Source organism: Bos indicus x Bos taurus, chromosome 9 (assembly GCF_003369695.1).
Source record: "Bos indicus x Bos taurus breed Angus x Brahman F1 hybrid chromosome 9, Bos_hybrid_MaternalHap_v2.0, whole genome shotgun sequence".
Classification (NCBI taxonomy): Eukaryota; Metazoa; Chordata; class Mammalia; order Artiodactyla; family Bovidae; genus Bos; species Bos indicus x Bos taurus.
The window spans coordinates 76,772,236-76,844,324 of NC_040084.1; the positions used below are offsets into that span (position 1 = coordinate 76,772,236).

The following is a 72,089-nucleotide window of genomic DNA, read 5'->3' on the forward strand; positions in this document are numbered from 1 at the left end:
AATATTACATAATCTAATTAGGAAAACAGATAATTTTTCTTTCTATGGAAACTAAGAACATGCTGATGACAAACTGCTAAGAAAAGTGGCTGTTAATGAGCTGGTGAACTCATGAGGAAAGACTTAGAGTCGCAAGAAATACCATCATATCTATGGGTTGGGCACACAGGATATTGATGTGTGCTTCTTGTTCAATTGGTTGATGTAGTGATCGGAATGGAAGATAGTTTCTTTCCTGTAATTAGAAGTTTCTGTTTTTTTAATAATTTTTGAAAACCCAATTATTTTTATAAAAATATACACACTCATGGTAAAAACTCAGAAAAGAACAAAGAAAAAAAATTACCTGAAATCCTCCCATCAACAGACAACCCCTGTTAACATTTGGATGTATATCTTTCTTAACATTGTTTACTTAAACTTCACACACACACACACACAAAATAACAAGTAAAAGGATGTATTTTTATGTAATATATAAATATATATACATTATATTTTATATACATTATGCTATATATACACATTACAAATATATAATTTAAAATCAATGGATGCATTATTTATTACACTATATATTATTACTGCAACATATATTCCATCATATATTTAATATCGTGTGCCTACTTCTTTGCCATATCTTTTCTATGTAACAGGTCTTTTTCGCTGAACTATAGCTTGTACTTGTAAAGGAGTTGTCGCTTTTCTCCAAACAATATGAATCTTACTGATTTCTTCTTTTGGTGCGCTCAGTTGCTCAGTCATGTCTGACGCTTTTGACCCCATGAACTGTAGCCTGCCAGGCTCCTCTGTCCATTGGATTTTCCAAAGAATACTGGTGTAGGTTGCCATTTCCTTTTTTTTTCTTTCAGAGTCATCAATATAAATGATATATAATCAGGTTAACTTAAAAAACCACAACTATATCCTACAGAAACCACATGAGGCAATCTTATGCTGTCTTACCAATGGGATCTATTTTCATTACTTAATAGGAGAGAATCATAAAATGATTAATTTTTTTAGATGTTGCAGTTGAGGTTTAATAATGAGATAGAAAACACCAGATAAATGTAAAATCTCAGATAAGCATCAAATTCACCAGGAACAGAGGCATAAAAATCTATACAAACACAGCAAAACTAAATCAACTCTTTATACAAACAAAATTCTCAGGAGAGATTAATGAAAATTGGAAAAGCAAATAAAGATAAAAACTAAAAATCCAAATAAAAACCAAACCAATAAATATTTATTACTTACTTATACAAGGCAGTTGTCCCCATAGTATCCTTTGTAAACCTTCTCAATTTAGCGTGTATTCAATATTCTGAATTTTTAGCAAGGGAAGAGTCAGAATGGTTTCCCTCTTCTTTAAAATACTGAAGCATGCAGAGGAAGTTGCAAAAAATTCTAAATGTATGATGCTTATTATTAGTGTTTTCTAAAGCAAAAGCTTAGACTTGGGCAGGGCCATCTCCAAAAACTGCAACTTTTTAAACTAGTAATTTAACAAAAATAAAACAATCTGTCCTTAATTCTATATCTACAATCTTCATTAGTATCTGTTAATATCCATCACCCTACCATGAAAATATGTGACAGTATTATGGATCCCATAACCTTTAATGGGGCCTAAGAGCTAGAGGTTTTCTGCTTTGTGAAGTGTTTTTCCATTTTAACACTTTGCTATTGTACAAAGGTACTTAAAGGTTATCTCTGCACAATCTTAAAAGCTAAAAATGTGTAAAGTGAAAATGAATATAAATCTTAATGGCTACAGTAATAGGAAGGTACCAAGTAATGAAAACAGATAATACTAGATTGAGGTAAAATAGCTTTGAAGTCTGATTCTGGCAATTGCTGTTCAGTTGCTCAGTTGTGTCTGACTCACTGTGACCACGTGGACTGCACCGTGCCAGGCTTCCCTATCCTTCACTATTTCCCTTTGTTTATTTTTTAGTCAAGTTGCACAGCACGTGGGATCTTAATTCCTCAACCAGGGATCGAACCCACTACCCCTGCCCTGGAAGAGCGGCAGAGCCTTAACCACTGGATCACCAGGGAAGTCCCTGCTGCTCCTGCTGCTGCTAAGTCGCTTCAGTAGTGTCCGACTCTGTGTGACCCCGTAGACGGCAGCCCACCCTAGGGCAAGTTTAATGTCTGTCAGTCACAGTGTCTTCTGTGAAATGGGATGCTTTATTTGGCCAGTATAAGAACAAGAATGAATATAAAAGTTTGTTATAAACTGATGTTTAACTACTGGCAGCTATTATCAAGGACAAACATGGTCAAGATCTGTTCGCTTATATTTGTTCTTGTTATTTATTCAAATAATTCAAACAATCAGGGATATTCTTTTTTAAGATATAACAGTAATTTACAACATGTGATTATTAGCTGTAAAATCCATTTCCTCCTAATCTTTACGTTTTTACTATACTATAAACCCTCTGGAAAAAGACAAACTGATGTGTCCAGTGCTTTGGATACATACAACAAGTGTTATAGCCAGTAAGCATCTAGTGCTTAAAATCTACTTGCCTTTTATTTCAATGATCTCATAAGTGTAGTGGGATCAAACACTTGAAACACTATATGTGGCTTTTAAATTTTCTCTAGTATGTATAATCTTCCTTAGCAGCAGCATGGGGTTGAACTTAATTTTGTCAGTCAAACCTCAGAATCTCCCTGTTTAAGTGTAATCATTTAAGTCATTCGGTCTCTTTCATGTAAATGCTCGGCCTTTCGTATTTCTTCCTCTTTTCTCTGTTTTCCTCCCAGATGCCATGGGGTTATTAGAGGGTAGAAGATGGAGATCAGCTGACACAATTTCTTGACTGTGAGAGAGAAGGGGCCTCAAATCCACAGGCGGGAGTCCTTGTCCCATCCTCTGGTTCCACTGCAAAGTGGCTGGTGCGGCCTGGTCCCAAAGTCTATGTGAGGTATCCTCAGAGTTAGTCTGGCCTGTTGGGGCACCAGGCTGGTGTCATAAAATCACTTGTAAATCTTTAATTTCTAATCTTTCAGTCTCAGCACTTGGTAAATTCTGTAGTCCACCAACACTTTCATTAGTAGCTCCATTGGTCCATGTGGGAACTTGGGCTGGGGGTGCTTCGTAGAACTGAGAATTGGGCCCAGGCAGGTGGTTTGGTTTTCTACTGCTGCATAACATACTATCCCCAAATTGAGTGCCAGAAAACATGATTTTGTGGGTCAGGGGTTGGGGAAGGGCTCAGCGAGGCAGATATCTTTTGTTGTATCTTATCCTGTGGTCATCTGAAGGCTTGACAGGGCTGGATGTCCAAGATGATTCACTCATGTGGGTAGCAATTAATGCTGACTGTTGTCTGGGAATTCATCTAGGGCTATCTCCTGGAGCATGTCATGGCATCACCATGTGCCTGGACTTCTTACAGCACAGTGGCTGAGTCTTTAGAGAGAGCATTTAAAGAGCATGCATTCAAAGAGATCAAGGCACAAATAATGCAACAGGATTTTATATATTTTTTATATATATTGATTATAGGTGAGTCATTAAGCAAATGCAGATTTAATAAAATGAAAATTATATCCCACCTTTTGATGAAATGATCCACTGTTTCTGATTATAATGAAAAAGTCACAGAAGATGACTTGCCTTTTTAAACCATATGTGTTATGAATGACAAAAAATGAAAACAACTAACCAGGGACTTGACTTTAGATTGGATTTCTCTGTCACTCAATCAATATCACATCTTTCTGTTGCTGGTTTGGCACTATTTCCACTTTCTTATCGAGATCACGTCTCCAAATTAACTGGATAGTGTCTTTCTATTTACCATGGGAATGATTCACCTATAAAACCATTTGATACTTTGAAGTGGTGGTTCTTTGGCAACTTTATTAGTTTCTGCCTAGCTAACTGACCTATTCAGGTTTTCTTTCTCTTGTTGAATAACTTTTTTTCCTCAAAAATTTATCCATTGCATTAAGATTTTTAAATTGGCATCCATATTTTTTAATATGCCTTTTGTAACTATTTTAAACACAGAACCTAATTAAGTTTCAAAACAGAAGATAAATTTAATTACTTTCTTGGATTATTTTAAAAAGTAGATTTATAGTGCCTTAAAGGTTTTACTTTTGTCATTGTGAAAATTTACTGCTTCAGTTCAATTCAGTCGCTCAGTTGTGTCCGACTCTTTGCGACCCCATGAATCACAGCATGCCAGGCCTCCCTGTCCATCACCAACTCCCGGAGTTCACTCAGACTCACGTCCGTCGAGTCAGTGATGCCATCCAACCATCTCATCCTCTGTTGTCCCCGTCTTCTCCCGCCCCCAATCCCTCCCAGCATCAGTCTTTTCCAGTGAGTCAACTCTTCACATGAGGTGGCCAAAGTATTGGAGTTTCAGCTTTAGCATCATTCCTTCCAAAGAAATCCCAGGGCTGATCTCCTTCAGAATGGACTTGTTGGATCTCCTTGCAGTCCAAGGGACTCTCAAGAGTCTTCTCCAACACCACAGTTCAAAAGCATCAATTCTTCGGTGCTCAGCCTTCTTCACAGTCCAACTCTCACATCCATACATGACCACTGGAAAAACCATAGCCTTGACTAGACGGACCTTTGTTGGCAAAGTAATGTGTCTGCTTTTGAATATGCTATCTAGGTTGGTCATAACTTTCCTTCCAAGGAGTAAGCGTCTTTTAATTTCATGGCTGCAGTCACCATCTGCAGTGATTTTGGAGCCCAAAATAATAAAGTTTGACACTGTTTCCACTGTTTCCCCATCTATTTCCCATGAAGTGATGGGACCAGATGCCATGATCTTCGTTTTCTGAATGTTGAGCTTTAAGCCAACTTTTTCACTCTCCACTTACACTTTCATCAAGAGGCTTTTGAGTTCCTCTTCACTTTCTGCCATAAGGGTGGTGTCATCTGCATATCTGAGGTTATTGATATTTCTCCCAGAAATCTTGATTCCAGCTTGTGCTTCTTCCAGCCCAGCGTTCCTCATGATGTACTCTGCATAGAAGTTAAATAAGCAGGGTGACAATATACAGCCTTGACGTACTCCTTTTCCTATTTGGAACCAGTCTGTTGTTCCATGTCCAATTCTAACTGTTGCTTCCTGACCTGCATACAGATTTCTCAAGAGGCAGGTCAGGTGGTCTGGTATTCCCATCTCTTTCAGAGTTTTCCACAGTTTGTGGTGATCCACACAGTCAAAGGCTTTGGCATAGTCAATAAAGCAGAAATAGATGTTTTTCTGGAACTCTCTTGCTTTTTCCATGATCCAGAGTATGTTGGCAATTTGATCTCTAGTTCTTCTGCCTTTTCTAAATCCAGCTTGAACATCTGAAAGTTCATGGTTCACGTATTGCTGAAGCCTGGCTTGGAGAATTTTAAGCATTACTTTACTAGCGTGTGAGATAAGTGCAATTGTGCGGTAGTTTGAGCATTCTTTGGCATTGCCTTTCTTTGGGATTGGAATGAAAACTAACCTTTTCCAGTCCTGTAGCCACTGCTGAGTTTTCCAAATTTGCTGGCATATTGAGTGCAGCACTTTCATAGCATCATCTTTCAGGATTTGAAAGAGCTCAACTGGAATGCCATCACCTCCACTAGCTTTGTTTGTAGTGATGCTTTCTAAGGTCCACTTGACTTCACATTCCAGGATGTCTGGCTCTAGGTCAGTGATCACACCATCGTGATTATCTGGGTCATGAAGATCTTTTTTGTACAGTTCTTCTGTGTATTCTTGCCACCTCTTCTTAATATTTTCTGCTTCTGTTAGGTCCATACCATTTCTGTCCTTTATCGAGCCCATCTTTGCATGAAATGTTCCTTTGGTATCTCTAATTTTCTTGAAGAGATCTCTAGTCTTTCCCATTCTGTTGTTTTCCTCTATTTCTTTGCATTGATCGCTGAGGAAGGCTTTCTTATCTCTTCTTGCTATTCTTTGGAACTCTGCATTCAGATGCTTATATCTTTCTTTTTCTCCTTTGCTTTTCGCTTCTCTTCTTTTCACAGCTATTTGTAAGGCCTCCCCAGGCAGCCATTTTGCTTTTTTGCATTTCTTTTCCATGGGGATGGTCTTGATCCCTGTCTCCTCTACAATGTCACGAACCTCATTCCATAGTTCATCAGGCACTCTATCTATCAGATCTAGGCCCTTGAATCTATTCTCACTTCCACTGTATAATCATAAGGGATTTGATTTAGGTCATACCTGAATGATCTAGTGGTTTTCCCTACTTTCTTCAATTTCATTCTGAATTTGGCAATAAGGAGTTCATGATCTGAGCCACAGTCAGCTCCCGGTCTTGTTTTTGTTGACTGTATAGAGCTTCTCCATCTTTGGCTGCAAAGAACATAATCAATCTGATTTCAGTACTGACCATCTGGTGATATCCATGTGTAGAGTCTTCTTTTGTGTTGTTGGAAGAGGGTGTTTGCTATGACCAGTGCATTTTCTTGGCAATACTCTATTAGTCTTTGCCCTGCTTCATTCCGTATTCCAAGGCCAAATTTTCCTGTTACTCCAGGTGTTTCTTGACTTCCTACTTTTGCATTCCAGTCCCCTATAATGAAAAGGACATCTTTTTTGGGTGTTAGTTCTAAAAGGTCTTGTAGGTCTTCATAGAACCGTTCAACTTCAGCTTCTTCAGCATTACTGGTTGGGGCATAGACTTGGATTACTGTGATATTGAATGGTTTGCCTTGGAAACGAACAGAGATCATTCTGTCATTTTTGAGATTGCAACCAAGTACTTCATTACGGACTCCTCTGTTGACCATAATGGCTACTCCATTTCTTCTGAGAGATTCCTGTCCGAAGTAATAGATATAATGGTCATCTGAGTTACATTCACACATTCCAGTCCATTTGAGTTCGCTGATTCCTAGAATGTCGACATTCACTCTTGCCATCTCTTGTTTGACCACTTCCAATTTGCCTTGATTCATGGACCTGACATTCCAGGTTCCTATGCAATATTGCTCTTTACAGCATCGGACCTTGCTTCTATCACCAGTCACATCCACAGCTGGGTATTGTTTTTGCTTTGGCTCCATCCCTTCATTCTTTCTGGAGTTATTTCTCCACTGATCTCCAGTAGCATATTGGGCACCTACTGACCTGGGGAGTTCCTCTTTCAGTAACCTATCATTTTGCCTTTTCGTACTGTTCATGGGGTTCTCAAGGCAAGAATACTGAAGTGGTTTGCCATTCCCTTCTCCAGTGGACCACATTCTGTCAGATCTGTCCACCATGACCCGCCCGTCTTGGGTTGCCCCATGGGCATGGCTTAGTTTCATTGAGTTAGACAAGGCTGTGGTCCTAGTGTGATTAGATTGACTAGTTTCCTGTGAGTGTGGTTTCAGTGTGTCTGCCCTCTGATGCCCTCTTGCAACACCTACCATCTTACTTGGGTTTCTCTTACCTTGGGCGTGGGGTATCTCTTCACGGCTGCTCCAGCAAAGTGCAGCCGCTACTCCTTACCTTGGACGAGGGGTATCTCCTCACTGCCGCCCTTCCTGACCTTCAACGTGGGATAGCTCCTCTAGGCCTTCCTGCACCCGCCCAGCCACCGCTCCTTGGATGTGCGGTTGGTCCTCCCAGCCGCCGCTCCTGGCCAAAATAATTTTATTTTATTTTATTTTACTTCAGGTAGGAATTATAAAATTTAACTGTATGCCACTTTCTATAGCATATAAAATTTCATAAAGGTTAATCCAACAAGAGGTCAATAAACTCACTGATAGTCAGTCTCAGTGATCTCAGGATTCACAATGCCCATGTTTCCCGGATTAATACTTTGATTTAAGAACAGAAAACTGTTTTCCCAAACTAAATTAATAAGCCAGTTCATTAACTCAAAGAGAATAATTTTCAAAGGGTTATTTATTAGAAAGGCAGTCATCAAGATAATGACTATATGTACAAAAAGAAATTTTTAAAAATAAATTCCCCTGAAGAATCAAAACTGAAATTTCCCCAAAATTGCCTGATAACCAAAATGAAATTTGCTTTTGTTTGTTTAGTTTGGCCTAGTGTTTGTTGTTGATGGTCATATTTTTAGAAATTGGAGAATTTTAAAAAACAAATAGTTGCTTAAATCTGGCCCATATCTCAAGATATGCTCTCCAATTAGCCAGGTCATTTCAAGTGATCAAACTGAGGCGTCATTAGAGTGATTTTGTTGTACAAGTGCATAGGAATAATTGGTTTCCACAATTTGGAGAATTCCAGAATTCTCCAAAATGAATTCACTAACTTTTTTTCTCCTTCTTCCTTCCTTTTCCTCTTTTCTCCCATCTTCTCTCTCTCCCCTCAGCTTCATTCATCAGTTATTAAATACACAGCAGGCACTGTACTAAGTTTGAGGATTTGAAGAAAACATGTCTTGCCTTTAAAGAGGTAAGAAGCTAGAGAGGGTGACATTCACTATGAGTGAACAAGTAATTTTGTAGGGTGGTGCATGGTCTAAGAGAGAGGAACAGAATACCCTTAGAATATACAGGAAAGTTTCCTCTGTAAACTTGGAGTGGTGAGGAGTAAGCTGAATGTCACCTTTTACTGTTGACCCTTCCATCAGGAGAGAACTGCAGGGTGATGATGAATAATTTGATAGATTAGAAAAGGACATGTGAGTGTTAATAAGGTGAAAGAAATGTCATGTCCAATTACATCTTTGAAAATGAGAAACTGAAGAACGGAACTAGAGGTGATGTTGAAGGCAAAGGTAAGTGAAAGATAGTGGGGGAAAAAAGGAGAGAAAAATTTAAAAGAGTTACGCAGACGGAATAAATTCCAGTGTTCTGCTATACAACAAAGTTTGGACACGTAACAATACTATATCATACACTTGAAAATTTGTTAAGTGGAAAACTCAAGGGTTTTACTAAAATATATTTGAAAAACAACAATATTCCCACAGTACAAATCCTTGTGTTGACCAGGTTGAACCTTAGTGGAGAGTGATGCCTGGTTCTCTGTTTCAGCCAGATCCCAGAATCTACTTGACATTTCTGTTTTGTAATTTCTGTCCTATTGCCTTCATCATTTTGAGAAAAAGGTGGTTTACTTTGGAAATAAGACAATTTATGATGTTTTTAAATCTGCTCTAATTAGATCAACGAGAGTTACTTTAAAGGCATTGTTTGTTGTGATGAGCTTTGGAATAAGAGATCTACCACTTACTTTACATTTGACATCCAGATACTTTTCTGCCTATTTCCTTTATATTGGTCTTTCTTTTCATTTTCCCAGGGCCTTCACTGATACGCATTCATTGAATGTTCCAATACATCTCTCACCCTCTAAAGGTTCCAGTTGTTCAAGATATGTAAGACTTTTAAGACATCTTGGGGACTTTGCTCACACCTATAAGTTCCTGTCATGGAAATAGCTTGATAAGTTTAGTTCATTTCAAGCAAATATTTATTGAGCACCTAGTAGATGTTAATAATTCTACACCTAAATGCTGAGAACAGAGAGTTGAATACCACAATCATGGCCATTGAGAAATTTTTAGTCCAATGGAGGAGACAAGCGTATACTACCTAACAAATTCTTTTCCATCTCTCGTGTTGTATATTATCTCTATGTAACTCCCCACCCCCATCCACCACCTCTGTGTCCCAAGTTGGCCTTGTCTCTAGTTCAAGGATGTCTGGTTCTTGTCTGCTGGCCTTTGATCCCCTTTCATGTGAATATTTTGCAGTAGCTTGTGACATTTCAAGCTGCTGACTAGAAACGCTGTGTTCTCCCCACCTTGTCTGCACTGGAGAGAAGGAATGCAGAAATCTCACTTCAGTTTCAGAGGATTTGAAGTTAAGCTCTCCTCACTCCCAAGGAGAGCAAAGCTGTCAAGTTTTAAGGGGGAAATTACCTTCTAAACTATCAAGGTCTATTTTGTAAGCACCCCTGGAAAAGAAAGCAACATGAAGGGAAATAATGCTTCTGAGAAAAAAGGGAAGTAGGTGAGGAGGGATTTTCCAACAAGAGGGGATTACCAGAAAGCCCCTTTAGAGGCTGGGGGTTGATCCTGAAGAAGCAGTCTAGAAGGCTTTAGGCCACTGCTCAAGAGAAGCAGGGTGAGCACAAGGGACATTGTCTGAAGGCCCAGTAATGGTGAATCTCAGAGCCCCTGATTTCACTGGAGAAGCCACTTGTCTAAGAACAGGGACCAAACTAGGCTTTCTCTGTGTCCACACTCAGCACTGCCCAGCAGAGCGGAGCCCACTCGGGCTTGCTCCATGTATCATTGCCCAAGTGGACCCGCCTCCAGTCTTGTCAAGACCTCGAATAGCCATACTTCTGAGAGAAAAGGGCAAAAGCTCTACTTTTAGTTGGCGAGAGGCGGGAAGGGGAAATCCCCCCATACTTAATTAAGGGCAGAACCAGCGAAGTTAACAATATGATAATAACTGACCTCACTGTTACCTGTCTGCTCTCCTCTAGGCGGTCTAACCTGTGTGCACCCACCCACTCATTTACCACCGACACTTTTTCAGTCCTCATGGCAAGCCATTACATGAAAACTATCCATGTCACTGGGGCTTCCCCAATGGCTCAACATTAAAAAATTCACCTGCCAAAGCAGGAGTCTCAGGAGACACGGGTTCGATCCCTGAGTCAGGAAGATCCCATGGAGGAGGAAATGACAACCCACTCATAGACAGGGGAGCCTGATGGGCTACAGTCCATGGAAGTCGCAAAGAGTTGGACATGACTGAAGTGACTGAGCACACACACATGCACATCCATGTCAACTAATATTCTAGAAAAAATTTCAGGAAAAAACCATTCATTTCTTTCCCATTATCCAACTCCATACTACATTTGATTCCACCTTGCTTATTTTCTGCCTTTCTTTTTGAACTTGACCTTTATATTAGACCCTAGACATGGTGCTACTAATACTTCTGGTTCTTTGGAATTTGGCTATTGTGCATGGCTTTGACTTCCTTCCAGGAGAGCTCAGTCTTCCTGCTCCTGCTTCCTGCTCCTTCCTCCTCCTGCTCAGTCTCCTGGCTTACGTGGACCCTAGTCAACTCCTGCCCCTTGGCTGGTGCCCTGGTCGGGCTATGTTCTTCCCTCATCTCACCAAACAGAAGGGGGAGAGCCAGACCCTGTCCCTGAGCCTTAGAACAAAATCCAGGCTATTGTTACCACGGCCCTGTTTCCAGCTAAACTTACATGTAAGATCCTCCTGTCAAGTTCCTTTGACTTATCACATGAATGTGCTTCCTGAACCATAGCAACTTTCTGGCAATTTCAGAAAAGAGCTTGTACTCTGCTCTAAAGGTGGAAAGAACTTGAAACCAGGCCCTGGGTAAAGTGCTGTGTCAGGTGACTGTAAGAGCTCAGACTTGTGGGCAGAAGACACATCCGTACTTGTCCTCTTTGAGCACCTGCTGCTGCTGCTAAGTCTCTTCAGTCATGTCCAACTCTGTGCGAACCCATAGATGGCAGCCCAACAGGCTCCCCGTCCCTGGGATTCTCCAGGCAAGAACACTGGAGTGGGTTGCCATTTCCTAACAGGGCTTAAAAGGAACCCTTTGCACGTCCTGAAATGTTTTAACCAACTGATAGGAAGTAGACCCAGGGGGTTCCCATCACCCACATAAGGTTAAATTGCAGATTAACTTGTTTATAGCTAGATAGAAAATTAAGTTACCATATCTGAGCAAGATCAAAAGTTCCCGCTGGTACTGCCTGGCAGTTTCCTTCAGCTTCCTGGGTCCCTACGAAATGCAAGTCAGCAAAAGGGACATGGCACCCACTCTGTTATCTGGAAGCTAGGCTGTAATACAAACATTCTACTCATCAATTATAGAAGAGACTGGCTGACTTCACCCTAGACAAGGTTCCTCCCACAGCCTGGAAAGATAAGCTCCATCATTTAATCCTATTGTACCTAGGGATAATAATTACCATTCATTGAATGATTGCTTTGGGCTAGGTAAACGTCACAATTATTTTATAAAGAAAGGTTATTATTCCCATTTTATGTATGAAGGGTGGAAGTCCTAGAGAGGTGGAACTCAAGCACACTCATGAAGTAATAGAGGTGGGATTCCAGCCACAGCTTGTTGAGCACCAAAGTGCGTTCTTTCATGTTTTCATGACTCTTGAATGAGTGCACCAACTTCACTGAACCCATTTTTTTTCCCAGAAAAAAAGACCTTTATTTTTGGCTGCACCATGCAGGATCTTAGCTCCTGGACCAGGGATTGAACCTGTGCTCCCTTCAATGGAAGCACAGAATCCTAACCACTGGACCACCAGGGAATTCCCCAAAACAACTTTTTTTTATTAAAAAAAAAAATTGGAGAGAATAAAAAAGCTACAATAAACATCTAGCTTGAAACATTTAGTGGCACAGTGGTAAAGAATCTGCCTACCAACGCAGGAGATGCAGGAGACACAAGTGCTCCTGGGTGGGGAAGATCCCCTAGAGTAGGAAATGGCAACCCACTATAGTATTCTTGCCTGGAAAATTCCATGGACAGAGGAGCCTGGCAGGTTCACTGGATACCATACAGTCCATGAGGTCAGAAAAGAGTCAGATGCGACTGGGCACTCACAGCTTCAACTGAAGGAATAAAGACAGGTATATAATTTATATATCCTAAAACAATAGTATATAAATTATAAAATAACGCAGTAAATTACTACACTTGGCAAGTGTGATGAAAGTTTTTAAATAGTGTAGATTCACTGGGTGCATGGAGTGGAGTGAAAGTCGCTCAGTCCTGTCTGACTCTTTGTGACTCCGTGGACTGTAGCCCGTCAGGCTCCTCTGTCCATGGAATTCTCCAGGCCAGAATACTGGAGTGGGTAGCTGTTCCCTTCTCCAGGGGATCTTCCCAACCCAGGGACTGAACCCAGGTCTCCTGCATTGCAGGCGGATTCTTTACCAGCTGGGCTACCATATAATGAATTAAATGTTACCATACAGCAAACTTGGGATATTTTGAGAAGTACAAGTCATTTAGCAGTAGGCTTATTAGAAAATTATTAGCCTGAAATAAAGTTGATGCAAATATATAATGATACACATCAATAATGATGTATATAATTAAGTCACTCATCATAAACATACTTAACAGTACATTTATGATAATTAAGAAGCAGACTAACAGTAACTGAAAACAAGAATCATCACAAGCCAATTGTTGATGCCTCACAGTTAAGCAAGTGGCCTTCCTGATACCGCCAAATTGCAGTGTTTTACCTGTGCAAATACAAGTAGGAGCTTTGAAACATAGTTTTGTGACCATTATTATTTTTTAAAATATTTATTTATTTGGCTGTGCTGGGTCTTCATTGCGGCATGTGGGATCTTTAGCTGCAACATATCAACTCTTACTTGTGGCATGTGGGATCTTGTTCCCTGATCAGGAAATGAACCTGGGCCCCCTGCATTGGGAGCATGGAGTCTTAGCCACTGGACCACCAGGAAAGTCCCTCTGACCATTATTCTTAATGGTAGGTCTTTCTCATCTCTTATTTCCTCAGTGATGGCTGCTTACCCCATGTAAAGTCTCTCTACCTTGAATTAGTTTGAAAATAATAATTGGATTAATAGTTGAATTGATAGTTGAAGATAAAAGCTGAATTTAGCAAATTATCAGAACCTCTCTACTTATGGGGGGACAGAAAAACAACTACAAATAGAAGCTTTCGATCGTTGCCAAGTACTGAAAAAAGAGTGTTTGTGTTTGATAAGGGACTTACAAAATCTCAGCTGAGGTATTGTATTGCAGGTATTTCCCCAACAGAAGAAATGATTCTAGATATAAGATCAAAAAGCTCTGTTAGGGTGAAGAGCAGCCTATTAATTCATTGTGGTGAATGTGGTGGTTGAATCGCTAAGTGGTGACAGACTCTGCAACCCCATGGACTGCAGCATGCCAGGCTATTACATACTTGGTTGCTATTAACCATTCTTCTGGATTTTGTCATAGCTGGGGGAGCACCTGAAGTCCCCTAACTATTTAAAAGAGAAACCCATGTAGAAACATCTGGATGTTTGAATTCTTAAATTAAAATCTAAATATTTGAATGACATTACCTATCAAACTCAGAGTTTGTAAGCCCACAGAATTAGCTATTTTAAGGAAATTTGTGGCAATAGAAACCATGTACTCAGTTCCTTAGAAATCAATGAAATGATTGGAATTAATTCTAGAAAAAATGCCATTTATCAAAGAATGCTTATGACTTATTTAGAACATTCCATTTAATTTTAATCAATACTGCTAAGACCAAGAAAGAAAAAAAAATTCAGTACATGTGCTTTCCCTACAATTTTATATTATTTTATCCCCTAATTAAACATATAGAACAATTGCCAAATAGACTTTAAAGATTTACTCTTATAGATATATCTTTTCAATTTATGTTGATTGAACATCAAACTACATTTCTCCTCTCTTTCTCTGAGGAGTTAAAAATATGTATTATGAATAGTAATAACTGATGGCTAACAGGTAGTTATTATAAATAATTTTATATGTTATTAATAACACTTAAAATTCACATCATGTTAGCCAAGATGTCAAGGCAACCTAAGTGTCCATCAATAGATGAATGGATAAAGAAGATATAGTATATCTACACAATGGAATATTACTCAGCCAAAAAAAGCATGAAATTCTGCCATTTGCAACCTGGATGGACCTAAAGGGTATTATTCTCAGTGAAATAAGTCAAACAGAAAGACAAATACTCTACGTTATCACTTATATGTTGAATGCAAAAAGTAAAACCAATTAAAATATATGATGATGCTGCTGCTGCTGCTAAGTCGCTTCAGTCGTGTCTGACTCTGTGCGACCCCAGAGATGGCAGCCCACCAGGCTCCCCCATCCCTGGGATTCTCCCGGCAAGAGAATGGGTTGGAGTGGGTTGCCATTTCCTTCTCCAATGCATGAAAGTGAAAAGTGAAAGTGAAGTTGCTCAGTCGTGTCCAACTCTTTGCAACCCCATGGACTGCAGCCTACCAGGCTCCTCCGTCCATGGGATTTTCCAGGCAAGAGAATGGGTTGGAGTGGGTTGCCATTTCCTTCTCCAATGCATGAAAGTGAAAAGTGAAAGTGAAGTTGCTCAGTCGTGTCCAACTCTTTGCAACCCCATGGACTGCAGCCTACCAGGCTCCTCCGTCCATGGGATTTTCCAGGCAAGAGTACTGGAGTGGGTTGCCATTGCCTTCTCCGAACTAAAATGTATAACAAACCAGAAACAAGTTCACAGATATAGAAAACAAACTAGTGGTTACCAGTGGGGAGAGTGAAGGGAAGAGGGACAAGAGAGGTTTAGGGGATTAAAGAGTACAAACTACTATGTATAAATAAATAAGCAATAAGGGTATACTGTGCTGCACAGGGAAACTTCCCATCATTTTGTAATAAGTTAAAGCAGAATATAATATATAAAATACTGAATCACTATGCTGTACACCTGAAACTATTGTAAATCAACTATACTACAATAAAAATAAATAATTTTAAAAGTTCACATCATATTGTAAGTGACAATATCAATGAAATTTTCATTATTGTGATTGCTTGCACTTTATCTCATTAAAAATGCATTCACAGAACTCTGCTCAGTGTTTTGTGGCAGCATGGATGGGAGAAGGGTTTAGGGGAGAATGGATGCATGTATATGTATGGCTGAGTCCCTTCGCTGTTCACCTGTTGTCTATCACCACATTGTTTGTTAATCGGCTATACCCCAATATAAAATGAGAAGCTAAAAAAGGCATTCAATTAATTTTTGCATGTTTTTGTAGCTTATTTCAATTGAATATGGTCCAGATGAATTGATTCTGAGGGCAGAGGTATGTTAATGTCACATTAAAAGTGCCATTTCCTTCTTTGGTGGAGAAGGAAATGGCAATCCACTCCAGTATTCTTGCCTGGAGAATCCCATGGAGAGGGGAGCCTGGCAGGCTACAGTCTGTGAGGTCACAACAGTTGGTCACGACTTAGCAACTAAACTACTACTGCTGTGAACATTAATGCATAAGTGTCTGTTTAAATACCTATTTTTACTTCTTTTGGGTGTGTACTTAGGAACAGAATTGCTGGGTTTTTTTTTTTGTTTTTTTTTTAATGCATAGCAATGTTTTCCCTTCCCTTCCAGTAGTAGTAGGACAAGGAAAATTGGAAATATTTTATATTTGAAAGGGGCCTAAATGAATCTGGAGTCCTTAAACTTTGGTTTCCCTTAAACTTTCTGTAAGACTAACCTAAGTGAAATATTTTGTCATTAATCACAGTAATGTATTCATTTTGTAAGTAATGACTACTACTCAATTTAAAATTAATCTTCCTTTCAGAGTGGCCAGACTTGCAGTGCCTAGCAAGACACTGTCTAGTCAGGGCTGTGTGACCTTTGGTAGGTTACTTAATCTTTTCGAGCCTCATTTTTCTCTTCTGTTGAGTGGGAGTGACCCACCACATAGGATTACTGTGCATTGCCCTCTCTTTGTTAACATAGAAAGATGTTTTACATTGGAGCTAATCTACCATTTAACAATTTTTTCAAGGGCCATATGATATATTTTGCTTCACAAAGTTGGTATCAATCTAGGAGAATAATTTGAAAAATGAATACTTTGAATAGTCTATATAACTATAGTTATTAAATGACTTGTAAACTATGTTTATATTAATATATTGCTATATTTAATCTTCTGGTTTTTTAGACCTCTTGGGAGGTCTCAGACTGCAATAACTAACGCTAGGGTAGCTGTTTGACATCTTTGGGTCAAGCTAATATTTTAATGAAAAGAATACCTGCATTTGTCAAAGAACTGGGGTTGCCACAGAAATAAATTCCAATGATCAAGTCTCCAACCTGGCTGTTTAAGGAAATATAATTTGAAACAAACAAACAAAAAGTGCAGTGGAAATAGAACATAAATGCTGGTAATTATACTAATTTTTTGGTATTACCTCTTCCCTAGAAACTTGTTTAAATTTTGGTGAGGGTGAAAAAGATTTAGTCTACAGTGACTAAGGTAATGGGTGGACACATCTACACTTTCATTTTAATAGTTCTGAGAGGAGTACAAGATGTTAGAAAGGCAACCTTCAAGCCCATTCAACTAAACACTTGCTGAGTAACCACTCCCTTCCTGGCATGGTGCTAAGCACCGCAAAGGATACAAAATCAACAAGACACTGTCCACCCCGAAGAATTTTACAGCCTCTAAGAGGAAATGACTATAGCACAAGTTCCATATAAATTTACATAAATGTATTATTCAGAACAGTAGACCGGAGCAACTTTGCCTTCCTGAGAGTTGTTGTTAACACACATCACTGAGAAAATAAATGGGTGTAGATTTAGAAAGTGGCTGATAGATTAGAAAGTGGTGGAGAGGGACCAAGAAAAAGGCAAATTCTAAAGTTTCTGCTAGGTCTTCTAAGCCTCTCAAGGGTCAGAGAGGAAGGTTCCTTTTTCAGCAGAGCACATTAATGAGACTTCAGAGTTTGGACTGGAAAGCTAAACTGCTTTGCACAATAAGGAAGGTTAACTGCAGGTTCTGAAGGCTGAGAAGCAGGGCCTTAGGAAGCAGGTGGGGAGATGTGAGGACAGAGCCTGGCAGCAGATGGGGAGGCTGCAGCTGTGGGGGGGGGGTGGCCGGGGAGCAACTCCGGAGGCAGGGCAGTGAGGAGACTTGTAAAGAGGATGAGCTTCCCTCATAGTTCCGTTGGTAAATCATCTGCCTTCAATGCAGGAGGCCCCAGGGTTCAATTCTTGAGCCAGGAAGATCCCCTGGAGAAGGAAATGGCAACCCACTCCACTATTCTTGCCTGGAGAATCCCACAGACAGAGGAGCCGGGCAGGCTACAGTCCATGGGGTCACAAGAATTGGACACGACTTAGCGACTAAACCACCACCACCACAGACTTCTTGCTTCTTGAATATAGTTTGCCTTCATCCTTAAAACTTTGATAAAGCCTGATATTCATCACAAATGTTAGTTTCAGGAAGGAAGGGGGAAGGAGTCAGTGTGAAGGGTGGGTAGAGAAATGGAGCTTTTCCATGTCTGTTTTGGGTGGAATATCTGAAAATTGACAATATATGAGATGTACTTAGGATTGGAGAGCTCAGAACCAGTGGAAAGCAGAAGATACATCCTGAGAATTGCAAAAATAAAAGGAAGAGCATTGGACTTCCTAGAGGATCAGAGTAGTAAACTTGAATTAATTTTATTAAATTTCAAAGATGATGGTGAGATTCGCATTTCATAAGATGGCATATTACTGTCCTGGAAGATGTCCAAAGTGCCGGAGGACTCCCAAGAGAGGGATATGACATATTGGTGACAGAGGAGAATGGAGTGAAGGAAAAGATGCAGGGCCAGGCACAGTTACTGTATCAATTCATTTCCCAAGTTTTTTTTTTTTGCAAAGAGGTAAGATGCTTCAAAAAGAGATGCAATTTAGTTTAATCATTACAATAACCCAATAGGTAGGCTTTAGTATCACTAATTTTTAGATTAGAAAACTAAGACTTGTAGAGGTTAGTACCTTTCAAAGGACATATACAGATAGGACTAGAGACACATTAGGGGCCTGGGTAGCCTCTGTCCTGTAGGTAACACAGGGGACTTTGTGAAAGAGCTGGCATTTGACTTCAGCCTTGAATTTCAGTAGCCAAAGATACAGCAGGAAAGAAGGACTCATCAGGCAGAGGAAAAATCTGAGCAAAGGCAAGACAGTGGGGATTTGGTGGTTTCAGGCTCTGGAGAGAAGAAGGTACAGGTTGCATGCTGAGCACACAGAAAGTGCTAACTAAACATTTACAGAATAAAACTGATTTCCTCCTCATCCCTGTACCCTGAACCAGATGCAGAAACAGGATGGAGTTCAACTTGACTGACTCATGGTTTTCACAGATGGTTTGCGGGGGAGGGGTGTTCTGGAATCTGGAAGGTAGTAGGGGCCAAGTTGTAGAAGATTTTAAAAGGCATGGCTAAATATATATATATATATATATATATATATATATATATATATATACACACACACACACACACACACACACACATACACACACACACACACTTTATTTAATAAACCATGAGGAAACCCTGAAGATTTTTAGCAGGGGTGTGTGGGAAAAACAACAACAATAACAAAATCAACTAAGTTTTAAAGATCTAATTGGATTCATCGAATGATTTATTGAGTGATTCATGAATCAGGCAGCATCCTATCTAGCAAGCAGAAAGAACCTCCGTGGAGTCATATAAAACAGAAAGCTTTTATAGGCAGAAGGGGAAAAAGCAAGGGTTGTTTCAGGCTTAGGTAATCTACCTACAGGGATAGAAGGAGGTAGATTACCTCACTGAAGCTGACCAGAAAATTCCAGACTGACCAGTTAAGACTATATACTTGGGGGAGGTTGTAACTGCAATTAATTTAAGTATTAAGTCTTGGTTTGCTGATATGGGGCTTAGCACAAATGACTTCATTTGGGACCTATTTCTTTTTAACAGGTATGATGAGATTAAAGCTATCAGTTCAGTTCAGTTCAGTTGCTCAGTCAGGTCCAACTCTTTTCGACCCCATGGACTGCAGCACACCAGGTCTCCCTGTCCATCGCCAACTCCTAGAGTTTACTCAAACTCATGTCCATTGAGTTTGAGTAAAGGGGATGTCCTCTGTCATCCCTTTCTCCTCCTGCCTTCAATCTTTCCCAGCATCAGGGTCTTTTCAAATGAGTCAGTTCTTGGCATCAGGTGGCCAAAGTATTGGAGTTTCAGCTTCAGCTTCAGTCCTTCCAATGAATATTCAAGACTGATTTCATTTAGGATGGTCTGGTTGGATTTCCTTGCAGTCCAAGGGACTCTCAAGAGTCTTCTGCCACACCACAATTCAAAAGCATCAATTCTTCAGCACTCAGCTTGATTAAAGCTATACTCTCAGAAAATTAACTTGACCATTAGGTGAAGGATAGCCCAGAGCAGGGCATCTCAGACTTGAATGTAATGGCAACTCTGTTTCAACAACTCTGTGATTTTGTATTTCTAACAAGTTCCCTGTCTTAGAGATCCTGACTCAGTGCAGCTGGAGTAGGCTTAGGAATCTGAAAATTCCATATAGAGAAACCCTGGCAGGATGGACCCAAGCGAAAGTGACAAGTTTCAAGCTGAGGGGACTTCCTTTGTTTAGAGCCTCAGGACAGGAAGAGGAATTAGAGAAGGAAGAAATGGTGATGCAAGAAGCCCGGAGGTAGCTTTTTATCCACCCCTAGATACAGGAAAGGGTCCAGGAAAGGGTGAACTATTCTGTCCTTTCCCAGCCTTTCTATGCACACACATGAGTGTTTTCTGGTCATCTTACTCCTCTCCCACAGTAGATTAAAGGAATTTGAGGCTGTCTGACTCCAGTTTCTCCCAGAGTCCCCTCCCCAGGGGAGGGTGCCTGCAAAGCAGTATTCACCAACATTCTGCTGAGAGCTTTAGGGAGTGCATGTTGAGGGGTCTGACCCCTGATTTCCTCTGCAGGAGCCCTGCTTCTGGCTGTAAAATTTCCCCTCCATCCCCAGTCTTGGATCCAATGGCAAGATATGCTTTTTTTCCTGCATTAGGTCCAGAATAAAATGGGATGTGGTGAAGGTCAGTTCTGCTCTGTGTCGGGTTATTTGGTGCTTTCTGTGTTAGGCATACAAGCTTATGTCTTCTCTCTTGGACTGGAAACTTCCAGATCAGAACTTAAACTCTAAACTGCTTTATCTGTGCTTCTTTTGAACTCAGCCTTAGAATATCACTTTTTTCCCAGGAGACTGTAGTTGACCCTGTTGTCTGAATTCCCCTGTCTTCTGTTTGCACTCTCAACTCCACTCTGAGGAGCTCACTTCTTGCTGATCTCCAGCAACCTAGAGCCACTTACTCTCCCTTACTGGGACTGGCATCAATGCCAAGTGCTATGGAGAGCTGCAGGACAATAAGAACTGGGGACAGGTAATTGTGTCTGCCAACTAAGAGTCATTAGTGACCTTAGACTAAAGAGGCACTTTCAGCCAAAAAGTAAAGGCAAAAGCCATATAATTGGTAGTAAAATAAATAGTGAGTGGTGAGGGCTAGATGCGGCAAATCTAAAGTGTTCTTTGAAAAAAATGTGTCCTGAAAAAGAGAAAACGGAAGTTCAAGCAAGCAGTAGGTTTGAGGGAGGCAGTTGTGAATAAAGCAGAGAATTTACCAGGACTGTAGAAAGACACGAATGCTTCAACAGAGATCTGAGAAAAATGAAATCCTCTGTTGCTACTTCTAGGGACATTTGCATTTTGGGAAGGGACTTTCCATCCCGCAGACAAGTTTCATTTTGCCTGGTCAGTGTGCTAAAAGCATTTAAAAGAAGTGCTTTATTTCTGAAAAATGGGAACTTTATAAATTTTTAAAAATCCAGGTTTCTATCTTCTCTTAAAAAATGGTAAGAGTTAGCAACATTGGGTGAATATTCCCCCAGCTGTCATTTATATTATTTATATTCTTTGTCTTTCACTAAAGGCATTTGAACTTGCAGTGTCTATGTTAAAGTCGTCTATATTGATTGGAGGGCTTCCCAGGTGGAGCACTAATGGTAAAGAACCTGTCTGCCAATGCAGGAAACATAAGAGATGTGGGTTCGATCCCTGGGTTCAGAAGATCCCCTGGAGGAGGTCATGGCAACCCACTCCAGTATTCTTTGCCTGGAGAATTCCCTTGGACAGAGAAGCCTGGCTGGCTAGGGTCCACAGGGCTGTATAGAGTCGGAGGCAACTGACTTAGCACGCAGGCACATTAAGAAGGGCACTGCTTCTTAAAGGGGCGGCAGGTGATTCTAATGTGTAGCCTGCTGCTGCTGCTAAGTCACTTCAGTCGTGTTCGACTCTGTGCGACCCCATAGACAGCAGCCCACCAGGCTCCCCGTCCCTGGGATTCTCCAGGCAAGAACACTTGGAGTGGGTTGCCATGTCCTTCTCCAGTGCATCAAAGTGAAAAATGAAAGTGAAGTCGCTCAGTCGTGTCTGACCCTCAGCGACCCCATGGACTGCAGCCTTCCAGGCTCCTCCGTCCATGGGATTTTCCAGGCAAGAGTACTGGAGTGGGGTGCCATTGCCTTTTTAGATGTGTAGCCTGAGTAACTCCTTTGTCAAGCTTTGTGGCATTAACCCCTTCCACTCCAGGCCTTGTGTCACCCCTGGACAAGAGCTGGATATTTGGACTAGAAATTGTATTTCTTAGTGCCTACTTTGATACCTGACTCCTCTGTGATCATCACAGCTGCCTGCCTGGCTGTTCTTTGCATGTAGCCTTTAGCTCCCTGTGACTGAGTTCAATGATCTTGAATTTTAACTCTCAGTTGCAATGCTAACCACTTGATCCAGGCTCACTAAAGGATAACACAGCCTTCCTTTACTGGAACTGCAACAAAGACTCAGGAAAAGCAAAGTGGAAAAATTGAAAACCAAATGAAACAAATCTACAAAGGCTAAAAATGAAATATGGGTAGAGTGACTCGCTGTCCTAAATTGACTGGACAGTCCCCGGTTTAACTTTTTTGGTGAATCATTTTGGGTAAGAATTTAGATTTCTTGCCAGAAAAGTAGGGGGCCTAGAAACAGGTGGTTTGTAAATTTTTCAGTTTGTGAGTTGGAAGGGGAGAAATGCAAAAACTAAATAGTAGCTATTATCTTATTAAAATTTTTAATAATTTACAGATTTTGTTGATACTTTCTTAACCTTCTCTAACAACTCTGTTCAAAAGAACTTTGTGGGAAAATAGAAATGTTCTGTGCTCTATCCAATAGAGTAGTCATTAACCATTTGCGGCGGTTGAGCATTTGAATTGAGGCTACCTTGACTAAGGATCTGAAGTTTTAATGTTATTTCATTTCAATTAACTTAAACGTAAATGAAAATATCTGTAGGAGTTCAGTAGCTAGTTACTGTACAAGGCTTTGTTTTTATTGTACTGCAGAGTTGCTATTATTTATGATAGATATATCATGAGGTGATTCATCTCCTATACTTCCTTTGTAGAGAAAGAGCAACCCTATATATTAGATTTAGCAGATTTAACTGGGTGGGGGAACGTGGGGCGGTGGGGAAAGGAGGGCCATTGGGGAGAGGATAGGGGCAGAGAAATAGTAATTGATCCAAACTGGGCCAATTAGATTTTTACTTTCAAGAGTCTGAAATTGAGATATTGAAAGTCTATATCCATTTGGTAATGGCAAGCTGAACAACAGGGTTGGCACAGAGACTGTGCCATGGAGTCTCAACTCCATGTTAGGACTAACCTAACCTAACATGTGCAATCATAAGTTATGCTTGGGTAGAGACTAGAAACTCTGTGATGCAGGTGGGGTTGAGGGAGGAAAAGAGGAGGGGGGGATGGAGAAAGGAAAGAGGGAAGAAATCCCTTCAAATGAGTGATGGATGGACAGAATACCCGAGGTTTGTCGTACTCCATTGTTTTTAATTTGGATGTTAGAGAAGGTGGGGGGGGGGGGGGAAATAAAGATATGGAGGAAGGGGGAATAAAAAATAACAAAAATACCTTAATGTAAGTTCTAGAAATAATGGTGACATATACTTTCTAATAAACCAGTTTATAAAAGTCCTGTTCTTCAACTGACAATGATTCTCTTTCACATGGAAGTTTGTTCTCTTTGATGACTCTTTGAGAGAGAGACATATATCTTAGCCCATAATGGTTTTCAATAAATATTTGTTTAATGAATGAATAAATGAATGAGCAATGGGAAATGCATCATCTTCCCAGTCATATCAACACTTTTGTGCAACAGTTTTTTTTTTTTGCCAAAGCATCTTCATTTGTTCTCTGGTTTGTTTTTTTTTAATTAATTAATTTTTTTTTTTGCTGCGCTGGGTCTTCGTTGCTTTTCGAGAGGTTTTCTTTAGTTGCAGAGAGTGGGGGCTACTCCCTAGTTGTGGTGGGCAGGCTTTTCGTTACGGTGGCGTCTCTTGTGGAGCTCAGGCTCCAGGGCACAGGCTCAGTAGCTGTGGTGCATGGGCTTAGTTGTTTCAAGGCATGTGGGATCTTCCCAGAGCAGGGATCCAACCTGTATCTCCTACACTGGCAGGCAGATTCTTAACCACTGAACCACCAGGGAAGCCCCAGTTTGTTTTTTTATATTATTGTTTATTAGTCTTGTCCTTCCATTGTTTCTTTTTTAAAAAACTTGAAATATAATTCACCATAAAATTAGTCCTTTCAAAGGGTACAATTCAGTAGGTTTTGGTGTATTCAAATGATCATGTGATCTTCATTAGTATCTAATTCCAGAGTATTTTTCATTGCTAAAAAGGAAACCCATAATCATGAGCCCTATTTTCTTCTTTCCAAAATAACTTTCTTGAATTGTAATTCTTCACAGATTAACATGAGGTTTATGTTACACTTAGTATAACATATATACAAAGTATTTTTTAAAGAGTGAATCCATTTTTATAGTAACGGATTTTATTTGCTTAATCTATTTCTCTGTTTTTCCCCCCATTGGCAGAGTATTATGAAACACTGCTGCTGCTGCTGCTAAGTCGCTTCAGTTGGGTCCGACTCTGTGCGACCCCATAGACGGCAGCCTACCAGGCTCCTCCGTCCCTGGGATTCTCCAGGCAAGAACACTGGAGTGGGTTGCCATTTCCTTTTCCAATGTATGAAAGTCAAAGTGAAGTCGCTCAGTCGTCTGGGACACTCAGCGACCCCATGGACTGCAGCCTACCAGGCTCCTCTGTCCATGGGATTTTCCAGGCAAGAGTACTGGAGTGGGGTCGTGTAAAGAAGTAGCACAATACAGATTGATTATTCATTTCACTGGATATTATCCAAATGAAGAACTGCTATAAACAAAGGAGCCAGGTGCTGCCCCGAGAATTGCTAAATATGCTCTTTTCTTGAATTATACTTTTTGCATTATATAGACTGAAAAATACAAACTATCACTTTTCAGCTTGTTTTAGTAAGGAAAAAATAGTCCTCAAAAGGATTTTGGAGTCACCTTAAACTTCACATGACATGAGAAACCTTGATCAATCAGACCTTTGTTGAGAGAAATCTTTTGGTGGTAGGGAACAGAGACTCATTCAAAGTCACACCCGGAGTGACAGGTGTTTACTCTGACAGGGTAACTAGGACGCTCTTTAGGAAGAGGCTGGATACAGTGCAGCCACAGGGACATGGATACTCATAGTGTCCTCTGGAGCAGGTCTTTGTTGTTCTAAATATATCCCTGGCTCTCAGCTTCCCTTAGAGGCACTTCTACCACTTCCACCCATACTCACCTTCGACTTCATCCTCAGTTTTGGCTTACTCCAGTGTTCTACTTTGTCAGGCCCATTTTCCCTATTTCTGCCTCCAGCCCTCTCAGCTTCAGCCTTCCTGTCAGATAGCTCATTCTCTGTATTCATTCTCCCTTTTCAATTTCCAAGGGAGAATCTGATTGGCTTATCTAATGATGCCGAGTTCTGGTTTGTTAAGGACTCTTTGTTCCAGGTCACCTCCTAGGGTGATGGCCAGTTTATGGACTGTGTCTTTTGGGTCACATGACCACTCTTAATCCAATCAGCTACAGCGGTTAGGGGGGAACTTTGGGGGCAATTATTTGTGCAACCTTTGTCCTAGGAATAGTTCGGGTCAGTTCTCTTGGCAGGGCTTGGTTTCCTTTTTGAAAGGATACCAGGTAGAGCAAACATCACACACACACACTCAGAGATTAAAATAACAGTTACTATAAATAATGGATGTATGAAAAAAATGAATTATGCGGTTACATGTAGGAAATAATGAATAAAGAGGGGAAGAAATCTACATTGACCGAGGGCCAAGAATCATAATAGCTTTATCCAAGTAAAGTTTCTTTGCAGTAAAGCAGTTTTCAAAACTGCATTTTCTTTTGCAAATCAGACCACCCTGCTGTCGTATTTGTATCTTTCTGAAAGCCCCCTGCCCTGGGCTTAAGTTCCAAGCAGTGGTAAAGAATCCGCCTGCCAATGCAGGAGCCACAGGAAACACCACTTCTATCCCTGGGTCTAGAAGATCCTTTGGAGAAGGGCATGACAAACCACTCCAGTATTCTTGCTTGGCAAATTCCCTGGACAGAGGATCCTGGCGGGCTACAGTCCGTGAGGGCAAGGAGTCAGACCGACTAAGCACGCAGGTAAGGAGATCTCAGCATTCTGCACGTTGGGGGAGCTTTTTTCTTGCATTAGGAGAGAGATCCTGGCAGGAAGTCAATTTCCAGGAAAAGATGCGGGGGTTGGAGCTCCTTGGCTCCGAGTGGCGCGGGGCAAAGGTGGCGGTAATTGGAGCTCTGGATGCGTTTTCCTAGAAGCCTGCAGCGCTCCGCCACCTGTGCGGAGTCTGCCCGGTTCTTGGCGTCTCCGCTCCAGTTTCCTCCTCCTAGGTTAGTCCCCGGGAGTGTGGGCGGCCCCATTCCAGAGCGCAGAAACTCTTCCCCCCTCCCCCCGCTCGCCCTCCGCCTGCGGCACACCAACCAGCCTTTCTCTTTGCCTCAGTCACTTCCTTCCTCGGCTTCTTCCTCCCCGGTGCGTTGAAGAAGGCAGCCAGCCGGCACCGACGCTGCCCGTTTTCTCGGAAAAGAACAGGAGGTAGAGAGGTGAGTGATCGCCCTGCGAAGTGGCGTCCAGGTAGAAAGGATGGACTAGGGTAGCAGGGGGAGGTCCAACAGCCGGAGGAGGAGATCGTGGGCTGAGGTTGGAGAGCCAGGACCGGGAAGAGACGGGGCTAAGGCGCCTGGAGGGTATAACTGGCATTGGCCTGAGCCGGGTGCTGGGGACCGCGTGGGCGCGCCCCCGCGCCCCCCACCTCCCGGGCAGACTTCCGTACTAGGCTCACGTGACATTTTGCCGGGGGCGGACCGGGCAGGGAGATCAGCAGCGTTTATTAAGGTTTTCTTTTTCTTTTCTTTTTTTCTTTTTTTTTTTTTTTACCGCAGAGCAACTTGCCGGCTTTGCACTTGGAGAGTCAGTTCCGCAGAACTGAGCGGGAACAGACTAGCAGTGAGGGGCCAGGCTCCCCCCGAGGGATTCGGGGGCTTCAGGGCAGTGGGCTCTGCGGGCGCGGGCGGCGGGTGCGGATCTGAACGCTCCCCGTTCTGTGTACGGGGTGGGGGATAGTGAGAAGACACTAGCGACTCGGGGAGCCCCAAGCTGGGTCCGTTTGCGTCGCTGGGTCTGGGCGCCGGCTCTCGAGGCGCGCCTGGGGCGCACCGATCGCCGGGGAGCGCGGGCCTCGCGGAGACAAAGGCTTCCGGGATGCGGATGCTGCTCTTCCCCGGGAGTCCGCCCGGACTCCGCCGTGCGCCCCGGAGCCGGGGCCGAGCCTTGCGCTCTCTATCTCTGCAGTGGTGCCAGTAATGACCGTCTGATGGCCTGCGGGGGACAGGGTCTTGGGACCCCTTCCGGGCCAGCTCCCAACTTGGCTCCGGGATGACCAAATATGGAGTGTTTGCGCGCCTGCGAGAGGCGGGAAGGAACCCAGTCATTCTTTGACCTACACCAGCTGCTCGTCGGGGATTGTGAAGGAGGGCTGGGAAAGAGTGGCCAGCCCTAATGAGGACAGGTGGCTCCCGATTCCCAGATGTCCCCACTCGAGTAGGCTTATTCCTTGACTTTAGAAAATCTCCAGGTATTGCCTCCAAACTTAAGAAAACAACCAAAATGAAAAAGCCCCCCAAAACTGTTAAGAGGGTCCTTAAATATATCTTCAAGTGCCTACTGAAAGTGGAGCATTTCAGCATATGGCCCAGTCCGCCCACATTCCGTTTTCTTTGTAGTTCCCACGCACAGTGCCTAATTGGTTTGTGTCACAATGAGAGGGCTCAGCTAGCATCTGCCATCCCCTTCCCCTGAGCCTCCCATTGACCCGGCTCTTTCTTTCCCTTAAGACTTGCTCTGCCCGTGGCCTCTCATTGTTCTTGATCTTGCTGCTTGCACCAGCCCCGGCTTCTGTCCTCATAAAAAAATGTCGTGGACCTTCTGACGTTTGTACAGCAGAGTATTTTATACTCCTTTGTCCTCATTAAACAATCAAAGAAACCGTACCAGGTTATGTAGGCTAGCAATAGTTTTTAAGCCCGTCATTTTCCTACTCAAAAGGATCAGTGCAGGGAGCCTTTTTTGCTTTTTAAGGGTTTTGTCTTAGTAAGTACTCAAATATTTCACACAAATACAACTTACCATTACATTTAGTTCTATTTGAGTAATAACCAGCCCCACCCCAAAGCAGCAGAAGAGGCAGAACGATGAGGTAAAAACAGCATTTAATTGTGGGAAACCCCTCTGAGTCAGTTTTATCATCCATAAAATAGGGATAAATAATACTTTGCAAGGTTCTTAGAATAAACACAGGTAAGGAGCCTCAGGTGTAATTAATTATAAGGAAATTCTGGTAGTCTTCCCTTCTTACAAAGATGAACATGCATCTGCTTAATGTGATGCACATATTCACGCTACTTAAGAGTGGGATTTCCTCTTTGAGTCTCATTATTAAAAGAGAAGTATGATGGGTGTGGATGGTGGTGGGTGGAAGGAATGGAAAATGATGTTAAAGAGATGAATATTCTGGGTGGGAGGAAATCAAAGCATCTGACAATTAGAGAAGACTGGAATCCCCTTGGACATTTCCCTTTCCCTTTTGTCCAATATGGGCTGATTACCTCATCAGTCCTCACAGATCCTACTACTGCAAACTATTCACTGTTAGACAGTTTTGATTATTAGAGAAATTTTTTTCTCTTATGGCTTCCAAATCTGCCTTTCTGTTTACCTGTCTATTCTACCCAATATGGTAACGCAAACAAGACTATTCACATGAGTACATAATGGAGTTTTATTTTTTTAAAAAGCAGCAGGTCGACTCTAGGCTAACTTTTAAAAGTCAAGATTCTTTACAGTTCAAGTGACAGAAACTCAAACCAGCATAAGCAAAACCACAGAAGATTGATTAGTTCATGTAACAGGAAAATCCAAGGTCATATACAGGCTCAATCATTGATGCATGGTTGAATTTTCCTTTGTGCTGGATTTATTCCTGGCAGGCTCTTTTCACATGGTAGCCGTTTATATACTAGCCGGCCATAAACTTAGAGCCCAGTGGGAGAGTGTTGTTTTACTAGTAGTCTGGCAAAATTCCTGGGCCGACCCCATTGTTCAAGATGGGATCACCTATCCTATGCTCCAAACCAATTACTCTGACTTTGAACCATTCCTGGAGTCCAGAATGAGGCTCTACCCAAGATCCATGAGATAAGAACAAGGAAGGAATGGCTCTATCAAAAAAAAAAAAAATTGGACTGCTGGTGCCAGAAGGTGGAAAGGCTGCTGAGCAGGGAAAAATGACAGCTGTTCACCACGCTGACATTAACAGGTTTTTTCCCCTACCACTAATCTCATGGCATGTCTTTCAGTTGTGTCCTCTGGTTATATTTTAGCGTTTTAGTGTCTCTCTAAAACTGTATTTTGAATTGAATATAATGTTACAATTTCACCAGTAAATATAAAGTTCTCACATTTGGACACTAATTTTTGATACTGGGTTTTATGTAGCTGCATTAACCTAAGATGTTGCATCTTGTTGCAGTGTTGTTGTTTAGTCGCTAAGTCCCGTCCAACTCTTTTGGGACCCTGTGGACTGTAGCCCTTCAGGCTCCTCTGTCCATAGAATTTCCCAGGCAAGAACGCTGGAATGGGTTTTTGCCATTTCCTACTTCAGGTATCTTCCCCACCCAGGGATCAAACCCATGTCTCTTGCATCTCCGGCATTGGCAGGCAGATTCTTTACCACTGAGCCACCAGGGAAGCGAATCTTGTTGCAATATAAGCTTCTTAAAGTAAAAGATTTACACAGAAGTGTAGCAGATGGTAGTGGTACTTTTAATTATTAGCTATGAGAAATCTGGGGTCCTGATCAATATCATTTATACATAGATGTCATTCTTGTTTTTTAAAAGCTACCAAGAATTAGTTATGATCTGTCTGAATAAAATATATTTCTTCCAAATCATCACCCCAAAGTAAACCATTCAGGTCATCCTACTCTTTTCATCCCTTATTTAATTTGGAAAACTTAGACTGTGCTGATGCCTCTTCTGCCCATGCTTTTCAGCCTCATATTGCTGTTTGCAGTGTAAAATTATTTCCTTCTTATGGAAACTCATTCTTCCTCCTTTCCTGCTTTACTTCTTTGCCCCAGCAGAGTTGGGTTTCTCTCCTTCAGCTCTACCTTCGGCTTCCGTTTCTTGCTGGTATCTGTCTTCTCCCCCTTTCTGTAGCTGTTTGCCACGCCCCCTTTAGGCTTCCTTTTCGGTCTCTGAGTCTACTTCTTCCCCTTAGAGCTCCTCTCTGTGCCTCACTGAAATCAGCAGCTCCCTGTCAATAACTCTCACAGATGTGTTTTCATCCCCTCTCATGCCTCTGCTCATTTTCCTGTTTGCCAGCCAATTATTTGTTGAAGTCCTGCTCTTGGTGCCAGACGGGGTCCCACAGTAGCAGAACGGTCAGATCCCTGCAGGGAGGAGCTCACTGCCTAGTGATAAAAGACAAGAAGCTGGTCATTCCAGTCAAGTGAAATGAAGTGGATGCACAATACTGTGGGAACACACACGGGGGAGCACTCCTACTCCGGGGTTTCAGGGAGGGCTTCCTGGAGGAAGTTGTATCTCAGTTGGGACTGGACAAGTGGAAGTTAACTCCATGAAAGAGGTATAGTCAGAGCTGGGTTGAAGAAGAAGCAGTACCTATGAAGGCTGGACATAAGAGAATGAGGGGACTTTTGAGGAATGAAAAGAAACACCATGTAGCTGCAACCTGGCATTCAAGGGCATAGATGTGAAGTGGCTGGAATCATGGGCACAAACCCAGCCAATGGAGGACCTCATGAGCCAAGGGAATTCGCCCAGCTGCTATGCTAACCCTGAACTCCTTCCTTATCTGAAGATGAATGGTGTTCACCACGGGCTCTCCATTGCAGCCAGATTGCATTACGAACTGCTGGGGGAAGAGCATGAGTATATGTGACCTGGAAAATTGCATTTGTAGGGTTCCACCTGGACCGCCTTTTTCTCCTCGGGGCTCCTAGAGGGGAGGGATTGTGTTGGTTTATCCGGTTTATCCTGGAACCTCCAGCTCCTAGTTTCGGGCTTGCCCCAGGTGTGCTGTGGTTTCTCCTTGTTTCTGTGCTTTTACATATTCTCTTCCCGATGCTTTCCCCAACTACTTATTGGTCCACTTCTTCCCCCAGGAGCCTCCCTGAAACCTGTGGCTTTCTCCTTCAAGCTCCCTTAATGCCTTGGACCCTCCGCTCAAAGAGAGCTTGTCCCATTGCTAATCATTCCAGGCCTTTCTCTGCTTCTGGAGGATGAATTCCCTGAGGGCGGGTCTTGTGTCATTCACCTTTGTGTTTTTGGTGCCAGGCAGAGCTTGGGTTTGGAGTTAATAGAGGGTGCAAGGAGAATGGCTTCATTCTCCGCAGTAGACTGCATAGAGTAAGAGTGGGACTGCCCACAAGGGCAGTTATAAAGATGGGGGACATGGAGGTACTCTACCTGGGGGAGATACATCACACAAGTGTTTTTAGGAAGAGGGACATGGTAAATTAATAGCGACAAATGCTACATGAAAAAAACCAAGGACCCTTGGATTTGGCAAGTTATGTGTAATGGAATCTAGAAACTAATAATGCAGATTTTTTTTTTCTCCCTCAGGCAGCAATGAATGTGGATCATGAAGTTAAACTCTTAGTGGAGGAAATTCATCGTCTTGGTTCAAAAAGTAAGTATTATATGATCGATTCAGTGTTTCTTCTGAGTTTGCTTTAGAGCAAGAAGGACTAACTCTTTGGGTGCTGTGCTGTGCTAAGTCGCTTCGGTCGTGTCCCACTCTTTGGGACTCCGTGGATTGTAGCCCACCAGGCTGTCTACTCTTTTCATGGGATTCTCCAGGCAAGAATACTGGAGTGGGTTACCATTTCCTTCTCCAAACTCTTGATAGAAGCCTAAAAGTTTTGGCAGCTGTCAGCTAACTGCTCTCAGCCCTGAGGTAATTTCTGGAGACACAGAGCTATTGGGGTATTGTGATTCTTATACAAAGAATGGTTGAGTTATTTCATTATCCTTTGAATGGAAAGAAAATCACTGTACATCGGTAACCTAGCTGCATTGAAATCTTGTAATTGAATCTTGTTCGAATTTTTGTCATACTATTAACATTCATTTTTTTTTTTCTGCTTTACCCTGCCACCATTTTGCAAATTGCCAAATGACTAGGGACTCATTGAAATTGCAATACATTGTCTTTATTTTCTTCAAACCTTTGAATTTTGTATAATCAGGTATTTATGTATATATAACTAAAAGAACCCATCCTTTGGGTAGTTTTTTAAAAAAAGTCAGCTTTTCCCTCAGCAGCATATGAGCAGCTACCATGAAGTTTGAGACATGTAAAATTGGTAGTATTAGTGCCCTTTTCCTAAATTGTAATGAAAGCAACTCTTATGCTTGTAACTGTTAGTATTAATATTTTATACATCTCAGACCAGACATGTAATAGTTTGGGGAGCATTTTAAAAATTGTAAGAGCAATAGATGTATTCAGCAACAACTGGGATAATGGACCCCAAAGTTTAAAAATTATATCATGTAAGTGAAAAACAACTTTAAAAAGTACCTTATAAGAGTTGTCCTGTCATTGTAGCTTTTTTTTTTACATTGGAGGATAATTGCGTTACAATGTTGTGTCATCATTATAGTTTGATTTTCTTACATATAGCTGTGATTACTTATGAATCACAAATCATTTGAAATAGCAAGAGGTACTTTGAAAATTCCATTGTCATTATTATCAAACATCCCCTGTAGTTTTCTTTTACTGATGTAACATTACTACACACTTTGTGACATGAAACAACAAATGTAATATTTTTCATTAAAGATATATTGAAGTATAGTTAATTTAAAACATTGTATTAATTTCTGCTACATTGCAAAATGATTCAGTTATACATATGTATGTATTCTTTTCCATTATAGTTCATCACAGGATGTTGAGTATAGTTCTCTGTGCTCTACAGTCAGACCTTTCTGTTTATCCATTCTATGTATAATAGTTTGCGTGTGCCAACCACAAACTCAAACCCTCACACCACCTCCTTCTTGGCAACCACAAGTCTGTTCTCTTTGTGAGTCTGTTTCTGTTTCCTAAATACGTTCACTTGTGTCATATTTTAGATTCCACGTTAGTGAGAGCACATGGTGTTTGTCTTTCTCTTTCGGACTTAATTCCCTTGGTATGATCCTCTCTAGGTCCAGCCGTCTTGCTGCAAATGGCATTTTTTCATTCCTCTTTGTGGCTGAGTAGTATTCCATTGTGGAGAAGGCAATGGCAATCCACTCCAGGATACTTGCCTGGAAAATCCCATGAACGGAGGAGCCTGGTAGGCTGCAGTCCATGGGGTCGCAAAGAGTTGGACAGGACTGAGCGACCTCACTTTCACTTTTCACTTTCATGCATTGGAGAAGGAAATGGCAACCCACTCCAGTGTTCTTGCCTGGAGAATCCCAGGGACGGGGGAGCCTGGTGGGCTGCCGTCTATGTCTATAGGGTCGCACAGAGTCGGACACGACTGAAGTGACTTAGCAGCAGCAGCAGTATTCCATTGTATGTATGTACCACATTTTCTTGTAAATAGTGTTATTGTGATTATAGGGGTACATATATCTTTTTGAATTATAGTTTTGTCCACATTTACTATCTTAATGGTTATGTAGGTTGGGAGTCTGTCTCAATCTGTTTGGGCTGCTGTAACAAAACACTCCAGACTGTGTGGCTTATAAACAGCAGAAATTTTATTGCTTGTAGTTCTGAAGGCTGGAGGCCTGAGATCAGTGTGCCAACATGGTCAACTTGGAGTCTTCTAGGTCTCAGACTTCTTGTATCTTTTCATGGTGAAAGGGACTAAGAATATCTTTGTAGCCTTTTTATCTATCATCAGTCTGTCTATCTATTATTGTGATAACACTGATTTATAAGATCTTGTAAGTTTCATATCGGAGAAGGCAATGGCACCCCACTCCAGTACTCTTGCCTGAAAATCCCGTGGATGGCAGAGCTTGGTAGGCTGCAGTCCATGGGGTCGCTAAGAGTCGGACACGACTGAGCGACTTCCCTTTGACTTTTCACTTTCACGCATTGGAGAAGGAAATGGCAAACCACTCCAGTACTCTTGCCTGGAGAATCCCAGGGACGGGGCAGCCTGGTGGGATCGCACAGAGTTGGACACGACTGAAGTGACTTAGCAGCAGCAGCAGCAAGTTTCATATAGAATAATATTGGGTTGACAATAAAGATCATTCAGGTTTTTCCATTACATCATATGGAAAAACGCAAATGAACTTACTGGGCACCCCAATACTTAGCAGACTGAACCTGCACTTCAAAATAAGCAGGTTTACAAACTAGATGACTGTAAGGTAATTATAAAACTTGTATAAAGATGAAAATATTTTGAACATTGCAGCTTCACCAGGCCTCCTTGACTTACCTATTCCTGGTAATAGATGAATTATTGAGTTGGAAAGCATCTATGGAAATACGTTACCTACTGACAGATTAAGGTTAATTATTTATATTATGTCTGGAATAATGTTGACTAATCTAAACTATGAATTTGATGAATAAATTGATGAATTTAGTTTTATCTGTTTCTTTTAAAATAGAGTTCTTTAAAGCCTTTCATTTTTCATCCCATCACTTCAGTTTAGTTCAGTCACTCAGTTGTGTCTGACTCTTTGCAACCCCATGGACTGCAGCACACCAGGTTTCCCTGCCCATCACCAACTCCCGGAGCTTGCTCAAACTCATGTCCATCGAGTTGGTGATGCCATACAACCATCTCATCTTCTATTGTCCCCTTCTCCTCCCACCTTCAATCTTTCCCAGCATCAGGGTCTTTTCCAGTGAGTCAGTTCTTCGCACCAGGTGGCCAAAGTATTGGAGTCTCAGCTTCAGCATCAGTCCTTCCAATGAATATTCAGAACTGATTTCCTTTAGGATGGACTGGTTGGATCTCCTTTCAGTCCAAGGGACTCTTAAGAGTCTCCTCCAAAACCACAGTTCAAAAGCATCAATTCTTCGGTGCTCAGCTTCTTTATATTTCAACTCTCACATCCACACTTGACTACTGGAAAAACCATAGCTTTGACTAGATGGACCTTTGTTGGCAAAGTAATGTCTCCGCTTTATAATATGCTGTCTAGGTTTTTCATAACTTTTTTTCCAAGGAGTAAGTGTCTTTTAATTTCATGGCTGCAGTCACCATCTGCAGTGATTTTGGAGCCCCCCAAAATAAAGTCTGTCACCGTTTCCATTGTTTCCCCATCTATTTGCCATGAAGTGATGGGACCAGATGCCATGATCTTAGTTTTCTGAATGTTGAGCTTTAAGCCAGCTTTTTCACTCTCCTTTCACTTTCATCAAGAAGCTCTTTAGTTCTTTGCTTCCTACCATAAGGGTGGTATCATCTGCATATCTGAGGTTATTGATATTTCTCCTGGCAATTTTGATTCCAGCTTGTACTTTATCCAGTCAAACATTTCTCATGATGTACTCTGCATATACATTAAATAAGCAGGGTGACAATATACAGCCTTGATGTACTCCTTTCCCGATTTGGAACCAGTCTGTTGTTCCATGTCCAATTCTAACTGTTGCTTCTTGACCTGCATACAGATTTCTCAGGAGGAAGGTCAGGTGATCTGGTATTCCCATCTCTTTCAGAATTTTCCACAGTTTATTGTGATCCACATAGTCAAAGGCTTTGGCATAGTCAATAAAGCAGAAGTAAATGTTTTTCTGGAACTCACTTGCTTTTTCAATGATCCAGCGGATGTTGGCAATCTCTGGTTCCTCTGCCTTTCCTAAATTCAGCTTGAACATCTGGAAGTTAATGGTTCATGTACTGTTGAAGCCTGGCTTGGAGGGTTTTGAGCATTACTTTGCTAGCGTGTGAGATGAGTGCAATTGTGCGGTAGTTTGAGCATTCTTTGGCATTGCCTTTCTTTGGGATTGGAATGAAAACTGACCTTTCCCAGTCCTGTGGCCACTGCTGAGTTTTCCAAATTTGCTGGCATATTGAGTGTAGCACTTCCACAGCATCATCTATCAGGATTTGAAATAGCTTAACTGGAATTCCATCACCTCCACTAGCTTTATTCGCAGTGATGCTTCCTAATGCCCACTTGACTTCGCATTCCAGGATGTCTGGTTCTAGGTGAGTGATCACACCATCGTCATTATCTGGGTCGTGAAGATCTTTTTTGTATAGTTCTGTGTATTCTTGCCACCTCTTCTTAATATATATCTTCTGCTTCTGTTAGATCCATACCAGTTCTGTCCTTTATTGTGCCCATCTTTGCATGGAATGTTCCCTTGGTATCCTTGATTTTCTTGATTTCTAATTTTTTTCCTATAGAAAAGAGTTAAGTGGATAAAGATTATTTGGAGATATAAATTCTTTAACAAAAGTACCTTGAGTGCTGCCTTTGTGCTCAAGTGCTGGAGATGGGAAAATAAATAAAAGTTCATCTCAGCCCTGTGGGCCTCTTTAGGTAGTGAGAACACAGATAAATTGGAAGCATGTTTTGGGATGTAATTAAGAGCGTGTGCTCTGGAGTCAGACTCTGGGAAGGAATTCTAGCTCTTCCACATTCCTGCTGTGTGACCTTAGGCACATTTCTAAACTTTTCTGTGCCTTGGTTTCTTTATTTGCATAATGATACTACTCTATTTCAGTGAGTGTTGGAGACACATTTTTCACACTTTGAAATCTCTAAAATAAGGATTATTTTATGATGCATGGTATGCTATCATTAAATTGGCAGTTTAATTGGAACATGAAATAATGGTTCTTCTTAGAATCAATGGTGTCTTATCTTTGACAAAATGGTTAAGTGAGTTTTAATGACTATAAAATGCATCGAACAGTTCTAGGAACGTACTGAGTACTCAATAAATGGTAGCTTTCATTACTGTAATTGATGGTGCATGCTTTGATTGATATACATTCCATTTTTTGAGAAGCGCTATTAACTCGACTAAAGGAATCATAGAGGACTTCTCAGAGAAGGTGACATTTGAGTCCATTTTTGAAGAAAAAAGAATTTAGCTAGAAAAGAGGATCTGGGATGCTAGGTAGATGGCTTGACGTGGACAAAGTTACCAGGGGAGGTGATTCTTAACACCCTGGATTACAGCAGGTTGCTCATTTTGACTGAATCACAAGATGCATGGAATGAGATGGCAGGAGGCCTGGTGAGAGTGAGAGGTGAGGCAAGGTCCAGAGGATGAAGAATCTTATTCACTCTATCTTAAAGGTGCTAGGGAGCCATTGAAAGATTAAAGTAAAAGAATATCAATTAAGCTTGTATCATACAAAGTTTCTTCCACATTTTAAATTCTGTATGAATGTGGAGGATATAGTGAGGGTAAAAATGGAGACTTGTAAGGAGTCTGGCAGTTAGTCACGTGAGAATCAACTGGGGCCTGGAATTATTGTCCATGGAGAGGGAAGGCTAGAGCAACAGAAGACACAAAGAAGGTGGCGTCGCTCAGACATTTGTCAGATTGAGGGGTTAGCAGGCAGGAGAACTCCAAGATTACAGCAGGGTTTCTGCCTTTGGTGGCTTTAAAAAATTTAACCTAAATTGAGAATTTACCATAGACTGGGCATGCTATAAAAGACTTTACCTACATTCTATGTTTTAATCCTTGTAACAACTCCGAGAGGGATATTTTTACCCTTGTTTGATGGATGAAGTAACTGCAGCTCAGAGAGCTTGAAGGACCAACCAGGTTACCCAGCAGCTGCACTGATTCCTATAATCAGTGAAAGGTTTTCATTGCCAACAAAGGGTTGTGCTGCTGGAAGTGAAAGAATCAAACAAGTACCTCTTGACTTTCCAGGCCAAGCATGGTCAGACTCCCTATTTTCCATTACCAACTTATTTCCTCCTTCTCTTAGATGGTTTACTTGAGCTGAGTAAATTAGTCACTGTTCCCCTAGATACTTAACTTCTTTCACCTGTGCCTATGGCTTGGCATATTCTCCCGTTTCTTGCACTCATAATTGAACCAGTGATCACCGATCTAGTGCTTAGCATGGGCTGGACACTGTGCTCTGTGCTTCAGAACTGTGTCCCCAACCATACAGTGTGGGAGGTATTAAGATCCCCGTTATACAGATAAGGAAACAGGCTTAGGGAATTTATGCAGGTTTCCCAGGCTAAGCAACTAGCAGATGGCCAAAATTTCAGCTGAGGACTGTCAGGGTGTTTGTTTGTTTGTTTTGTTTTTAAAGCTCTGTATTATATGCCCCTTAAAGTCTGGTGACTCAGAGGGTAAAGCGTCTGCATGCAATGCAGGAGACCCGGGTTCGACCCCTGGGTCTGGACCTCCCCTGGAGAAGAAAATGGCAACCCATGCCAGTATTCTTGCCTGGAGAATCCCATGGACAGAGGAGCCTGGTAGGCCATAGTCCACGGGGTCACAAAGAGTTGGACACTACTGACTGACTTCACTTTCTTTACTTTCTTTCTTTAAAGTCCAGAACAGGTACCACCAGTCATGAAATCTTCCCTTCCTGGTCTAGCTCGGAGTCATCTTGGTCTTGATAAACAATCATGTACCTCTTTGCCTGTTGCCCTACCTACTGTGTGTATGGTTATTTCCTCGTGGGAGGGGAAATCATTTCTTTGATAGCTAGAAAGTGATTCTATACTTCCTTCTCCCTGCCTCTAGTGCCCAGCACTCACTACACCCACAGTAGGAGTTTATTAAGCCACATGCTGTAAGCTCTAGCAGAGGAGCACGGGAACCCAAGAACCCTTCTCGCTGTGATGGCCATCTCCTTCACAGGGGGTACAGCTTTGGGAGAGAAGAACTTGGAGCATTGCATAGGATGGGTGAAATGTTCAGCCAGGTAGATTGAAGGATTCAGCTAGCATTGGGGAAGTATCCTTGATTACCCTTATCTTTGAGACTTCCTCTTATTGACTTTTAACCAAAGATCCACCTTTTGTTTTTCCTTAATTAAAAAAAGGCTTTATATTTTAAGGGCAGTTTTAGATTTGCAATTGAGTGGAAGGTACTGAGATTTCCCATATGCCCTCCCACACATGCATAGTCTTCCCTATTTTTAACATCTTCTACCAGAGGGGCACCTTCATTACAGTTGATGCCCCTGCATCATTTTTGTTGTTCAGTTGCTAAGTTGTGTCCGACTCTTTGTGCCCCCATGAATTGCAGCACGCCAGGCTTCCCTGTTCTTCACTGTCTCCTGGAGTTCATTCAAACTCCTGTCCATTGAGTCAGGATGCCATCCATCCATCTCATCCTCTGTCAACCCCTTCTCCTCTTGCCCTCAATATTTCCCCAAATCAGGGCCTTTTCCAATAAGTCTACCCCTAATAGCTTAGTTGATAAAGAATCTGCCTGCAATGCAGGAGACCCCGGTTTGATTCCTGGGTCAGGAAGATCCCCTGGAGAAGGGCTAGACTACCCACTCCAGTATTCTTGGACTTCTCTTGTGGCTCAGCTAGTAAAGAATCCACCTGCAATGTGGGAGACCTGGGTTCCATCCCTGGATTGAGAAGATCCCCTGGAGAAGGGAAAGGCTACCCATTCCAGTATTCTGGCCTGGAAAATTCCATGGAGTGTGTAGTCCATGGGGTTGCAAAGACTGAGCGACTTTCACTTTCACTTTCTTTCCCATTAGGTGGCCAAAGTATTGGAGCTTCAGCTTCAGCGTCAGTCCTTACAGTTAATATTTAGGGTTGATTTCCTTTGGGTTTGACTGGTTTGATCTCTAGGATTGATCCTGCATTGACATATAATTATCACCCAGAGTCCATAGTTCACATTACATTTCACTCTTGATTTTGTACATTCTGTGGGTTTGAACTGATGTGTAATGATGTCTCCATCATTATAATATCATGGAGTGTCTTCATTGCTTTAAAAATTCTTTGTGCTCTGCCTGTTCACCCCTCCCCTATCCTAACCATTGAAAACCACTGATGTTTTTACTTTGTTTTCTCTTTTTCCATAGTTTTGCCTTTTCCAGAATATTCCATAGTTGGAGTCATAGCACATAGCTTTTTTTCAGATTGCTTTCTTTCATTTATTAATATATATTTAGGTTCCTCCAGGTTTTTCATGACTTGATAGCTCATCTCTTTTTAGTGTTTAATTTTTAGCATCTATGTTAAAAACTGGCCTTCAAACTAGATAATGTAGGGATTCTGGTAAATAAAGATTTCTTCATTTTTGAGGTCACCACTCCTTTCCTGGGGTTTCTGAGCATGTTCAGAACACACTTAGAGAAGTACTGTTCCTGATCTGGGGTTTCTCTTACATTTATTATTTTTACTGATTCAACAACTAACAATTAGGAAATTGAAATTTAGAGACTTCCCTGGCGGTCCAGTGGTTAAGACTGCCTTCCAGTGCAGGGCATGCAGGTTCGATCCCTCATCAGGGAGCTAAGATTCTACATGCCTTGTGGCCAAAAAACAAAATCATAAAACAGAAGCAATATTGTAACAAATTCAATAAAGATTTTAAAAATGGTCCACACCAAAAAAACCTTTAAAAAAAATCAAAATTTAGACAGATAAGAGTGGTCCACCATATGAGCACTGTAACACATTCACTTTTTGTTAATATTTCTTAGTTCTTACTCCACTCTGTACAGATGATACTAAGGTTAGAAGATATACTACACATTGCATTTACTCCATTCCTTTTTGAATCTGGCAAGAAGTTACACTGAGTTTTTGACTGTTTTTTTTTTTTTTTTTTTGACTGTTGACTGTTACATTGTGATGTTGGTTAACCTCCAGTTGTTTATGAAAGATGATGTGTATTTGCCATACATGGTGGCAATAAACAGACTTTGCATTGGCTAACATTGTGTTTTCTCAATTAGATGCTGATGGAAAATTAAGTGTGAAATTTGGGGTCCTCTTCCAAGATGACAAATGTGCCAACCTCTTTGAAGCACTGGTAGGGACTCTCAAAGCGGCAAAACGAAGGAAGATTATTACATACTCAGGAGAGCTGCTTTTGCAGGGTGTTCATGATGATGTTGACATTATATTGCTTCAAGATTAATGTGGTTTGCATAGCTCTGTTTATTGTTTTTTGTTTGTTTCTGGTAAACTGGAATATTAAGTCAAAGGACAAACATATGAACCTACTTAATGTATTTTTATAGAACTTTATAAACAAAAGGAGACTCACTTTAGAAGTCCGTCCTTTTTTCTATCTTGAAAACAAGTTTGTGTATTACACTGTAAAATGAACAAAACCTATTATTTTTCTCAGGAATCTGGTTGGAAAATGTAAACAATGGGGCTTTTTTGGTGGGGGTACCAGGAATGTTTGCTTCATAAATTATTCATAGACAATTTCTACAGATATTGGACATTCTGTGAAATCAAGAAACAAACTTGTAAGACTAGCTTCCACAAGGAATATAATGTTTATGTAATAAAAACATATAACTCCCTTAAAATTATCTTGTCTTATTTTGTCATTTGAAATTTATGTACTTCACAGACTTGAGTTTTTGCATCAACATTAGGTAACCGCAGTAAAAGTTTTCTTAATTTGGAGAAATATTTTCTTAAAACTACAGAATTTGAAAAGTAGGGATGATTAGTGTTACAACTGGGCCCTGTTAAATATAATGATTTTGATGCCTATAACGTGCTTAACACTGGTAGGGGACATGCCCAAAAAGTGTAACCCAAAAACTTCACTTTCTAACTGGATTAGTCAGACCCACCTGAAACAATACAGGAGTGTTTATGATTGCATGTTGCAGCTTGTAGTACAGAACTGAAAATGACACAGAATCTCAAGGAGGACAAGATCAGTGAAAGGCCTTGTGGTTAGAAGAGGTATAGAGGAGGCAACATTTGTAGGATTAGAGCTGATTATATTCAGAGGGGGAAAGATGGGATGGGTGAGGGTGATGACCTAAGGGAAGGCAGAGGGACATGGATTATTAGCAAGGCATGATTTTGTGAGAGGATATCAGAATTCACTGGCACTTCATAGTCACTGTGAACATTTATTGAGCCTTTATTATGCTAATCCTCTTATAACCCTGTGAGGTCAGTATTAATGTTACCTCCCATTTCTTAGATGAGGTAAGAAAGACACAGAAAGGTTAAGAGCTTGTTTAAGTTCACCTAGCCAGAAAGTGAGTAAGTCAGGATTTTGAAATTTGACTCATCTAATTGGCAAGGCCAGAGATGGGATGGACTTCAGGCATGGCTGGCTCCAGGGACTCAACCACTGTTGTTTAAACACTACCTTGCCATATTGGCTCTGATGCGTTTTTTGGTTCTTTCTCATTCTCTTGCTACTGTAAATAGATTTCCTGCATATATTAATAGATGCCTGCAGATAGTACTCTTGCCTGGAAAATCCCATGGACAGAGGAGCCTGGTGGGCTGCAGTCCATGGGGTCGAAAAGAGTCAGACACAACTGAAGTGACTTCACTTTCACTTTTCACTTTCCTGCACTGGAGAAGGAAATGGCAACCCACTCCAGTGTTCTTGCCTGGAGAATCCCAGGGATGGGGGAGCCTGGTGGGCTGCCGTCTATGGGGTCGCACAGAGTCGGACACGACTGAAGCGACTTAGCAGCAGCAGCAGCAGCAGATAGTTGCAATGCACCTACTCTTGGATTAGCAACACTAGTAGAGAGAGAATTATATATTATTAATCATAAATAATTATATACCATTAATTATATATAATTGATTATAAATGTTAATTATGAACTTTAAGACAGGAACTCTTATTGGCTCCACTTGCAGCATAAGTTGACCCTTCTGATCAACAGCATTTGCCAGAGGGATAAGATATCTTGAATGTCCTGGGTCATATGCTTGTTTCTGAGTGAGGATTGGGTAGGACCTGTGCTTCACAGCCTCACCTCAAATAGGAAGGGGATAGTTCCCTAAGGGAAGGATGCTGAGCACATGGGAACAACACAGGTTGACCATAGATAAAGGACACCTTTGAGGGCGGCATCCACAAAACCATGCATATGAGAGAAAACAAAAGATAAATGAGAAACGGTCAAAAGATAACTATCGTATGGCCTCAGTAACTGGGAGAAAAATGGGTTTGCCGAGACGGGGAAATTGAGTGGAGCAGGAAGGCTGGTTTTAGGCAAAGTACATTTGGACATGGTGGACTTGGAATGTTTGGACTGGAAACGTGTAATAAGCAGGCGAGGATTAGGTTCTGCAACTTAGGTGAAGGTTCAGGAATATTGATAGAGACCTGAGAGCTATTTTGATTTTGATATGTATCAGTTCAGTTCAGTTCAGTCGCTCAGTCGTGTCCGACTCTTTGCGACCCCATGAATCGATGATCATAATTCTGCCTCTATTATTATCTAAGTTGAGATTTTAATTATTAGGCATTTAGAAAACAGAGAAGATATACAATCTACAGACTTTGTAAAAGCCTGGTGTGAAAAATTGAAGCAATTTTAAAAGGAAAACAATCTGGGTAACTCACATGTCTGATGGAACGTTTTTGAGAGGAGGTTGATCATAGTCAAAGGCCTCCTTAAAACTTCAGAAGGTGAAAAGAGTTACTCAATTTGTTACTTTCTTTAATGTCTTCTTGGTGAGTATCAAATGCAATTTCAAACCCATAATGGTTTTAGAATTTGAGAAATATCTTCCAGAAAAATATCCATGGGGTTATCTAGTTCTTTTGAGAAAATTAGCAGAGCAGCATTCCTATCTACCACTCACGTCCGCAATAATACAGTTTTATATATATTTCTAAATATATATATATTTATACATATATTTAGATTCAAGATGGTCATATCCTTTGAAAACTCTTGAAAGTCCCTTGGACTGCAAGAAGATCCAACCAGTCCATTCTGAAGGAGATCAGCCCTGGAATTTCTTTGGAAGGAATGATGCTAAAGCTGAAACTCCAGTACTTTGGCCACCTCATGCGAAGAGTTGACTCATTGGAAAAGACTCTGATGGTGGGAGAGATATGGGGCAAGAGGAGAAGGGGATGCCAGAGGATGAGATGGCTGGATGGCATCACTGACTCGATGGACGTGAGTCTCAGTGAACTCTGGGAGTTGGTGATGGACAGGGAGGCCTGGCGTGCTGCGATTCATGGAGTCGCAAAGAGTCGGACACGACTGAGTGACTGATCTGATCTGATCTGATCTGATCATGGTCTTAAAATTCAAAATGGTAAATTTGATTTGATCCAAATTCACAGTTAAAATAATTTCTCTTGGCCATAAACTGCATTTCAGTTAATCATCTCAGTAATGAGTGTCACTGACTATAGGCAGATGGAAATTAGAAATTGTAAACAATTGTACACAAACATTTCTTCTGTTATGCAATAGAAACATATAGTATCTACTTTATTCAAGTCACTGTGCTAGGCATTAGGGGTTATTATTCTCAAAGAGAAGCAAGTAACTTGCACAATGTATATTAAATATAGAACCTTTGGATAAACGACAGGGATACAGGTGCAAAAATGATGAACTGTTTTGGGGTGAACTGAATGAAGATTTCCTTAAAGCCAGGAGAACGATCCAGAAGGACTTTACTGGTGCAGTTCTTTATACCTGCAAAGGTAGAGAAAGGCAAGTAACTTAAGGTAAGGAAGAAAGAGGAGTATCGGGACCCGAGGCTAGAAAGGGTTGGGACATTACTTTGAACCTTAAAGACTGAAGAAACATTTCTAAGTGTATGTCTTACTGCTAACTCACTTCAGTCGTCTCCGACTCTGTGCGATCCCATAGACGGCAGCCCACCAGGCTCCCCCGTCCCTGGGATTCTCCAGGCAAGAACACTGGAGTGGGTTGCCATTTCCTTCTCCAATGCAGGAAAGTGAAAAGTGAAAGTGAAGTCGCTCAGTCGTGTCTGACTCTTAGCGACCCCATTAACTACAGCCTACCATGCTCCTCCGTCCATGGGATTTTCCAGGCAAGAGTACTGGAGTGGGGTGCCATCGCCTTAATAATATTGAATTACAAAGAACTGTGAAAAACCTATATAAAATAATTTGATAAATCCCACTCATTATGAAGTAACTTTAATTTGTAAGATCCACAGCGGTGCTATTTTGTAAACTGAGATTACACCAGTCTATAATTACAGCTTATTATCTTCAGAGTGGATGACTGTTAATTGTAAGATTGATTAGTGTCACCACTTGTGCAAACTCAAATTTCCATAAGTTCCCAATCATAGAACACCCAAGCACACATTCCTTTGTTTGCTGGAGGAACAATTTAAAAATAAGTTACAGAAATGTTGATTTGAGGAATTTGTCATAATCGAACACTCGCATCCCCAGAAGTTCCTGGTATCTGAGCTGCTTCCTATGGTTTCAGACAATGAGGGGAAAAAGGCCTGTGTATTGACACACAAAATACAAAGAATGTGATGGCAAAGGAACAAGCCTGCTTTTCTGTGTGGCATGCGTGTTGACCTCACTAATTTATAGCCTCGTGTATCTAAAAAAGTCAAGAGAATGGCACGTACCTTTAATTTATTTATTGTCAGATAATCTTGGAGTTTCCTTTTCCTTAACAAAAGCTATAAATAACTCATCAAAGAACACTGCTCTTTGGGAGCCTTGTATGATTAGAAATCAAAAACGACCACATGTTTTTTGGAAGACGTTTTCGTATGGAAACCCCTTTCTTGTAGCTTTTGTTTAGCTGACTCAACCAAAGGCTTAATTCTATTGACATCTGCACTTCCCCTTTCAGTAGGGAAGTGAGAGGCTTTGTAGTGAGAGACTTCTGGTTGGAAGGAATGGAGACTCTGCTGGGTAAGGGGGGTTAACTATGAGCATGTGAACCAGGCGATTAGGAAGATAAAGTAACTCCCTGAAATTGGCGACCTGGACATCACCAAAGCAGGACTTCTGGGGAACTCCTAACCAGAGGGCATCAGAGTGACTTGTAGCTTTTTCAGCATCTCAATGTTCTGCAGACTGAATGAATACATCGGGATGGGGCCCCAAGCATTTCCACTGACGTATCATCTCCCAGGTTGATTCTGATGGGCAGCTGTGGGAAAGAATTACTCCTCACTGCCTTAGAACAGAGGCCCCCAACCTCAGGGATCTAATGACTGATGACCTAAGGTGGCACTGATGTAATAATAATGGGGGAAAAGTGCATAATGTGCTTGAATCATCCCCAAACCATCCCCACCGCTGGCCCTGGTCTATGAAAAAAATGCCTTCCATGAAACCAGTCTCTAGTGCCAAAATGGTTGCAGACCCCTGCCTTAGAGAAGCTCTGTCAACAGCACTCAGCTGTGTTCCTGGATCCACTTCTTTCTATTTGCTTCCCCTCCTGCTTCCAATTAGTTAACTCATCCTCTATTTTTCTCTATTCATAGCTTCTCCTTAAGCGTCAGTTCACTCCCTATTCCTCTGATTTATTAGTGCCAGTTCTTGCCGCTGGCTGTGTCATATACTGAATGTCTGTATGTCTAAATTAAAATGCTTAATATAAAAGAGTTTGAGTAGCACAATTTGTCCTTACCGTGCCAGACCACCCCATAGGTCATTGGCCAGTTTAAGCACTGATTGGGTCAGCCATGCACCCTCATCCAATCAGTTATGGCTGCCAACAGGGGCAGGAAAGACTTATAACCTGGAGCAGCTGTCATAGGGTTTGAGAGCTGAGCTGCCTCTGAAGTGATTGTGGGTCTGGCAGGCAGTGGCACTGCATCCTAACCATTTTCTCAGAGATCCTCTGTGACTTACAGTAGAATATGAAAACAGTAAAGTTCAATTTGGAAGCTATGACCATCCATTTTAAGCATAAAGAATATTTCCTCCACGTGTTAATTGTACTTTCAATATCGATGATTAAGAAAATACATAACACAAAAGCTATAAAATAAAAAAAAGTAGAACTGAAACAAAGATTTTTTTAAAAGTGCATTTTATTACTCGTTACAGTAGTACTTACGCTTTAATGATAGTAGCACAGTTATTTATGTATACAAGACCCATCATTTATCCACAGAAAATGTTTGATGCACATATGGTTTCTTAGACCCTTTGAAGTAACTCTTGGCTCCTTAGGAGTGCTTCTTCTACAGGTTATAAATGAATTTGTTTCAAGAAAGGCTGCACTGGGGCCTCCAGGGTTTCAGTTCAGTCAGTTCAGTTCAGTCGCTCAGTCGTGTCTGACTCTTTGCGACCCCATGAATCGCAGCACGCCAGGCCTCCCTGTCCATCACCAACTTCCGGAGTTCACTGAGACTCACGTCCATCGAGTCAGTGATGCCATCCAGCCATCTCATCCTCTGTCATCCCCTTCTCCTCCTGCCCTCAATCCCTCCCAGCATCAGGGTCTTTTCCAATGAGTCAACTCTTTGCATGAGGTGGCCAAAGTACTGGAGTTTCAGCTTTAGCATCATTCCTTCCAAAGAAATCCCAGGGCTGATCTCCTTCAGAATGGACTGGTTGGATCTCCTTGCAGTCCAAGGGACCCTCAAGAGTCTTCTCCAACACCTCAGTTCAAAAGCATCAATTCTTCGGTGCTCAGCCTTCTTCACAGTCCAACTCTCACATCCATACATGACCACAGGAAAAACCATAGCCTTGACTAGAGGAAACTTTGTTGGCAAAGTAATGTGTCTGCTTTTCATTGTGCTATCTAGGTTGGTCATAACTTTTCTTCCAAGGCGTAAGCGTCTTTTAATTTCATGGCTGCAGTCACCATCTGCAGTGATTTTGGAGCCCCCAAAAATAAAGTCTGACACTGTTTCCACTGTTTCCCCATCTATTTCCCATGAAGTGATGGGACCGGATGCCATGATCTTCGTTTTCTGAATGTTGAGTTTTAAGCCAACTTTTTCACTCTCCTCTTTCACCTTCATCAAGAGGCTTTTTAGTTCCTCTTCACTTTCTGCCATAAGGGAGGTGTCATCTGCATATCTGAGGTTATTGATATTTCTCCCGGCAATCTTGATTCCAGCTTGTGCTTCTTCCAGCCCAGCGTTTCTCATGATGTATTCTGCATATAAGTTAAATAAACAGGGTGACAATATACAGCCTTGACGTACTCCTTTTCCTATTGGAACCAGTCTGTTGTTTACTACTCGCTAACTTGAGTTCTTAGAGTTAGTGGTAGTTCTGTTTGCCTTCTCTGGAATCTAGGCAGGCTTGTGACTGCTTCAGCAAATGGAATACAGTGGAAATGATGCTAATGGTTTCTGAGGGTATGTCATAAATGGCCATAGAGCAGCTACCAGGCAAGTGTAATGAAGTGTTGAGAGGGAAGCAGGGCTTCAGGGATAGTTTGATCAAGCAGTTCAGTGATGTCATCAGATCCTGGGTTGTTTTTTACTCTGCCTTCTGTGATGTAAGTTTCATAGTTTTCATCCTAAGTATGACTTTCTTCTGGATCAAAATAGAGCTGCCAACAACTTCAGTCTCCTGAGAAGAATTCAGCTATTTTTTTTTGGTCTGGGTGGGTTTCATGACTGCTGTCACTTGGAAACAGGGTAGTGGGAAGAGGCTGGTGGGTCCTACTCCTTAACCAGCTAGCTGGACTCCTGTTTTCGCTCTTCCCATCACCCTTCCTCTCTACTATAACTGGGGTTCTCTGGTACGGAATTACTTCCTTTCCGTTTTCCTGTTTGTCTCTGTGTAGTGGGGAGGAGGAGGGTTGTCTGGTTTTATGGGAGGGGAGATGGAACCAGGGAAAATTCTACCAACTCAGGGAATAGAGGTCAGCCAGTTCTCTACACGAATCTCATTGCTGCCTTAAGGGTTCCCTGGAAGTGCCAAGTTCTGAGCCTCTCTCTCTGGGGCCCTGAGTGGGTGAGAAGGCTCAGTTCCTATCATACATGCTCAGGTAGCACCTTTCTCAAGTCTGTTACCATGCTTCCATCTGCTTTCCAACCTCCAATAGATTGATGTTGTCCGTCAGCTTTGTCTCCTCTTACATCCTCTTTATCCTTATGAATCTGTGACTTTCTTCTTTTGTCTGCTGCAGTTTAGAACAGATTCAAGAGTAAAAGAACATTTAAAAGGTGATTGATTCAGCATTGTTGTTATTATTGTTTAATCAGTAAGTCGTGTCCAACTCTTTTGTGACTCCATGGACTGTAGCCCATAAGGTTCATCTATCTAAGGGATTTCCCAGGCAAGAATATTGGAGCAGGTTGCCATTTCCTTCTCCAAGGACTGAACCTGCATCTCCTGCATTGGCAGGCGGATTCTTTACCACCAAGCCACCAGGGAAGCCCTGATTCACCATTATTTAGGTGGAAAACTCTCTCCCTTTCTTTTATTCTTCAATTACTTTCTCTAATATTTTTTGCTCTAAGACCCCCAGATTACAAATGAAAGAAATCAAGAGTTCATTTTTAGCTCTACTTTGTCATCAGCTGTGTTGGAGGTCACCGCTGTGTTGATTTGCCAGTGCTGATTCTGTAACCTTCTCAAGGCAAACTTTGCCTGATTCTTGACTCCTTCAGCCTCTAGGTCATCCAGAGAGAAGACCAGGAAAGTAGACGTGGTGTCCTAGGAGAAGCACAGAAAGATCTTATTTCAGGGAAACGTGGGGTTTAGGCCACTGGGAAACACAATCCAGGTTCATCGTATTTATTTCACATGAGTGTGTTTGGAAGAGAGAGAAAAAAAAGAAGTGGGAAAATAAATAGGACATCATTTCAGGAAATGGTAGATCCTGCAAAGTTAAAAAACGAGAGTAGAAAATATAGGATAATTATTTGGGGGCAGATTACAGAATTTATTGGAACTGCTTTATGTAATTGCCATACAATTCAATAACAATTATGTGTCTGATTAAATAGGTGTCAAATTAACTTTGTGGAGTGCAATATTTGATTAGAATAGTATTCAGTATTTATCGTGTTGATGTAATCATCAGAGAAAGAGCTTGCTGACAACTGGCTGTTGGGAGAGGCAAAGGGCATTAGCACCTACAGCACATGATAAAAGAAAGGTGTTTTTGGATCTGAGTCTACCACTGAGTTCAGGACTCTACCATTGCAGCTAAGAGAGGTTTGGCAAATCAAGGAACTAGATTCTTGGCTTGTGTTCGTGGGAAAGCGTAATAACCTTTAATTCCCGGTCTTTCCTCATCTGTAAAATGGGCATGCATGCATGCTTAGTTGCTACGTCATATCCGACTCTTTGCAATCCCGTGGTCTGTATCCCACCAGGTTCCTCTGTCCTTGGAACTTCCCATGCAAGAATGCTGGGGTGGGTTGCCATTTCCTTCTCCACTGGATCTTCTCGACCCAGGAATCGAACCTGCACTTCCTGTTTGGCACTTACCACTGAAACACCAAGGAAGCCGGTAAAATGGGAGGAAAAACAATAAATATCTATCTACTAGGATTGCTGTGAGGACTAAGTGTCTGAAATATAGTACAGATCTTTCTCATCTTATAGGTTACATCCAATAAGCCCACCATAAATTGAAAATACCCTCAGTTGAAATGCGTTTAATACACCTAACTGACAACACCATAGCTTAGCCCTGGTCTGGTCTGGTCTGGTGAGTGTGTGCTCAGCTGTGTCCAACTCTTTGCGACTCTACAACTGTAGTCCTCCAGGATCCTCTGTCAATGGGATTCTCCTGGCAATAATATGGGGGGAGGGGATGAGGCTGGGGTACACATTTGCCTCCTCCAGGGTATCTTCCCAACCCAGGGATCGAACTTGCATCTCCTGCATTGCAGGCTGATTCTCTACTGATGAGCTACCGGGGAAACCCAGCTTACCTGAAATGTGCACAGAATATTTACATTATCCTACAGATGAGCAAAATCATCTAACACAAAGCCTATTTTGTAATCAAGTGTTGAAAATCTCATGTAACTTATTAATTTCTGTATTGAAAAAAAACAGAATGGTTCTAAATGTATCAGTTGTTAATCCTCATGGTCATGGACCTGACTGGGGGCCAGGGGTCCCTGCCACCGCTTAGTGTCATGAGAGAGGATCCACATATTGCAATGTATCCATAATACATATAGCAATACCACATATTGCTAGCCCAGGAGGAGTTCAAAATTCAAAGGATGGCTTTCACTGAATGTGCATCACTTTTACACTGTTGCAAAGCCAAATAGTCGAAAATAAAACCATCATAATTGGAGATCATTTGGAATTGCTTAATAGCCTATCTGTTTTCCAGCAGATCTTCCCCACCCAGGAATCAAACTGGGGTCTCCTGCGTTGCAGGCATAGTCTTTACCAACTGAGCTATGAGGGAACTTCTAATAAATGTTATTTGTAGCTATTGTTATTTTGGCAGGGACTTTATTGTGGGGGTTATAATTGTTATCATCATTTGTTTTATGCAGTATTGAAAATGATCTGAAGATCAAGGGTGACTCTGGCAAGCAGGAAATGGTCATGGATCAAGGTTTCACTGCATCAGAAATCGAGCAGAGGAAAAAAGGCTTACTGAGAAACAGACTAAATCCAGAGACTGATTTACAAATGATGTTTTTCTTTTGCTGAGTTGTTGTTTGAAGGCCAAATCTCCAACTCTCATCATTCACTATACCTTCATCCATCCTATGGGAGACTGTCTTTTTGTTCACTGCTGAATCTGTAGTACTAGAGCATTGCTAGCACATAAAAGGTTCTTAATAAATAATTGCTAAATGAATGGGTAAATGAAAAAATTATGGATGGATGGATGAATAAATTTAGCAGATGAGCTTGGTTTTTGTTCTGAGCATCAGAAGCATGCTCATGTATCATGGTCACTTACAGCTTAAAATAATAAGAAAGAATATGAGTTGGCAGTTACAGTTCTTTGATTTGGTGGTATGCTATAGCTTTTTTAAGTCAGTGTTTTGGCAGTTTTTATTATAGAGTGTTTGGATGATAAATGAGTACTTTCTTACAGAAAGGTAACACATGGCTCCTGTATTTTATGAAATAAGAAACTCTTCATTTCATTGCCAGATTTTTAGAATATGTTTCATAATTAGAGAAATTAAAATGAGCCTTTGCAAGGCTGTGCCAAAACTGAAAAGTTTTGGGATGGATCCAGAACAATGCAGCCTTAGGATTGTGCATATTTGGGAACTAAAATCTTACATGCACAAGAGCTCATAAGGGAGGGGCAGAGAGGGTGGCAGCTGTTTTCCCAGAAAGCTGTGGCCGACAGAAGCTTCCACTATAAATAGGCCTGGTTGATGAGGCTGTTGTTTCAGATAACATTCCAAAGGTAATCAAAGAGCAGGAGTAGGATATGGTAGGTTTGAATAAAGGTTTGGTGAGGCTTTATTTTTGAATGACAGTAGGTTTGAAAGTTTGGAGAGGCCTCAAACTCTGGGTTGAGAGAGAGGGAATGACAAAGTTCAGAGAAGACAGTAAAATTAGAGAGAAGAGCTTCAGTAGCAGAGATGGGGCATAGACACCCATAGAGGAGAAATAGGGCAGCAAATGGCCTAAAGAAGCAGTTGTTTGCATATTCTGCAGCGCCCAGGTGTCATTAGTGGTAAAGATCCCTGATGCAAAAGACTTAAAGATGTGATTTCCATCTCTGGGTGGGGAAGATTTCCCTGGAGGAGGGCATGGCAACCTACTCCAGTATTCTTGCCGGGCGAATCTGATGAACAGAGGAGTCTGGAAGAGCCATAGGGTCATACAAGAATCAGATACAACTGAAGTGACTTAGCACACACACATGTTTGCATATTCTAGATTAGCATCATGATTTTCAAAGTGGGGTCCATTGCAGGGTCCACTTGGGAGCCCCAGACTGATTTAAATATGCCAAGTATTTCTTTGGTGCTCAGACGGTAAAGCGTCTGTCCACAATGCGGGAGACCCGGGTTCAATCCCTGGGTTGGGAAGATCCCCTGGAGAAGGAAATGGCAATCCACTCCAGTACTATTGCCTGGAAAATCCCATGGACAGAGGAACCTGGTAGGCTACAGTCCATGGGGTCGCAAAGAGTCGGACACGACTGAGTGACTTCACTGGGGACAAATGACTTTCATTTTACAGAGGGCTAAGAGAAGCTTCCTTGGTGGCTCAAATGGTAAAAAAAATCTGCCTGCAATGCAGGAGACCTGGGTTCAATCCCTGGGTCAGGAAAATGCCCTGGAGAAGGGAATGGCTACCACTCCAGTATTCTTGCCTGGAGAATTCCATGGACAGGGGTGCCTGGCAGGCTACAGTCCACGAGGTCACAAAGAGTTAGGCACGACTGAGTGACTAACACTTTCACTTTCAAGAGATGCTTACTAGTAACTTATGAAGAAAACTAAAGGTTGCCAAATTTAGTTATTTGGAAGTTAAAATTAGTGTCCTAGTAGAGCTGACACATCACCTAACTGTAGACTACTGATCAGTCTTGTTGGAACTCAGTAGCACCCAGTACTGTTGCAAAGCTTGTGTTGTGTATACATATGATGGCAGTTGGAATTCCCATACTTTTTTGAAGAGATTGCTTTGTTTAATGTTTATCATCAATGTTTTATTGAGTTAATCATGATATTCAGTTGCTACCATGCTAGCAAATTTACGACTATGAATTTAGCATTATTATTATAAATTTGTTGGTCGTTTGAGTAGTATATTTGCATGTGGTAACACGTTTGAGGCAATGGCATTTTTGGCCTTAATTTTCCCCGAAATTAAACTTTGAGATATAAATAACCCATACTCAGTTGCTAGGGTATTACATAAAATATATGCTTATGGAGCAAGAGTTTATTTTTATCAGTTCTTTCTCCTACTAGAAAATGAGACTATTTGGTGATACTTGGGCTCATTTTTCTTACTTAAAAGGACTGTGATCCAAAAACTTTGAGCTACAGTATTCAGACAAATAGTTTAATAAAACTTTAACAAAGCACAGCTACTTATTGAATGTTGGTGACATTGAAGAAAATAAAATTCCCATTTATTAGGTTATGGTAAAAGTGAAACTGAGGGCAGTCACCAGTTAGGTCCCTTAAACCGTAACTTGCTTAATAAATAATATCCTGTAACCTGCCTTCACTGACCAAGCTTGCTTTAACTGTTCTTGCAAATTGCATAGCTTCCAAGCTTCATGTGGTTTGGGCAATATATTATATTATATTATAAGATTCCTTTAACCATTTCCTCCATGAATTCTCCAAGTAAGAATACTGGAGAGGGTAGCCATTCCCTTCACTATGGTATCTTCCCAATCCAGGGATCAAACCTGGATCTCTGTCATTGCAGGCAGATTCTTTACCCTCTGAGCCAGCAGGGAAGTCTAACTAATACATAGATAACACTGCTGAACTATTATAGGTCTCTATAGTAACAGTTGCTTAAGTTGTTTTTAAGGAACGTGGAGCTAGACTTGCCCAGTTTAAACTGGCCAAGGCCACCAACAATTCAATTGGACCTGTGGGGAGTATCTAATGGATGACGTTTTGACCTCAACAGAATAAGAACTCTACCCTCAGATCATGTGAATGCTGCCATTTTCTGAGCACGCATCCTGTAAAGAAGCATATAACTCGGATACCCCGGCACAGCGCAGTGGTTACTTCACCTTTTCCGGCCTCTAATCACCTCTAACCACTTGCACCTTTGACCACCATATACTCTTCACCCATAAACACTCCAAGGCCTGGCCTTCAGGGAAGTGGATCTAAGATTTGTTCTCCCACCTCCTCGTCTGGCTGCTCTGTGATTAAATTTTCAGCTGTAAACCTCAGCGTCTCAGCATTTGGCTTGTTTGATGTTGGGCCACTGGACTGAGTTCGGTAATGAGTTTTAACTTCACTTTTACTAACGTGTACTTGGAATTCTAGGTGTCATGATTCAGCAAGATTTGATTGCTAAGGAAAACTTACTGGAAAAGTCCCTGATGCTGGGAAAGGTTGAGGGCATGAGGAGAAGGGGATGACAGAGGATAAGATGGCTGGATGTCCATCGACTCAATGGACATGAGTTTGAGCAAGCTCTGGGAGACAGTGAGGGACAGGGAAGCCTGGCCTGGAGTCACAGAGTTGGACACAACTGAGTGACTGAACCACAACAAAACAACAAAGAAGTAGATACCTCTGTAGCACTGGGTTTCTAAGAAATGGTGCCCGTAGCAGGGTATGTGAGAAGCTCCAGGTTGACCCAGTTAGGTTGAAGGTACCAATATCTGTAACTCTGAGATGCTGACTACTGGGTTTCTTGAATCCAGAATTCTAGTCCAGAATCCTAAATCTTTTTGCCTAAATCTAGGCAAAACCATCAGTTCAGTTCAGTTCATTTCAGTCACTCAGTCGTGTCCGACTCTTTTTGACCCCATGAATCGCAGCACGCCAGGCCTCCCTGTCCATTACCAACTTCCGGAGTTCACTCAGACTCACGTCCGTCGAGTCAGTGATGCCATCCAGCCATCTCATCCTCTGTTGTTCCCTTTTCCTCCTGCCCCCAATCCCTCCAAGCATCAGAGTCTTTTCCAATGAGTCAACTCTTCGCATGAGGTGGCCAAAGTATTGGAGTTTCAGCTTTAGCATCATTCCTTCCAAAGAAATCCCAGGGCTGATCTTCAGAATGGACTGGTTGGATCTCCTTGCAATCCAAGGGACTCTCAAGAGTCTTCAACAATACCACAGTTCAAAAGCATCAATTCTTCGGCGCTCAGCCTTCTTCACAGTCCATCTCTCACATCCATAGATGACCACAGGAAAAACCATAGCCTTGACTAGACGGACCTTTATTGGCAAAGTAATGTGTCTGCTTTTGAATATGCTATCTGGGTTGGTCATAACTTTCCTTCCAAGGAGTAAGCGTCTTTTAATTTCATGGCTGCAGTCACCATCTGCAGTGATTTTGGAGCCCCAAAAAATAAAGTCTGACACTGTTTCAACTGTTAACCCATCTATTTCCCATGAAGTGATGGGACCAGATGCCATGATCTTCATTTTCTGAATGTTGAGCTTTAAGCCAACTTTTTTACTCTCCACTTTCACTCTCATCAAGAGGCTTTTGAGTTCCTCTTCACTTTCTGCCATAAGGGTGGTGTCATCTGCATATCTGAGGTTATTGATATTTCTCCCAGCAATCTTGATTCCGGCTTGTGTTTCTTCCAGCCCTGCCTTTCTCATGATGTACTCTGCATATAAGTTAAATAAGCAGGGTGACAATATACAGCCTTGATGTACTCCTTTTCCTATTTGGAACCAGTCTGTTGTTCCACGTCCAGTTCTAACTGTTGCTTCCTGACCTGCATACAGATTTCTCAAGAGGCAGGTCAGGTGGTCTGGTATTCCCATCTCTTTCAGAATTTCCCACAGTTTATTGTGATCCACACAGTCAAAGTCTTTGGCATAGTCATAGATGCCTCTTAATTTCAATTGATCCTTTAACAACATGGGAGTTGAGGATGCCAGTGCTCCCTGTGGTGGAAAATCCCCGTGTAATTTATCCATGTCAACCCTCTATATTCACTGTTCTCCATATCTGAGGTTCAACATCTGCCTATTCCACCAATCATGGATTATATACAATACTGTAGTATTTCTATTAAAGATATTTGTATGTAAGCGGACTTGTGCAGTTCAAACCCCTGTTGTTCAAGGGTCAACTGCAATTATATTTCAGGCATGCCTGCTCTCTGCTCTGTTAGAATGTTTTACAAGACTCGACTCAACCCAACTCTAAATCAGACATGAGAAAGGAGGGACAGGAAAGCTGAGAATGAAGATCTGAGGCCCAGAATGATTCGCTGAATGGGTTCAGGTGTTTTCAGGGGCTTTTTAGGCAGTGACTCATGAAGCAGAAGAGGGGGAGAAAGGGAAAGAATAAAAATAGGCTCCCCAAAGAAACTTAACTAATCTCTCTTTTAGGATCTGCCAAAGTCCAAGACAACTCTCCATTTTGGGCTAAATTATGGGTTTCTTTTGGAGAAGGAAATGGCAACCCACTCCAGTATTCTTGCCTGGAGAATCCCATGGACAGAGGAGCCTGGCGAGTCTATAGTCCATGGGGTCGCAAGAGTTGGTCACGACTTAGCGACTAAATCACCACCACCATGGGTTTCTTTTAAGTACAATAAGACAAAAACTGAAGAACATCAAGAGGCAAAGAACCATAAAGGGGTTTCTCTTCTTTGTATTCACCATCAAATCAAATATTAAATGTTCAGGCATCACCTATACCTGAGGGCTTTCACCCCTCAGCCCAAAGTGCAATGATGAAGGTGATAGTAATAGCTACCATTTATTACATTTTTAGTCTGTATTTAGCAAGGTACTAAGCACTTCACATGCATTATTTAATCTTTACAACATCCATGAAGTAAGTATTAATAAAAGTATTATTATTCTTCACACTTTATATTCTGAGGCTAAGGGAATCTCGGAGAAGGCAATGGCACCCCACTCCAGTACTCTTGCCTGGAAAACCCCATGGATCGAGGGGCCTGGTGGGCTGCAGTCCATGGAGTCGCTAAGTTGGACACGACTGAGTAACTTCATTTTCACTTTTCACTTCCATGCTTTGGAGAAGGAAATGGCAACCCACTCCAGTGTTCTTGCCTGGAGAATCCCAGGGACGGGGTAGGCTGGTGGGCTGCCGTCTATGGGGTCACACAGAGTCGGACACGACTGAAGTGACTTAGCAGCAAGGGAATCTAGTAACTTCCTCAAGTTACTCAGCTAGGAAGTAACATAACTGGGAGTCTGAGCTCTCTGTCCACTATTCTACATTGTTTTCAAGAAGTTTACAATCTAGTTAGGAAGATAAAATAAATGCACATGAAATAGTTGGTCTAGTGGTTGTCTCTATGTTCCATTCAGGGCATGTGAATCACCTGGAGACCCTAGCAAAATGCACTCGGTGTTTCAGTACGTCTGGAGCCAGGCACAAGAGACTGCAGATCAGGTAAGCTCCTAGGTGACATCAGTTCTGCTGGCCACTGGCTAGGCACTGAGAAACAGGGGTCATCTGTGGACCACTTCAGTGAGTGTGAATGAGTATTAAATTTGCTCAGTAGTGTCTGATTCTTTTCAAGTCCATGGGGTTCTCCTCTGCCCATGGGACTCTCCTGGCAAGAATACTGGGGTACGTTGCCATTTCCTCCTCCAGGGGATCTTCCTGATTCAGGGATTGCATTGAAAGAAGATTCTTTACCATCTGAGCCACCAGGGAAGCCCTATGGAATTCTGAAACTACCCTTAATTCAGGATTTTTGATTAAATAGATTCACTTTAAAAAAATGGAAATACATTGTTTTAAATTTTATTGATTTTTTTTCTAGAATAAGTGATAAAGTGCACAGATCTTATCTGTACAGTGCCATGGATCACACATACACGCAGATAATTACCACCCATATTAAGATACATAGCTTTTCCAGCCCTAGAAGGCTCGCTCTTGCCCTTTCTCAGTGAATATCGCTCCCTCAGGTAACCACTGTTTTGACATCTATCCCCATAAATCAGTTTCGACTATTTTTGAATTCATACAAGTGGAATTGTATAGCACACATTCTTTTTTGTCTGCCATCTGTGCTGATCACAGCCTCTGAGAGATTCATCCATATTATTGTATATAGCAGTAGTTTGTTCTTTTTTCATTAGTGTACGCTGTTGTTCAGTTGCTAAGTCATGTCTGACTCTTTTCGAGCCCATGGACTGCAGGATTCCCTGTCCTTCACTATCTGCCAGAATTTGGTCAGATTCATGTCCATTGAGTTAGTGATGCTATCTAATCATCTTATCCTCTGCCACCCTCTTCTCCTTTAGTGTATAGCATTCCATTATACTAATATTCCCGGAGAAGGCAATGGCATCCCACTCCAGTACTCTTGGCTGGAAAAATCCCATGGACGGAGGAGCCTGGAAGGCTGCAGTCCATGGGGCCGCTGAGGGTCAGACACGACTGAGCGACTTCACTTTCACTTTTCACTTTCATGCATTGGAGAAGGAAATGGCAACCCACTCCAGTGTTCTTGCCTGGAGAATCCCAGGGACGGGGGAGCCTGGTGGGCTGCTGTCTATGGGGTCACACAGAGTTGGACACGACTGAAGTGACTTAGCAGCAGTAGCATACTAATATTCCATAGTTTATTTATCCATTTTACTGTTGATAGAAATTTAGTCTGTTTATATTTTGAAATTAAAAATAAAACGTACTTATCTTTTGGTGGGTATATGTATAGTATTATTGGATCATAGAGTTGACAGAAATTTGCTTTTGAACTATATTTATAAAAGGGAACTTTTATTATGGGCTTGAGGTGCTAGCTATTTTTTCTAAATGCACAGTAAATATTTACATTAGTAATATTAATAACACAACAAAATACTAATAACTGTTAACAATAACATTACCTATGTACCACTGAAATTTTCACATAAATTTTCCACATATGCTATTTTGGAAAACACTGATAAAGCAGAAAAAAAAGCATGGGCTTTGGAATTAGACAGTCCTGAGCTAGACTCCTGGCTCTGCTGTTTTCTATAGCTGTGTGCTTTTGGTCAACTAATTTGCATGATTTAAGCGACAGTTTATAATCTCTGAGTCTCACATTAATGAACTGTAACATTATGTTAATAGATAAATCTTACGGAGATAAAGGTTGAGGAAATGAGCCCAAAGCTGGAGCCCAAAGAGTACACATTTGTATGATTCCATTTATATAGAATATAGTAATAAGCAAAATGAATTTCGCTTTTAGAAGTCAGGATAGTGGTTACTTTTGAAAGGAAGTAGTGATTGGAAGAAAGCCAAAGGGAATCTTCTGACGTACTGGAAATTATTTATATCTTGATCTGGATAGTGGTTACACATATTCATCCATATATATTCAAACATATTTATATAAACATATACAACATAATGGGGGGCCTCACTGGTGGCTCAGATGGTAAAGAATCTGCTTTCAATGCAATGCCTGAATCAGGAAGATCCCCTGGAGGAGGAAATGGCAACCTACCCCAGTAGTCTTGCTTGGACAATTCCAAGGACACAGGAGTCTCACAGGCTACAGTCCATGGGGTCACAAAGAGTCAGATGTGACTGAGGGACTAACACTTTCACTTTCATACAATATAATACTTGGGGTGTTTTTGGGCACTGGTCAAGTTGCTTCTTGATCTAGGTGCTGGCTAAATAGGTGTGCTCAGATTGTGAAAATGCATTAGGCTAAAATTCATATGATGTGCTCTAGAGGTGGTTTCCTTCTCTGTAAAAATGGGGATAATAATAAAAATAGTCTACTTCAGAAATTTGTTGAACAAAGTCTAATAAATGTCTGCTCAGTAAATATTAGTTCCTTTGCTCATATTTCCCCATGGATTGAGAGGTGCAGCCAAAAGAAGAATTAGAACTCATGATGCTCCATGAAAAAACATCCACTTCATCATATTCACATTTTACTTAAAAAAAGGTTTAGGGTAGAAATGACAAACAGGGATTGACTGGAAGAAGTGCAATTTCCAGATTCATTGATGGGGATCTTATCAGTCAGGGTGCTCCAGAAAAACAGAATCAATAGGAGATACATCCATGCATATTGATGCCTTCGAACTGTGGTGCTAGAGAAGACTCTTGATATTCCCTTGGACAACAAGAAAATCAAACCAGGCAGTCTTAAGGGAAATCAACCCTGAACACTTGTTGGAAGAATGATGCTGAAGCTGAAACTCCAGTATTTTGGTCACCTGATGCGAACAGCTGACTCATTGGAAAAGTCCCTGATGCTGGGAAAGATTGAGGGAAGAAGGAGAAGAGGACATCAGTGGATGAGATGGCTGGCTGGATGGCATCACCAATGCAATGGACATGAACTTGGGCAAACTTCAGGAGATGGTGAAGGATAGAGAGGCCTGGTGTGCTGCAGTCCACACAACAATATCCATGCATATATAGAGAGACTTATTTTGAGTCAGCTTATGTGATTGTGGGTGGTGGTAAGTCTGAAATTTGTAGGGCAGGCCAGTAGGCTGGAAACTCAGGCAGGACTTCTAGGTTAAAGTCTTGAGACAGAGTTCCTTCTTCTGTGGATAATCAGTCTTTGCTTCAACTGACTGTACAAGGCCCACCCACATCATGGAGGGTAATCTCTTTTACTTAAAACCAACTGTTTATAAATGTTTATCACCTCTAAAAAAATACCTTCAAAGCAACAACTACACTCATATTTGGGTATCATAGGTCAGCCAGTTTGACACATAAAATTAACCATCGCAGAATCTATAAATTTAAGTTTAAAGTTTAAGACAGTCAGTGATGGGCTCTGCTTGAATAGCCCTGATTAAATATTTAGTCAGAGCACATTAATCTTCTTGTAGATATTTATATCCATTCCAAGAGATACATGATCTTATGCTTTAATGTTGCATGGGCCACAGACAATGACACTAATCTTGACAGAGGAATCTTCATTATGAAGGAGACTAGATGTCTTCCTCACAGCAAGAATATCAGATAGCTAACTAAGTCTTCAGGAATTCTCCAAAATCTTTTCAGATCATATCTCACAGAAAACTATCTCCTACTAAAATACTGGATACAATGGTATCCTTCTGCCAATGAAAGGGTTGAGTTCCACAAGTGTACTGCTTTTTGTTGTTGTAAATTGAAAAATATTTCCCCCAAATAGTCTTATAAATGATAGTTATTATGTTCCCTTCACCAGGGGATCTTTCTGACCTGGGTCTCCTGCACTGCCGGCAGATTCTTCACTGTATGAGCCACCAGGGAAGTCAATTATGTTCCCAGGCTCACAGAAAAACCTAGATAGATAGAGCTATAGATCTATTTTCTATCTATAGGAAAAACTAGTTAGATCTCCATTTGTATAATTTTAACCATTCCTTTAGGTAATTAGCTTCACAATTCATTTGCAGATTGCCCAGTCCCCTTTCTCAGACCTCTTGAAGGTGCTGGAAATGAGTGATCAGGTGCTCCCACCACAAAGGTCCAAGGAGAAGTTCAATGAACAGAAAAAATTGTTTAACTGACACATGGATTTTGAGATTATGTCTGCCCCACAGAATTATTTCATTTTGATTAATTGCTTAAAAACAAAAGCAGTTATTGACATTTAAGGGCTTCCCTGATGGTTCATACAGTAAAGGATCTGCCTGCAATGTGGGAAATGGGTTTGATCCCTGGGTTGGGAAGATCCCCTGGAGAAGGGAATGGCAACCCACTCCAGTATTCTTGCCTGGGAAATCTCATGGACAGAGGAGCCTGGGGGGCTACAGTCCATAGGGTTGCAAAGAGTTGTCACGACCGAGCGACACATTGAGCACACATTGACATTTAAAAATCAAGAGATTTCTCAGAAAAACACAGATTCCTGAATTTTCTTGAAAATAAAGCAAAACAGAGATCTGGTGAAACTAGACTGAGATTATGACATGGAAGATATTGGCGGAAACCAAGTAACAGAAGCCCCTGAGTCATGCTCCCCAGCTCAGCAGAGCACTCCCTGGCTGACTTCACTGCTAGTGACCAGAGTGGTCTGGCAGGCAGCTGAGTTGTGTGACCTCTGTCCTAGAGACACTCTGACACCTTGCTGAGGGCTCTGTCGTGGATCCAGTGACTGGCTGTCAGTGGGGCTTTATGGTCTCTATTTTTCTCCTCCTGTCTGCCAAGTAGATACACAGCACTTAGGGTCCCTGCCCCAAGGGACACTTGCTGCCCAAATCTTTCTCCATGACTGGAGGAAGAGGCTTAAATTCTTACACCCTTGGGGCTGTGGGGATGAGGGTCGCTATCCTTCCTTCCCTTTCTTACTAGTCTGCTGGCTTTTCTCTCTTGTCTCCCTTTCTTCTTTCTGCCTTTCTTCTCCCGCTTCTTTCATCCTCCCTTGTCTTCTTTCTGTCTTCTCTCATCTCTCTCTCTCTCCTTACTGTCATCCTAGCAGGGAATTCCTCCCCCAACTCTGCAAGCACTTCCCCAGCCTCCGTGGCTGCAACCAGGGTGAGGAGTGGGTAGTGGAGCAAGGCTGGGGCCAGGGCTGTGGGTCTGCATTTAGAGCAGGGGTCCTGGGGTGCAGGCTGAGGGCTGAGGGTGGAAGAGTTGAGCCAGGACCATTTCCCCTTCTTTTCCAGCCCTTCTTTTTGGGAGTTCCTTCTCCTAAAGGCTCCCCAGTTGGCTCAGACAGTAAAGAATCTGCAGGGAATGCAGGCGACCCTGTTTGATCCCTGGGTTGATCCCTGGGTGGGGAAGATCCCCTGGAGAAGGGAACGGCTACCCACCCAGTGTTCTTGCCGGAAGAATTCCGTGGACAGAGGAGCCTGGTGGCCTGCAGTCCATAGGGTCAGAGTCAGACATGACTGAGCAGCTAACATTTTCACTTTATCTTCTTAAAGGTGAATGGGGAGGAGGCTTTAGCCAGAGAAGGTTCTCTTTTGCCTCCTTCCTGATGCCTCCTTCTTATCTAGCCATTCTTCTAGCCTATTCTGTCCCTGCTCTGTCCCTCCCACTTACAAACAGTCCTGCGCACCTTGCCCCCTCACCCCAGCCCTCAACACAGGGGACTTGGCATGTGCACCGGAAGATAAATAGGGTACTCGTGTACCTGTGTCCATCTCTGGAAGGAAGAGGGATGTTCTGAGAAACCCTGGAAGGGAGACCCCTTCCTGAAGCAACTTCATGAGGTACAGTATCCCACTGTGTGCTGAGGGGTAAAGGAAGACACCTTTACTTTACATATTTACCCCACATTCCTGGAGCTTTGTGTCCCGTCACCTTATGCATATGTGTTTCAATTAAGTAAATTATATGATCATTAAAAAATGCTGAACAAAGCTAAGGAAATAGGTCCTCAAGTCCAGTCTTCTTTCCTTCTGTGCCTATCATGCCAGAGTTCCTAGCACTATAGAAAGGGTCTTTAAAAATAGTTACTAATCATTGCATAGTATAGGGAAACAAAGACTGGCCAGATGTTTCAAACACAGTGTTTATTTTAATTTAGTCAAAATAAATCTGGGCACCGTTATCTTCTCTTAACTCCAAGTGCATAATCAACACATGTGGCAAGATAGTGCCTGTATTACAATGATCAAATGGACAATTTACACTGTTAGTATTCAATTAACATCCCCAAATGTTTATTAAATGCTGACATATTGATGGAGCTATGATTAGACTCTACATAAAATAAATTAATCAGACAGGTAACTGCTCAGGCACCATTTACTATTCAAAGTAAATAACACAGCTAATAAGACACACGAAACAATGACATTAGTCTGATAAGCATGCATTTTCAGAAATGACTGGGCTCATTCCATTTTACCACCAACTTCTGTGGAAATAGTAACTTCATCAAAGCTATGTTGGCTATAACTGGATTGGATTTTTAACAATATTTGTATAAAATACATATATAAATAAGTATTTTTCTATATTTGCATAGAGACTGTAGCATTTTTAATTCCCATTTTTCAGAAAAGAATAAAATAATTGTTAAATCAAGTTTTATGAATCCTCTAATTCTCTTTGTTTCTGGTTTTTTTTTTTTTCAGTAAGAGAGGAGTGGAACCAGGAAAGCCTTTGAGAGGGATATAAGTTGAGTGTTAAAAGAAGAGTATATGCTTGCTATGATGACATGAATTATGAAGGTTTTTTTAAAAAAGTTTATTGGCGTATAGGAATGAAGTTTATTTCAGAGGAAAGAGGAGAGAGAAAAAAGGTCTAAAAACAGTGGACAACTTAGTGTAGCTCAGTTTTCTGGAGTGCAGGATGGGAGAAGCATGTCAAGGATGAGTCTAGCAAGGCAAGCAAGCATCAGATCACATTCTAGGACCTAATGTTTCATTTGAAGATGTTGGTGCTTCATTCTACAGCCAACAGAGTCCACTTAAAGCTCCAGTGTCAAGACGAGACTCTAATAAGTAAACACTGCTTCCAGAGAAGTGGACAAACCAAAAGGCAAGGGCTCAAACTAAGGCAGTGGCTGTCAGGACAAAGAAACCAGAAATGACGGAAATGTTAGGGAGATAAAATGATTAGGGCTTGGGGTGCTTCCTTGGTGGTCTAATGGTTAAGAATCTGCCTGCCAGCTCAGGGGACACAGGCTTGATCCCTGGTCCAGGAAGATCCCACATGCTGCAGGGGGATGAGCCCTGCAGATGTGCTGAGCCACAACTACTGAGCCCATGTGCCACAGACGCAGGCTGAAACCTGTACGCCAAGAGCCTGTGCTCTGCAACAAGAGAAACTACCTCAAATGAGAAGCCCATGCACAGCAACGAAGAGAACCCCTGCTTGCTGCAACTAGAGAAAGCAGCAACAAAGACTCAGCACAGCCAAAATAAATAAATAAATCTTAAAAAAAAAAAAAAAAAAACGATTAGGGTTGGACACCAGGTGGATGTGGGGAGTGAGAGAAAAGGAGACTTACAGAACAATCCAAGTTTCTGGGTTGGTTAAGAAGTCAGGATTGTGCTTGGCTAGGAAAGCTGGCAGTACAGTCCATCTACAGATTGTGATGTGGGCAGGGCTGTAGCCTCCTCCTAGCTTTCTGTCCAACTTTCTTCAGCGTGGGCCTTCATCCACATGTTGTCATCTTGTTACTATGAGAAGCGTATGCTGTCACATCTGTGGTCCAGGCTGGATGCAGAAGAGGGGCCAAGAAGAAAAGGCTGAGTCTGCCCCCATTTAATGACATCCCCAGGAATCCTTGAAGAAATGACTGATTCTGGGGCTGGTATGTGTGTATGCTAAGTAACTTCAGTCGTCTCTGACTTGTTGTGACTCTGTGGACTGTAGCCTGCCAGGCTCCTCTGTCCATGGGATTTTCCAGGCAAGAATACTGGAGTGGGTTTGGGATCTTACCCACCCAGGGATCAAATCTGTGTCTTCTGCAATTCCTGCATTTCAGGCTGATTCTTTACTGCTGAGCTACCTGGGAAGCCCCATTTAAAGGAACTTTCCTGGATGTCCCATTCCTGTTACTATAATATGCACTAGTCAGAACTAGTCTGACTGTTAGCCACCCTTAGTTGCAAGGGAGTTTTTATTGCCTCTCTGAACTAAGTAGTGGTTTTATTGGTGAAGAATGGATTTTGGGTGAGCAACAGATGCATTTTCTACAGGTGATGAGGTAGACATTGGTTTCATACTCTGAGGCAGGAAATATAGAATGAATAGCAGACCTGAATAGAAAGACAATGAGTTCAGTTATGGATGTGCTGTTTCAGGTGACTGTGAGTCATCAGTTGTGATATACAGCTGGCATCTGAGAATCATGAAGAAACATGGCTGATGATAATTTTAGCAATCCTTAGCCTGTAAATGGCAATTGGCCTTTCTCAGCATAACAATCATTATTATTGATTTTATGCCTGGTGCCTTTAGGTGTCAAAGCAGATTGATTCCTAACAGCAATAGTCTTCAAACAGGGGAACTCCTGATCATAGGAGAATTTCCAAAGGGCATCTGAGATAGTTTTGAGGGCATCAACTTCCAGGTTCTCAATTCCTGTACATATTCTGACTTGAAATTGATCAACTTGGAAGTGGTAGCTCTGTTTATGAAGGTTCTTCATTATGAATATTCCTTTTCCCAAAAGTTCTCTTCCCCCTTGAAAGGGAAAAATACACTTCCACTCAGTTGGAATTTCATACTACATCACTTAACTACAGATTTGTTATAAGAAATAGCATTATTTTCTTGTTTCATGACTTATTGTTAAAAATGAAAAAAATTAATTCTATTACCAACACGACTGAGTGACTTCACTTTCACTTTTCCCTTTCATGCATTGGAGAAGGAAATGGCAACCCACTCCTGTGTTCTTGCCTGGAGAATCCCTGGGACGGGGGAGCCTGGTGGGCTGCCGTTTATGGGGTCGCACAGAGTTGGACACGACTGAGATGACTTAGCAGCTACATAATTTAGATCTCATCTTTACTGCTCTAGCAATCTGTTTTATAAGATGTTCTTCATAATTTATTTATCAATAGTTTCTATAATATTTCTTAGATGTATATATTAGTTGATTTGTTTGAACAGAAACTGAAGTCAGAGTTATTCTGAAGAGAGTAATTCTGAAGTGACTATTTTTGCCGAGTTGATTTTCCACAAATTCAGTGACCTAAATCTGCTGTTTTAGCTCATCAAAGTTTTGACAAAAATATCGTGGCTCAGTGGTAAAGAATCCACCTGCCACTGCAGGAGACATAAGAGAAGTGGGTTAGATCCCTGGGTCAGGAAGATCCCCTGGAGTAGTAAATGTGTACCCAGTCCAGTATTCTTGTCTGGAAAATTCCATGGACAGAGGAGCTTGGCGGGCTACAGTCCATGGGGTTGCAAAGAGTCAGACACGACCAAGCCTCTGAGCAGGCACACACACATACACGCAAAATACTTAAAACATGTGATGAGATAAAAATAATTTTATTAAAAACTATGCCTGTGCAAAGTTATATTAAAAATGAAAGATTTTTATTTTATCAACCCGTTTTGAATATATCTTATGTTAGAAAGTACCTCTAAGTAGAAACTAGCATGTATAATTAATAGCCTTTTGATAAGTCTTGGCAAAGCTTTCCTCGTGAAAGACCTAATAACTGAATAAAAATTCTGTTGCAAGCCATGTGGTTTCCAATTCTTTTTGTCCAACAAAATTGAAGGCAGGTCTAATCAAGTCATCATTTGATAGAACATGAAACAGAATTTTATAATAAATCACTAGGTGCTCTTGACATAGAATGAGTTCAAAGAATTGAGTGACTGTGTTTCAGCAAAATCTTTTCTATCTGCATATATTTTTCTCAACAAAATTTCTCAGTCCCCACATTTATAAAATTGAAAAATAGAAATAAAACAACGCCAAATCTTTATCATATTAGTAATAATATTCATGAGTGAATATATGAACTAACTTTAGAAACATGCCCTTATTCACCTCATTAAGAGCAGCATTTCCAAAGAAAACTTTCTTCTGGTTTAATGATTATCTAAAGTGTCAGCATTTTGATTTTTTTGGTCAACTGTGTACTAGTAATTATAATGACAGAAAATTTTAACATTTAAGGGATTGTGGGCACAGAAACTAAAAAAAATTTCCATTTATATACACATTTCCCTTGCAGATAGTATAATATGGTGATCTAGAAAAGACCTGAGCATAGAGTGATATTCCATTTGGATAAATTCATGTGGAAGAGGTTGAATGGATTTAGCAAGGGATAAAGTAAAATTTCTGACTGCTAAATGGAATTACTTGCTCAGATCTTTTAAAAACAGACATGTGTGGGTATCAAATCACTAGTATATTTAGATTTCATCAGCTGCTTTTAAAAGACTGAGGTAACAATTGTAAGAATGTATCAATATTTAATGCACAGTGGAAATTATATTCTTTGCAACTATTAAACCTTATCATAGCAAGTACTCCTAGAATCAGGTTGCCAAGAGACTAAGGACAAATTAGGGCTTTTTGGACCTACTCTGGTGGTGGAAGAGCATCAGGATCAGGACTGATGCTGAAGCTGAAACTCCAATACTTTGGCCGCCTGATGTGAAGAACTGACTCATTGGAAAAGACCCTGATGCTGGGAAAGATTGAAGGTGGGAGGAGAAGGGGATGACAAAGGATGAGATAGTTGGATCGCATCACTGACATGATAGACATGAGCTTGAGTAGGCTCTGGGAGTTGGTGATGGACAGGAAGGCCTGGTGTGCTGCAGTCCATGGGGTCGCCAAGAGTCGGACATGACTGAGTGACTGAACTGAATTGAACTGGTGTGGAACAGGAGTTATTCGAATCTTTCCAAATAAATGGCAGGATGAAAAGATAGGTTTGCCATGTTCTGGTTTTGTAGCCTTAATAACAGCCTTAATAATTTCCATGTAATAAATATAGTATCAAGATTGCTATTGCTGCATACCACTGCTAGGATGACTCACTCTTAATGCTATTATTAACATTACAACCCTCTCTACAGTGAAATCTGGGTAAAGTGGCTGCCTGTTTGTCACTCTAAAGTGGCAATACACCAAATGGTATCTTTGTAGGCTGCAAGGTGGAAAAACTGAATTCAACTTACTGGGTGCCTTATCATGAACATGTGATTTGGACTTAAAGGATCATCTGAAAAAAAAAAAAGATTATCTAGCTCATTTGCTGTTTTGTTTCTCATGGAACACATTTATTTTTTTAATGTATTTATTTATTTTTAAAAATGTATTTATTTATTTATTGGAGGATAATTGCTTTACAATATTGTATTGGCCTCTGCCACACATCAACACGAATCAGCCACAGGTACATACATACATATGCACACTCCCTCTTGAATCCCCCTCCCGTCTCCCACCCCATCCCACCCCTCTGTTGTCACAGAGCACTGGACTGAGCTCCCTGTATCACACAGCAAATTCCCATTGCTATCTATTTTACATATGGTAATGTATATGTTTCCATTGAAGGCCGATTGCTTTACAATGTGTTGGTTTCTGCTGTACAACAGTGTGAATCAGCTATAAGTGTACATATATCCCCTCCCTCTTGAGTGACTACATTTAAATAATCAAGACAGATCTGATCATTAGTACTGTATCTTAAGGATTTTTCTTGTATCCTGATAAAACTACACAAATAATAGGCTATAGATAACAAAAAGGCCAGCCTCTTTTTAAGCCTGTGATGTCCCAACAAACAAAATAGCACATATCATGCACATTTTTCATACAGTGAGGTTCATCTGTAGACTTGAATCTGAATACATTTGTGATCTGAATATGCAGGTTATTGATAAAGGACATTTTTGAGGAGACTATTTCATGAAAGAATGAAAGACAAATCCTCTCCAGTGGTCAGAAAAGAGAAAAGAAAGGTGTTCATTTGAAATGGAGCAGGATCGTATGGTCCTTGCCCACCCTCTCCCCACCCCTCCATGTTCTCTGCCTGCCTTTTGCCTGTGGAAAACTTTAGTCAAAGAATAGGTTTAATCAGGGAAGTGAGAAATGCTGAAACAAAGGAAAACAGTCAAAGGAGACTAAATAATAATAATATAGTCAGTAAGCATAGTCAAGGACCTTTAGTTCTTTCTCAAGGGCTATAGATAATATTCTGAGCCATATCCTGTGAGCTGTTTTATAGATACTAAAACACCAGGTGAAGTTAACCACATGATGACCAGACAGTACCCAGGACATGAGTTGCCACAATTCTGAGAACTGACTGCAAAGAAATGGCAACAAGTGCACCCCGGAACTGAAGACTGCTGCTGCTACTAAGTCGCTTCAGTCGTGTCCAACTCTGTGCGACCCCATAGACGGTGGCCCACCAGGCTCCCCCGTCCCTAGGATTCTCCAGGCAAGAACACTGGAGTGGTTTGCCATTTCCTTCTCCAATGCATGAAAGGGAAAAGTGAAAGTGAAGTCGCTCAGTCGTGTCCGACTTTTCCCAACCCGATGGTCTGCAGCCTACCAGGCTCCTCCATCCATGGGATTTTCCAGGCATGAGTACTGGAGTGGGGTGCCATTGCCTTCTCCAGGAACTGAAGATTAACTGTACCTAAAACAACCAAGATGTTGCTAGTCAGACCACTGATGACCAATTTGAAGATGACTGTTAGAGATGACTGTGCTGTTTCTGCATGTTGCCCCCCTCCCCTGACTCTGCCTATAAATGCTCTCACTCTCTGCTTGTCAGCGGGGGAATTGGCCTTGGACAGATGTCCACAACCCTCCCCGCCAGTTGCCGGCATCTGAAACAAAGAAAACTTTCCTTTCCACCAACTCGGCCTGTGTACTGGATTGCGAGCAGCTGGACCCCCTACGCATACCTTTCAGTAACACTTTCTGTATTAAATAAATGAAGTGCTCTGAGTCTTAGCCGTAGCGCCACTGTTCACAGTGGAGGCTCTAAGCAGGGTTAAATGGGGTAGGAAGTTACTGAGATGAAGAAGGACCTTTTCCTTTGCATACTTCTGTATTTCTGCCCCCAGCCTCTATTTCTGTCTCTTTTTCTCTCACACAAAGACACACACAGACACACTCCACACACATTTTTATCTTTACCCAGTTTGGGGAGGCAAAGTCACTCCATAGCTAAGTTTGGACTTTGAAGTCAAGCTCCACTGTGGCCTAGTTCTTGGACTCTGCTAACACCGCTTAACTCATCTGACTTTCAGCTAACGCACTGAGAATTATTATGACTCTACCAGCCTCTTAGTGTTGTTGAGGGAGTGAACAAAGTAATATCTATGAGCTACTCAGTGCAGAGCGTGACACATAGTAAATTCTCATTAAACAGGAGCTATTTCTTTTATTCTCAGAGAACAATTACAGACCACAATGTGAAATTGTAGTGGACAGAAATTATGTCTAAATTTTTAAAGAGCTCATTTTTGGAGGAAATAACATTAAGAATAAGCATATACGGAGGTTATTATCAGAGCATTTGTAAATATCTCATGATAAAATAACAAGAAAATGGTGTTTACTATCAGCCCTAAAGTTCAAGTCTATATTTGGTAGTTAACCTTAATGCCTAAAAGTAGCATCAGCTCTTTTAGTCCACTGCCAAGACATTAAATATATTAAAAAATACATTAAATAGTTTATAATGTTGTGATAAAAATGTAGAACTCATATTCAAGGGGGAAAAGCCTGAAAAAGTAAAAGAATTTTTTAAGCATTGAAAAGGGCTCTCTGCGGGGATAGCGGTTAGAGGGCTGGTTGCAAGTTCTGCATATTAAGTAAAGATCTTTTTGTTTCTTGCCCTGAAGCTGTGGAAGAAGAGAGATTTTTTTCAAAGGAGATTCAAGAAGCAACTATAGAAAAAGGAGTCATCTATTCCTATGAACTTAATCCTCCCCGCCAAAAGCGACAGGGATGGTTGACATAGTTCTTTCCAGGAGGATGTGAGCAGGACCTAAGATTCAGGAAAACACAGGAGCATTTGGAGCTGAGAAGTTGAGTGAGCCACAGCAGCATCCAGGAAAAGAGCAGGGGCCCACTGAGGCTGGGGGGAAGAATAGA

At 41.5% G+C, this 72,089-nt stretch overlaps 1 protein-coding gene across 1 annotated transcript; it reads left to right on the forward strand.

Moving 5' to 3' along the window:
- The first annotated feature begins 26,284 nt into the window (after positions 1 to 26,284).
- ABRACL (ABRA C-terminal like) lies at positions 26,285 to 41,621 on the forward strand. Its single transcript, XM_027551712.1, has 4 exons — positions 26,285 to 26,436; positions 26,549 to 26,649; positions 31,756 to 31,822; positions 41,031 to 41,621. Exons 3-4 carry the CDS (start codon positions 31,762 to 31,764, stop codon positions 41,213 to 41,215), a joined length of 246 nt encoding a protein of 81 aa, XP_027407513.1. The 5' UTR covers positions 26,285 to 26,436; positions 26,549 to 26,649; positions 31,756 to 31,761; the 3' UTR covers positions 41,216 to 41,621.
- Positions 41,622 to 72,089: the final 30,468 nt, after the last annotated feature.

Bases quoted from the DNA above. Each gene is read 5' to 3' on its own strand.
- ABRACL (XM_027551712.1), top strand. From the start codon at position 31,762: ATGAATGTGGATCATGAAGTTAAACTCTTAGTGGAGGAAATTCATCGT. The intron at 31,823-41,030 runs GTAAGTATTATA...TTTCTCAATTAG, and splicing joins TCATCGTCTTGGTTCAAAAA to ATGCTGATGGAAAATTAAGT.